Raw genomic sequence first — 66,706 nt, 5'->3', positions numbered from 1 at the left:
CAATAACCATGCCTTATTAAAGTAATAAGTAAAGTAATAGCTGTTGGAGCAGCATACATATTGTGACACCTCTTCATAGACTCAAAGAATTGTAGAGTTGGAAGGGACCCCAGGGGTCATTTTGTCATAATACGCAGCACTGGGGAAGAACATGTTGGTGCCACACCTTGTACTACTCCAGAGCATTGACATATCCTCAATGGCACAACTTTAAACGAGTTCTAGACCTAGTTCTGAAGTGAAATGGTAGAGTAACATAATGGAACATGAGCTGCAGTGAACAGGTTATCCCACCCCCAGGCTGATAAAAGTTGCTAAATGTCCCCTCCCCTCTTATTTTGTTCCAGTAGGGGTTCCTGCCATGTTGGAAGGTAAAGGTGGCACAATAATAATAATAATAATAATAATAATAATAATAATAATAATTTATTATTTGTACCCCGCCCATCTGGCTGGGTTTCCCCAGCCACTCTGGGCAGCTTCTTTCACTACTAAGTTAAAAAGCAGTATGTAAGGTTCTAAACGGCTTCTAATCTGGGAGGCACTTGTTCTAGCAGAAAATGAACTTTTGGCCCTGGGAAGGACACTTGGCAGGCCTAAAGCAATATTTGTGTTGCAGCTCCCAGCATAAAATGAGCAGACATCTTAGAAGCTTCTGCCATTACGCTAAAAATCCCCTTCTCACACAATGCAGACAATGATTGCATTTGGAAAAAAGTCCATGGAAACTGGATGCGACCCACGAGTTCGTTGAATCTCTTCCAGATTCTCTTCCTGATCTGTGATCAGGTGCCTGGAGAGACTATCTACAGAAAACAAAAACATTCTGCCTGCAAAAAAGGGTGAAGATAAGAATACATTGACATTTTAGGATATAATCACAGCTTGCCATCTCAGTGGAAATATGGGCTGCTGATAATTATGGGCTGCCTTTGTCATTTGGACACTGCTTTTGTTCTTTACAAGGAAACAGGATTGCTGTTACCTTTTGGTCCACAACCATTTCTTTAACCAGTTTTAAAACATCTTTGAAGACATAACATGAGAGCACTAGTCTAATGTGAGATGTCTGAATGTTATAATTACATTCACAACCACCCAAATCCTTTTGCTGACTTATTTAGGGAGCAAGGAGTTATCTTCCAATTCAGATAACTGCTTTTTTAAGTTTAGCTTTTCATTGTACCCATATGCTGGCAATGAATAAAATGCAAAATTTAGAAATAAAATTGTGTAGGAAACATCTACACAATTGTTTTCTGATAGGCTTGCTGGATCCACCTCCTGCACACACAAAAGTTCCAGGTGTAAGAGGATTCTTCTGCGCATGCACGTGCATGATCAAAGTTGTATGAGTCATAGAATCATAGAATCCTAGAGTTGGAAGAGACCACAAGGGCCATCGAGTCCAACCCCCTGCCAAGCAGGAAACACCATCAGAGCACTCCTGACATATGGTTGTCAAGCCTCTGCTTAAAGACCTCCAAAGAAGGAGACTCCACCACACTCCTTGGCAGCAAATTCCACTGTCGAACAGCTCTTATTGTCAGGAAGTTCTTCCTAATGTTTAGGTGGAATCTTCTTTCTTGTAGTTTGGATCCATTGCTCCGTGTCCGCTTCTCTGGAGCAGCAGAAAGCAACCTTTCTCCCTCCTCTATGTGACATCCTTTTATATATTTGAACGTGGCTATCATATCACCCCTTAACCTCCTCTTCTCCAGGCTAAACATGCCCAGCTCCCTTAGCCGTTCCTCATAAGGCATCGTTTCCAGGCCTTTGACCATTTTGGTTGCCCTCCTCTGGACACGTTCCAGTTTGTCAGTGTCCTTCTTGAACTGTGGTGCCCAGAACTGGACACAGTACTCCAGGTGAGGTCTGACCAGAGCAGAATACAGTGGCACTATTACTTCCCTCAAAGGGACATGAGAATATTATCCCTTATTTTGCAACAGATACTCAAGAGACAGAAAACAACTGTAAGCCAAATATTTATCATCTCCCTTCCCACCCCTACTTCTTTGTTCCTCTTAATAGCTAATTGTGGCCCCTTGTTGTTTGGTGCTCTGACCACTTATCATTGTGTTAGTATGGACAGGGTTTGAAGTATTTGGTTGAGCTCTCCAGTATTAGTACCAGAATCTGCTAACTATTGTTATGCTCAGTTTAGAAAGGGAAAAGCATTCTCTTGATAGCTAACAGGTTGTATGTACACTCCTATCAATGTTAAATAACTGACATTTTTACTGCACTGGCGGCTCTGCAGAAGCGTCAAAACATATCGGTGTTAAACCAGGCAACTTCTCTGGGATGCTGATTCTCTGAACAAGACCAAGCTCATTAATATGCTTTTGTGCTATTTACATTAATTTTTGCATATATCCTATTTGTCTAGGTCAGGCCTAGCCAGTGTAGTGCCCTCGGTGTTGTTGCACTACAGTCTCATTGTGCCACATCTACTGTATGGTACTTTTCAACTTGTTTTGCAGGTGCAAACAAATGTTCTGTAAAGTGAATTATGCAATACTCAAATTAGTAGTTAACTCATTTCAGTTGTCCATTTGCTTTTATCCCGTCCTATGAATGTGGGATCAGGCTGAGCACCTCCCATGATTTTCCATATGACACACATTGCAAATATTGAGCAATATGCAGCATTCACTACAATTCTACACCAATGTTGTTGTATTTTGAACAGAAAAGCTTTACATAAAAAAATTTAAACACTACAGAGCATACAAAACAGTGACTCCCAACAACTCAAACAACTTTGGAACTCCCTCTCTAGAGAAGCTAGACTGGCTTCCACCAGCAGGTGAAGACTTTTTTGTTCCAACAGACTTCCAGGAACTAACTTTTTTAAATGAAAGGGCTGGGGCCATATAGATTTTATTTTAATTCTTTGTATAGTTTTAATAGATTTTGTTCACGTATATAGTTTTACTTCTATCAGTGTTTAATTGTTTTTAATGGTGGCTTTTTCTCTTTTTTTGTCGTTCTCATTTTTATAGTAAGCTGCCTTCAGTCCCATCAGTGAAAAATGTGGGTAGAAATAAATGTATGATAATCATCATCATCATCATCATCTCAAGAGATGCCCATGCCAAGAGTGCTTCTAGTTCTACTCGGGACGTTGTGGTCTCCATGGGAACCTTGTTCTGAGCCCAACACATACAGTGGTACCTCAGTTTAAGAACAGTCCAGTTTAAGAACAATTTGGTTTATAAACTCTGTAAAACCGGAAATAGTGTCTTGGTTTGAGATCTTTACCTCAGTCTAAGAACGGAATCAGAACGGTGAAAGGGCACCGGCGGCGGTAGGCCTCATTAGAGAAAGTGCGCCCTGGTTTAAGAACGGTTTTGGTATAAGAACGGACTTCCGGAACGGATTAAGTTCGTAAACCGAGGTACCACTGTATTAACAAACACACACCAGAGCTATTTTTCTGCACAGAGCTTCTGGTGGCTGCTAGCAGGAATTGTGTCTAGTTGAGTTCTGCATGGTAGTGAAAAATCAGTAAATTTCGAAAGACAAGTAGCTCCTCAGAAAGTGAATGAACAGTTGCTCACTTTGTTGCCTTTGCTACATTAATTTGCTGATAAAAAGCTATTCATGTTTAGTCTGGCTTTGATGTGGCTTTTAGAAAGCAGTGTCTAAACTGGCAGTATCCAGATCAACCACTTGTTGCAAGTAACCAGATGGCGGTTTTATTCTGTACACTATCAAGGGCACTGACAAGAATCTTGGATTAGTGAAGGCAGTGATCTGTGCGTTGGATCCTTGTACATCCTTGGCTGCTTAAATTAAATTTAAAGCCTTAATTTAGTCTTGCTATTTCTATTTCTCTTTATGCTCCAATGCAGGAAGAAGGGCCATTGGTAGAGCATCTGCCTTGCAAGCAGAAGATCCCAAGTATAAGCTCCAGAGAGGACTGGGAATGTTCCCTGCCTGAAAAGCTGCTCTTATCATTGTAAACAGCACCCGATTCCTACAAGATGTCACCTCCATGCATAAAATTACCATGTTCTGACAGGATGACTGTTTTATAGCAGTGGACCTCCCATCTCTCAATCAGACGGTTGTTTCCAACTTTCTGTACTCAACAATATTTCACAGATGAGAAAAGGGACACTTGTGTATTTGTACAAAAGGAGAACGTGGTCCACCTCTGCTATTATGCAGGAAAAACAGGAAAAGTGTGATTTTGCTATTATTGGACATAGTAATATTTCATTACACAGTCCAAGATGAACCTCGCCACCCACAGCTTCTGGAATCGCTGAGCATCACTTGATATATTTGTAGCAATGTGCCCCCTTAAACAAACCAATGGTTTAGTAGATAAATGAGGAGAGGGCCATAGCTCAGAAGGTCTTGGGTTCAATCCCCAGAGAGGCTCCCTGCCTGGAAGCTTGGAGAGCCATTGCTACCAGTCCGTGTAGACAATACTGAGCTACATGGAGCAATGGGCTTGACTCGGTAGAATAATAATAATAATAATAATAATAATAATAATTTATTATACCCCACCCATCTGGCTGGGTTTCCCCAGCCACTCTGGGTGGGTTCCAGCAAAATATTAAAATACAATAATTCATCTAATATTAAAAGTTTCCCTCAACAGGGCTGCCTTCAGATGTCTTCTAAAAGTCATGGGAGGGCGGGTGGTACAAGACAGCTCCCTGTCTACGTTCCAGCAGGGCCGGCCCTAGACATTTTGGTGCCCCAGACAAACCACAAAATTGCGCCCATTCCCCCAGTCAGGGAAGAGGGGCTGAGGAAAGATCTACAGGGATGGGGGGGGGGGGGAGATCTACATCTGTGATGATCGATTGGGCAAGAGATGTAGGATATAATACAATGTTTGAGGATTGGGAAAGATTGTGGAAGAAAGGGGTCAAGTTCACCGCATTTACTGCGTTAAAGGAAAATATAATGAAAATGATGTACAGGTGGTATTTGACTCCTGTAAAATTAGCAAAGGTATATCATAACTGTGATAATCTATGTTGGAAATGTAAAGAAAAGGAAGGAACATTTTATCATATGTGGTGGACCTGCCCCAAGGTGAAAGACTTCTGGGAAAATATATATAACGGATTGAAAAAAATGTTGAAACATACATTTATAAACAAACCAGAGGCTTTACTTCTTAGAATAACAGGTTTGGAATTACCCAAGAGAGATGTTAAATTGTTTTAATATGCCACAACTGCTGCGCGTATTTTATTAGCTAAAAAGTGGAAAACCCAAGAATTACCAACGATAGAAGAATGGCAGATGAAGATGATGGATTTTTCGGAGCTAGCCGACCTAACCAGAAGAGTCCGCGACCAGAAGGAGGAGGAGTATCAGGAAGATTGGATCAAATTTAATGATTACTTAGTTAAATATGTTACGTTAAATTAACTGAAAACAGCTTGCAGATACTTAATTGGCTTAGGATTTTATTTAAGTTAAGTGATGAATTAATATGTTTAATTTCATAATGTGAAGATCTAAGGATGTTAATGTTTAAGTTAATTTTTTTTAAGAACTGCGAATTGGAAAACCGTTAAAAGGACATGCAATGAAATTCAGCCAAGGGGAAGCGAGGAAGTCACTTAACAATGTTAATAAGTGTAATTTATAATAAGGCTATGATTTATGTTTGTTTTATGTGTTTGTTTGTTTATAATGTTGTGAAAGCTAATAATTTTTTTTTGAGAATAACGATCTCCTCCTCCCCTTGCCTCACGACTGGGCCGGCCCTGCTGTTCTGGGACTCGGATCAGGGGCCAGAGGCAACTTTGCCCCTCAGTTCGAATCCCGCCCTCCGCCTGCCAGCGTGGCTCCGCCCACACAGGCTGCCAGGCCCCGCCCCTCCCTCCCTCCCGTCCGGCGAGGTCAACGGCTCGCCCGAGCTGCCACGTTTCCTTGCTGACGTCAACCCGGCCGGCCTCGCCCGCCAGCCAATCCGCTACCAGAACATCGGAGTTGAGTCAACCGGGAAGCCGCGGGGGAGACAGGCGACCCGGACCGCGCACGCGCCAGCTGCGCCGAGGGCGCCGCCGGGAAACTGAGTTCTCTCCCTCCTCACGCCTCCGCGGCGGGCCGAGGGCCTCCTTCTCCCGCGGAGACTCCATTTCCCGGCGTGCCCCGAGAAGGCCTCCCCCGCTCGGGCGCCGCAATGTAAGCCCGGCCCCTCCTCTCGGGTGCCTCTCTGTTTCCTGGTTCGCGGGGCCGGCAGCCATTTTGGGATCTGGGTGCCGGAGCGGACGCTGCCTGCCGCCTGTGAGGGGAGGAGTGGAGCCCGGCCAAGAAGGGAGACGCCGCGTCCGTTTGCCGGTGCTGCCCTCCGCTCGCCCCTCCGCTGCTCGGTCGGATAAAGGGAACCTGACCGCCGGGAGGAGCCGCCGCCGCCGCCGCCACCGGTGGGTCTGACCGCCGCCTGCTCCGCGGAGCGAGCTCGTTCTTCACAGGCCGCGGGGCCCCGCTGACATGTCAAGCATGAATCCCGAATAGTGAGTAGCGCCGCGCCAGGGGAGGGTCGCTCTGCGCCTGCGTGTGGGCCGAAGGGGGGGGCTATGAGGGGGGGAGGGGGAAACCCTAATTCGGGGTTGGGGGCGACGCGGAAGTCGAAGGGAGTAGGTGCGGGGGGGCAAATATCTCTGGGGTGAAGGGGCTGGACGCGGGGTGGGGGGCGGTGAGTTGCTCCCACTGGCCTCCCAGCCGCAGAAAGCAGGGGGCTGAAGGGCCTGCGAAAAAGTGGTATTAATGGAATATTGAGGCGGGGGGGGGGTCCTGTGGAGACGAACTGGTGGAATTGAATGTGCCTGAGGGTTTTTCTCCCAAGTCCTGTTGTGGGGCCGGGAGGGGGACGGTTTGGGCGGATTTGGCCGGCGAGGATCTATAAAGGGGCCCCAGTATTAGGGGAATGGATGTCACAGCTTCCTGATGACATTCTCGGTAACAGTTTCTGCTGTGGAGAGATATATAGCGTGATGTGAGTTGTGCACCTCTACTACTATAGTATGCAACTATGCATACTACTTACTTAGCGTCTGGGCTCCGCTATTTAACGTTTGAGTTGCATTCAGCATAGGTGCGCAGAACACAAAGGCACAAGAACAGATTCTGGCAAAACAATCTCTTTTAAAAAGTGTTTGTGAGATATGGTTTTGCCCGATTCCGTTCTTGTGCCTTTGTGTTCTGCACACCTATGTTGTATGCAACTCAAACTTTAAATTGTGGAGCCCAGATGCTAAGTAGTAGTATGCATACTTGCTGGCAAACCTTATAGTAGAGGTGCACAACTTAAATCACACTGTGTAAAATGCTTTCACTAACACACTAGAGCTGTGTTAGTATTTTAATCTCTGAAAGTCAGTGGGGGCTGTTTTAAAAAAAAATCCACTTTTTCTCCAGTGAGCACAGGACAGTATATGTGGCTCGCCTCTTTTTAATCCTCACAACATTCCTTTGATATAGGATAGGTAACTAGCCCAAAGTTACCCAGGATAGAATCATAGAATTGTAGATTTAGAAGGGACCATGAGGATCATTTAGTCCAGCCCTCTGCAATGCAGGAAAATTTTGCCCAGCGTGGGACTCGAACCCACAACCCTGAGATTAAGAGTCTTATGCCGTACCAACTGATCTACATCGCTTGCATGAGTTGTGACTGAATGGTCTCCCAGGTTTAAGTCCTGTGCTCTGACCCCTGCTTTGTGCCCTCAGCTGTAACTTTTAATTGTAATCTCTCTCTTCACCTCCTCTTTTTTTTCTGTAACCCATAAGTGTATTTATTCCTCTCCCACCCCGTGGCTACAGGCCTCCCTGAACTTCTCTCTCTCAACATTTCTTCTGTTCTCTTTATACACTCTTTCCCTCTTTGCAGGTGCAGTCTCTATCTTCACTTAGGTATCTCAGCGACACCCTTCACCGTTTGCCTTACAAGCCTCTACAACTGCATCTTTGTTGCTATGCCTGTCAACTCTCCCATATTTGTCTTTTCCACCTACCAGTTTCTCTTCCCAGCCTCCCCGTCCCAATTTTCATTGTTTGCTTCTCTCCCCCTGAAGGCCTGCTGTCTTGTCCAAACTCCTTTTTCTTAGTTTAGTAGCATCAGTATCTTAATGAAGGGATCTGAGATTCAGGTGAACATGCAGCTTAGTTGGCCAGCTGCAGAAGACTGGAAAAACTGGTATCAGTGTCACTATGTGCTTCAGAATATAGGAGGGACAGTACAGAAGTAGTGGTGCAGACTATCTCCTGTCCTCGCTCGCAGTTATGATGGACTTGGATTGTTCTTACACAAATGTGAAGATAGACCACAAATTCTGAGCACCTCAGGTTCCCGTATTGGTGTTTTTAGGTGGTTTACTGCCTTGCAATATTTTATTTGAAAGTGTGGTCAATATTTAAAAAAAAAATAAATTTAGCAGGGATGGGGAACGCAAGGGCTGCATTCTTTTCTGTGCAACTTTATGGAGCTTGTCAGTGGTGAGCAGGTACAGAGGCAAAAGTGGGTGGAGCAATGAATGTAAGTTTTACCTTTGTACAGTACTTTAGAACTCATACACGTCCTTCTGTCACCCATCCAGACAAGCAAGAGGCACTTCCATAGTTAAGAACACATTCCAGCAGAGCACAGATACTAGAGGGTGTGACTGGGGAGAATCTCAAGGGTCAGATAGAGGGGGGCTGGATCAGATTCTCTACTCCTGCCATATAGGAGCACAGTCAACCCAGAGGCCTTGTGGTTTCAGCCCTGCTTTAACAGAGAAGTCAGTATTATTTCCATAGTGCAGGAAGTGGAATGAAGCTGGGAGTAGCCATCTAGTGGATTTAACAATTGAGGCAAGAAATTGTTGGCTGAAAATTGCACTCTTAGCAGTTGACTCTGTTTACACTACTGAAACACTTTCGGGCTTCAGCTGTCTTCAAAATGTATTAGAAACTTAACAAACGTGAAGGTGAATGAAAGGGAAATGAAGGAAGCCTGTAATGTTGTCCCATGGGAGTTTGGGTTACAAACAGCAGTGGTCACAGATGGGGAGTGAGAAGATTTTATGACACGTCATGAAAAGTTAATGATATTTTCTCCTCTACACTGAGAAGCAATTGCGCACATAGCAGGCCTACTTTACTTACGCCCTTAAGGCTGCCATACAAGCTTATTTTCTAATGAACCCTGCTGTTTTGTATTAAAATGTAGTAAAGCTTAGTTGAGTTCCCTAAATTTAAGCTGTAAGGAATAAAGTGAAGTCTTGTCTCATTCTGGCAGTTCATCTAACACACTTTTCAACCAATTGCTGTTGACTGCTTGACATAGATGTCTACCCTTCACTTAGCTGCTGGTCATGTGCTCACCACATGATGCTTACAAAATGCTTTGTGGGCTTAACGTTAATTTTGCAATGTTGCTGCATCACAGTGATAGCTTCTAAGAAAAGAAGTTATTTAGCTGTTTAAAATGGTTGTTTAACTGTTGAACTTCTTTGACCCCTGCACTTTTTAAAGTTCTTCCTCTCTTGAGAACTGTGTAGGCTGCTATCAGGAGATCATGTTCTGCTTCTGGCAACAGCAGTGACACTGTAGGGCAATAAATCTAAATTTATTATGACCCTCAAAACTTTGTATGGGGACACTAGGCAGGGGTGATGTTGGGGACTGACCCTGGGTCTTTTGTGCTGGACCATGGTTCATCTCACCTCCCCCAGTCCAAAAAAATAAAAATAAGCCTGCCTATAGGAGGGCTGGGTGAACTGCAAAGCACAGTGCTTTGAGACCCCACCACCCTCTGTTTTCATTTGCTTCCCAATTCTAGTATAGATAGTGGTTGTTGAATATTGTGTGTCGATGGTATTGACTGGTGATAGGGGACTTGTGAATATATGCAATAGCTGAATGGCATGTGGAAGGAGAAGTGTTTGTGAAAGAGAGCATGAGTGTTATGTTAGATATTGGACAAGATTTCTTCAAGTTTTTAATAGGTGCATATAGAATGTAGGTGGGGTGTAGGACCCAATCCATTTATTAAGTTCTTCTCAAAGTAGACCCACTGAAATTAATCAACCTAAGTTAGCCATGTTACTTAACTTCACTAGGTCTACTCTGAACAGGATTAGCAATGGCTATAACCCACTATACCAATGAAATTCTTTTGGAAACCCATAGCAAGAGGCAAAAAAGTTTCCCCTATGAAATTCAGCCAAAATTTTGCACCCATGCATGTAAATTAGCATAAGCACATTTTCTGCAAATTTATTTCATGAGCCTGTGCTGTGAGTCATTTTAGTACCTAGCAGTGCCCCAGCTCTAGGAAGTTTGTATTTGTTTCTAATACTGTATTCTGCAACAGAAACATTAAAGAAATGGTCAGGTGTTGTATCCATGTTTCATCCTAATACCCCCTTTTGAAAAAACAACAACACAGCTGTAACTTGTTTTGATATGCTGTGGATATTTAAATTGCAGTAACAAGTTTCTTGATGTTTCAGATTGGAATACTGAGTGATATCTTTTTGTGTCTTTGAAGTGAGCTCATAGGTAGCAGATAATTTGACATAAATCTGTCTTGTCTGGTAAATAATTTCAAGAGGTGAATCTGTTGACTGTGGAGCTGTGATTATTTTAAAGAGTGCCAACGTGAAGTTTTCTAGGAGTCTGCTGAATTATCGGGAGGGTGGATGGGATTAGGAAATATAGTCAGATCATTGTGGGGATGCGGAGACAGCTGATTATTAAAAAACAGCAAGTTACCAAAGACAAAATCCTCCCACAGCTGAGAGAAAGTTAAGTAGGTACTACTTAATTTTGGACAGATTGTGTCCCAGCCATCAAGAGACTCAGGTTGTGTTTTCCCATGTTAATTTGATTTGCAATAGGATGTTAGAGTTTACTAGTACTACCAACTTTAGAAACCCATTTGATCTGCATGAATGGTGAAGAAAAAGCTAAGATACACATCTTTTTAGCATTGTATGGCTAAAGTACTGCACAGAAATGCTGCCAGTCTAAACTTGGGTTCCAACAATCTAATTTGTTGTTGCATCCCGCACTTGATTATGGCTGGATTTAGTTTCTCCTCTTGTGTTCCGCTGAAATTAGTAAGAAAAGAGCATGTGACTGGGAGATGGGGGACAGAGAGAGCTCAGAGCGTGGGTCAGCAGGGTTGAGGGAAGGTATGATGTGAGGGTTAGGCTATGACATCTGAGGCAGTGTTCAAAGCTAGGTACCACATGGCACCTGGAACCTGGGTTGTGGGGCTCCAAAACACATTGTCTAGTCCCATTTGTGCCATGGTGCCCCACAGATCTCCTGGCTTGCACAGCACCAAAAGAATCACATCTTTGGGTGCTGCATGAGCCAGGTGATTCCCCACAGCCAGTCCAGCTCATCAGGCTTCAGCAGCTCCACTGATAATAAGGCTGCCATTCTCTGCTGCTTCCCCTGTCGCCGAAACATCCACCGGTGCCAAGCCGCTTCCTCTTCCTTTTTTTACCCACTCAGCAGAGGCCACCTGGGCTCAGTTTTGTTGGAGCCGAGGCAGTGACTCTTGAGACCAGGCAGCAGAAGGCTGGTGGCAGGGAACAGTGGCAAAGGCAACAGCAGGGTGCCGACGGCCACGGCAAGTGGCACAATCAGTGGCATACAGACTCCTACCCCATGCCGCTGTGGATTCTGCCGAGAAGCTGTTTGCGGCGGCTGCCTGGAGCCCTACTGGCACTGCAGTTGTAGAGCTGCTTGTTCTGCTGCTGCAACTTCTTAAGCAGCTCCCACAGCTTCCAGACTTCAGTGTCAGGTGTGTTATGGCTCCAAACAACCCCATGACCCTCTTGCTCCACAAGGCGACAGCAGCAGGAGAGCTCCTATTCTCCCTCCAGCGTTTGAAATTAGCCGGGTGCCAGTCGCATTTTGTATCAGGTAGCCAGCCTTTTGCGACAGGATGGAAATGTTCAGGAGCCACCCTTGGCACCTAGCATCTCCACCTGCCTGTTTGCAGTCAGCTGGCCTGCCAGCCACAGTGGTAGCAAATGACTCACGCCTTATTTGCCCAGTAGCACAGCAGCCAAAAAACACCTCTCTTTTTGTTCTATGCTGATGGTGAAGCAGGTGTTTGACAGGGTAGAGTGGTAGCAAAATACGTGTCTTTTGGTGCCACACTACCCTGCACCTCCCCTGATTTGCCTAGCACCTTTTTTTTCTGTGAGGCTGCCCCACTACCAGCATTAAAAAAAAAAAAAAATGTTGCTTAGACATTTTGTTTTGGCACCCGCAACCTAGGTCCCAGAAGCCACATGACTCCTAGCAATCCTATCCCAGTTTCTATCACTGTCTCCCTCCCTCTGTCAGGTGGAGCTTTCCTAATTTCTTCCCCTTCCCCAACACTGCAGAGGATGGCTTTCTCCCAGCCCCCTCTGCATGACCAGGCAGGGAAGCGAAGCCTCCCCTCTCTCAGCTACTGTTCCCTCCGCAAAGCTTCCCCCCACCCTCCCTTTTCTGTCAAAGCTGAGGCAGTCTATCTACAGATCTGGATTTGACCCTGAAACAGTCTTGGTCATCTTGGTTATTGATAACCTTTGGAGAGAGGGGCAGGGAGATTTTTGACTTGGATGGCTTTTGATCTCTTAGCAGTGTTTGACCATGTTAACAGCATTCCTGCTCCTACCTGCAGGATTGTAACCAGAGGGTAGTGCTGGGGAACTGCTGCTTGACCTTGTGGTACTTGTGGTGTGTTGCTCTGTGGGGGTATATTCTGTCCACCATGTTGTTTCATACTTCTGTGAAGCTGCTGGCTAACTGTCATCCCAAAATTTGGAGTGATACTCTCTTCTCTCTCCATTCTACGTGCATGGGAGAGGCTGTGCTGGACCAGTGTGGGGATGAATGATGGGCTAGATGGGGGCCAATAAACTGAGGCTGAATGCTGATGATCTGGAGGTGTTGTAGATTGGTGGTCCTCATCTCCAGAAATTGGGGAGACAACTTGTTCTGGTTAGGGTTGTGCTCCCTTTGAGGTATTTAGCTTGGGCTTCTTCCTTAATTCCAGACTTTCCCTGGAGGCCCAGGTGGCCGAACTCCCTGCTCAGCAAGGCAGCAAGCTGAGACTGCATGTGCTACCAGGGCCAATTCAAGGTGCTGATACTGGTGTAAAGCCCCAAATGGTGTGGGGCCCAAGAATGTAAAGGGCTGCCTCCCCCAATACCTACCAATGCTTTTTTAATTTTTGAGGTGTGATTTTTAGGTGCTTTCAGTTGTTTTTGGATTTTTTAATCTTCATCTCCTTAAGCTCCCATGTGAGGAAGGGCAATATGGAAATAAAATGGATGATTCTGATGACAAGAGTTCATTTCAGTTTCTGGTGTGTCTAAAATAGGAGATCAGCAGTGAATAATTATTTGCTGCAAATGTTTGTTTTAATCCAGTATTTCCAAAAAGGGCTGCATCTTGTGTATGGATTAGTGAAGAATGTTGTTACTATAGTCCATATAGATTTAATGGCAGGGATTTAGTGAACTACTTTAGGCCCATCCAAGGACTTGTGCAGGTCAGTGGCTCTTTTTGCCTTTGTGAAGAATGCAGTCTGGTGTGCCAGATCCTTATGGAAGTATCCTTGGTTTTCAGAACTAGTTTGCACAATAGTAGGAGAGGCTAATGTGCAAGTGAAGCAACCCCGTGTAATGCCATTGGACATGTAAAACTAGTTGCACAGTTCTTTTGCTCCCAGCCCTTGAAATCAGTAAGAAGTGAGTGATTAATATGAATAAAATAATGGCTGTGAACTAACAGTACAGTGGCACCTCAAAAGTCGAACGGAATCCATTCCGGAATTCCTTTCAACTTCCAAAACGTTCGGAAACCAAGGCGCGGCTTCCAGTTGGCTGCAGGAAGCTCCTGCAACCAATCAGAAGCCGCATCAGACATTTGGGTTCTAAAGAACGTTCACAAACCGGAACACTCACTTCGACTTGCAAGGCGTTTGGGATCCAAGGTACGACTGTACAGTGGTACCTCGCAAGACGAATGCCTCGCAAGACAAAAAACTCGCTAGATGAAAGGGTTTTTTGTTTTTTGAGCTGCTTCGCAAGACGATTTTCCCTATGGGCTTGCTTCGCAAGACGGAAACGTCTTGCAAGTTTGTTTCCTTTTTCTTAACACCGTTAATACAGTTGCGACTTGACTTCGAGGAGCAACTCATAGAATGCGGTGTGGTAGCCTTTTTTGAGGCTTTTAAAGACTTTGGTGATTTTTGAAGCTTTTCCAAAACTTTCCCGACACCGTGCTTCGCAAGACGAAAAAAATCGCAAGACGACAAAACTCGCAGAACGAATTAATTTCGTCTTGCGAGGCACCACTGTACTTAGCATGTTTTAATAATAGCACGTTTTAGCACATTAAAATCAAATGTTCTCTGGTATTGCTGATTTCCCAGTTCAGATATTCTGAAGAATGGACTGTATTTTATGTATTTGTAGTGGCCTAGGGACCTTTCATTCTGAAAGTGGATGCAACAAAACAATAGAGGAAGAGGAGAAACATGCAGATGAACATGGGAAGCCTAGGAAATAAATTGATCAAACTTCCTGTTTTGGTTACACTCTAGGATGACGTCTGTCATGAGAGAGACAGGGTAATGTGTCCTTCTTAATTCTCCTCAACCCCTCAGCTGCTTTCCATACCATCGGCCATGGTATACTTCTGGAGCAGCTGTCTGAGTTAGGAGTGGGTGGCGTCGCTTTGCAGTGATTCCGCTCCTACTTGGGTGGCCATTTTCAGAGGATGATGCTTAGGGTTAGGGTTAGGGTTCGGTCCTGTGAAGTCTTTATTGTGGGGGAGGGTTGTCCAGAGTTTTGGAGTACATTGTCAGCAATATGCTGATGACACACAGCTCTTTTGCATCTGTAGGTGTGGCAATGGATGTTCTGGACCCATGTCTCTCATCCAGTAATAGACTGGGTGAGAGCCAATAAACTGAAATTCAATCCATAAAAGACTGAAGCAGTGTTAGTGGGTGGTTCCCTAGACCAGATGGATGGGCGGTTGTCTGGCCTTGATGGGGTTAGACTTCGTCTGAAGGAGTGGGTACGCAAATTGGGGGTACAGTGGTACCTCGGGTTAAGAACTTAATTCGTTCTGGAGGTCCGTTCTTAACCTGAAACTGTTCTTAACCTGAAGTACCAGTTTAGCTAATGGGGCTCCTGCTGCCACCGCGCCGCCAGAACTTGATTTCTGTTCTCATCCTGAAGCAAAGTTCTTAACCGAAGGTACTATTTCTGGGTTAGCGGAGTCTGTAACCTGAAGCGTTTGTAACCCGAGGTACCACTGTACTTGGATCCATTGTTGTCGCTTGAGGCTCAGGTGGCCTCAGTGAAGTGAAGTGACTTATATCGGCTTTGGCTGGTGGCCCAGCTGTGCCCCTATCTAGACAGGGATAACTTAACTTCTTTTGTCTGTGCTCTGGTAACCTCTTGGTCAGATTACTGCAGTGTGTTAAACATGGGGCTGCCTCTGAAGACGGTTTGGAAACTTCAGCTGGTGTAGAATTCAGTGGCCAGGTTGCTCACGGGGCAAAGCAGTTTGGGCATATAATGCCAATCCTGGCCTGACTGCAAATTAGTTTCCGGGCCCAACTCAAAGTTCTGGTTTTGATCCATAAAGCCTTAAGGGACTCAGAACTCCAATACCTCAAGTACCGCCTCTTCCCATATGAACTGACCTGGACTCTGTGATCATTATCTGAGAGGTGTGGAGGGTGGTAACATGAGAGCGGGCCTTTTCTGTGGTGGCTCTCCATTTAAGGAATGCTCTCCCCAGACAGGCTCACCTGGCACCTTTGTTACATATCTTAGGTGCCAGACAAAAACATTCCTCTTCTCACAAGCCTTTGGCTAATTAAACAATCTATGGCCTTTTAAACTGTTGGTGGGGTATTTTGTTTGTTATTATGTTTGTGTTTTTATATTGTAAACTGCCCTGTGATCCTTGAATGAAGGGTGCGGTAGGTAGGTATTCTCAGAAATAAGAGTCACTGTTTCATTGGCACTTGCACCCAGGAAAGTTTGCATAGGACTGCATCATTAAGCTTTGTTTCTAAATCTTGTTATTTAGATCTCTTCCAGCAGTTGCATACCGATATGTAGTTGCATACCGATATGTAGACTTCCGGGGGCGGCGCGAACGGCAATGGCGGTCCTCTTCTGAACGGGAGAGGAGGCTCCACAGACAACGGGTCGTCCGCTACGGCGAAGCGGAGACCCACTTCGGAAAACCACAGACAGCAAGAGCCTGTGGTCTTGAGGCTCGGTGGGCGCCTTAAGCGACCCTCCAAACGCTAAAGGAACCCCGTAAGGGGCTCCGGAGCGTGGAGGGGGGTTGCGGCGCTGAGAGCTGTTTCACAGTCTGCGGAGCGAAGCCGCGCTGCTGCTGCCGGTGAGCGCTGATCCCTTTTCCTGTCAAAATTCGGATTCGGACGAAAAGCAACTTATTCGTGAGTAAAGACTGAATCACTTGAAATTAGAGACTTTAAATGAAAAATCTCAATTTGCTTGAACTTGGTTGAAAGCGGAGAGACGTGGAAACAGGAAGTCCGTCTTCCGCTGCCATTGAACTTGAAAAAAGCAACTAGTTGGAGGAGTGGAGGCTGAAAGAAAGAGATTTTAAACTTTACAGATCTAAGCATCCACTGAACTTGCAATCTAAAGTAAAGACTCTAAGTTAAAGATTTGGAATTATTACTTGCACTTGACTTTCCTCCTTTTATCGGATTACAATTAAAAGGTGAAACCCAGGGTCCGGAGCTGCCTGAGCATTGAGAGATTGAGCTGTCAGTACTGCAGATTTGGATATTGTATATTGGAACTTGCAACAATCTGAGGGTATTGAGACCTTTTAAATTTGAAACATTCTTTTTGGAGACAAATAAGCACTGTCTGTAACAAAGTGACTATTTATCAACTCTGCTAAACATTTGTATCTGAAGGTTCTTGGATACTAAATTAGACTCTGAAAGACATTTTAAGCTCCCTCTAGAGGATTGGATTAAAACAGTGACTTTACATTTACATTTACTTTCGATTCCCTTGTTGTTTGCTTGCTCTGGGCCTTTCTATTCCCATGGGAATAACTCAGTGTGACCTTGACTGATAGATAACGTTGGAATGAGTGGCACAAGAAAAAGAGGGAGAGTTAGACAAACAACTTTAACAACTCTAACCTCAGCCTCGCAGACACGCAGATCATCTGTACCTACTTTGCCCTCAGAAGTAGAAGTTGAAGAAGTTGCCTTGTCACAGGCAAAAGAGGGAGAGGGTGAAGCAGAGCAGTTACAATTGGAAGATATGGCCTCAGGAGCATCTGTTTCTGTTCTAGACAAAATCTTTGAAAAATTGGAAGCTTTGGACAAGAAAGTAGATGTGCAATCAGCAAAGATTGACAAAAATACAGAATGTCTAAATAAATTAACTATACAAGTGGTACAGAATACACAAGCAATTGGACAGTTAACGGAGGCCTCAGCAGAAAATCGGAAATTGGCTGAGGATACCAGACAAAAATTGGAAAATTCAGAGCAAGAGGTAAGACCACTCACCAAACAAGTTGGGGAACATCAGATTTATCTTTCTATGATAGAACTGCAAAATCGTGAGAATAATTTGAGGATTAGATCACTACAAGAGGCAGAAGAAGGAAATCTAACTGAGTTTTTGACCAAAGAATTCTCCAAGTTCTGGAATTTGGAAGAAAAGGACTTTAAAATTGTGTCAGCTTTCAGACTTGGAAGATTCACAAAGAAGGAGAGGCCCAGAGACTGTTTGATAACATTGAGATCAAAGGAGGAAAGGGACAAGATTTTGGGCCTACACTACGGAAAGTCACTGGAGGTTTTGGATAGAAGAATTGAAATTTACAAAGATATTCCAAGACAACTGTTGGATCTTAGAGCCGCCTACTCTGAACTTGCTAAACTACTAAGGAGCAACGCAATTCCATTCAGGTGGGAATTTCCCCAAGGAATATCTTTTACCTTTAGAGGGAGAAAGGTCAAAATTAGAACATTGGAAGAGAGAGACAAATTTTTGGCTACACACGGAGAGGACCTTCAAAAAGGAATTGAATTACCTTCTGGGCCTGGGGCAACGCCAGCATCAACACCAGCACCTGGGGAACCTGAAGATCCAGAGAAGATACCACCCCTGGAGAAATAACCAGATCAATTCAGGATGTCTCTGCAATTGCTGAGTTGGAATATTAATGGTTGTAACATTCCGGAAAAAAGGAAGAAAATATTTCACATACTAAAAAAAGAACAATTGGACATTATCTGTCTACAAGAAACACATGTGACGAGGCTCCACAGAAAAGTGTTAATAAATAAAAGATTGGGCCAGGAATTTGTATCGTCGGATAAAGTCAAGAAGAGAGGCGTGGTGATATATGCAAAAGAGAGCCTGTCACCCAAATTCTTATTTAAAGATGAACATGGAAGAATTTTGGCTATTGAGATACAATATCAAGGAGAGAAACTGTTGATATTAGGAATCTATGCACCTAATGAAGGGAAATCGGAATTTTACAAGAAGCTGCAGGAGACAATGCTGGATTATCTGGACTACAACAAATCATAATGATGGGAGATATGAATGGGGTCGTATCAACTAACATGGACAAGTCACAAAGTCAAAATGTTACAAAAGACGGCAGACTACCTAAAACCTTTTTTGAAATGATAGACAATATGGATTTGATTGATGTTTGGAGGACAAAGAACCCACTAGGAAGAGAGGGAACATTCTTTTCTGAAGCCCAACTGACCTGGACAAGAATCGACCAAATATGGATTTCTAGAGGCCTGGCACCTAAGGTCAGAAAAGTGGAAATCTGCCCAAAGACCTGTTCCGACCATAATGCAGTAAAGATGGATATGACATTACTACCAACTGGATCCTTTAGATGGAAGATGAATGACAATTTGTTCAGAGATCAGGAAATTACTAAGAAGGCCCAAAAAGTTTTGAAGGATTATTTTGAGATAAATATGAATACTACGGTGGAAAAAAGAATCGTCTGGGACGCAAGCAAAGCTGTAATGAGGGGATTCTTGATACAACAGAATGCAGTAAAGAAAAGAACACAAAATGAGAAAAAAGATAAGATCTTGGATAAAATAAAAGAATTAGAGAAGAAATTAAGAGTGAATCCGAAGTCACAGCCAACTCTGAGAGAAATTAAACTTTATCAAACACAATATTCTAAACTGATAAATCAGGAAATCGAATGGAAGGTTAAATTAATGAAACAAAAAACGTTTGAGTCGGCGAATAAATGTGGAAAACTGCTAGCTTGGCAGTTGAAGAGAAGACAAAGATTAAATACGGTTACAAACTTAGAGGTTGATGGAAAAAACATTCAGAATCCAGTGGACATTAGAAAGTGTTTCCAGAGATACTTCAAAAAACTATACACCCAAGGGCCGCAAGACGAAGTTGAGATTAAACAATTTTTGGCAAGAAATGGACTATCTAAATTGTCACAAGAAAATAGGACAATCCTGAATTCTAAAATAACACGACAGGAGATTGAACAAGCCATTCAGAACATGCAACTCGGCAAATCTCCAGGGCCAGATGGGCTGACTTCCAAGTACTATAAGACATTAAAAGACTATTTGATACAACCTTTGATGGAGGTCAGCAATGAAATTATGGAGGGGAAGAGGGCACCGGAGTCGTGGAAGGAAGCGTTTATCACATTAATACCAAAGTCGGAAGCTGAAAAGACACAACTTAAGAACTACCGTCCCATCTCCCTTCTAAATGTGGATTACAAAATATTTGCAGACATTTTGGCAAGTAGATTTAAAAAAGTTTTAAATGAAGTAATTCATAAGGACCAGGCCGGCTTTCTCCCAGGTAGACATCTGTTTGCTAATACAAGGAACATTATTGACATTTTGGAACTTTTGCAAACAGATATAAATACAAAAGCAGTTTTAATTTTTATAGATGCGGAGAAGGCCTTTGACAATATCTCCTGGAAATTTATGATGGGAAATTTAAAAGAGATGGGAGTGGGATGGGGTTTTGAGAATGGGATTGAGGCGATATATTCAGAACAGAAAGCTAAATTGATAGTTAATAATGTGGTTACAGAAGAGTTCAAAATTGAAAAAGGGACACGACAAGGTTGCCCTATCTCCCCTTTGTTATTCATTTCGGTTCTGGAAGTGCTATTGAACATGATTAGAGGGGATCGGTTGGTGGAAGGAATTCAGGTCGGACAGAAACAATACAAATTAAAAGCTTTTGCAGATGACCTGGTTTTGACCCTGCAGAAGCCAGAGCCTAGTACGAAAAGAGTATTACAACTGATTAATGACTTTGGTCGGGTGGCTGGATTTAAATTAAATAAACAGAAAACTAAGGTCTTGGGAAAAAATTTGACTGATACAGAGTCAGAACGGTTTCAGAATGAGACGGAACTTAATGTGGTTAAAAAAGTAAAATACCTAGGGGTAAACATAACAGCAAAAAATCTAAGTCTATTTAAGGACAACTATGAAAAATGCTGGACAGAAATTAAGAGAGACTTAGATAGTTGGTCAAAATTGAAACTTTCTTTGTTAGGCCGAATTGCTGCTATCAAGATGAATGTATTGCCAAGGATGTTGTTTTTATTTCAAACACTTCAGGTTTTGGACAAAAAGGAGTGCTTTCAGAAGTGGCAGAGAGATATTTCTAAGTTTGTCTGGCAGGGCAAAAAGCCCAGAATTAAGTTTAAGATACTAACTGACGCAAAACAAAGAGGGGGCTTTGCCCTGCCAGACCTAAAGTTGTATTATGAAGCCGCAGCGTTCTGCTGGCTAAAAGACTGGCTACTTCTTGAAGACACTGATGTGTTAGATCTGGAAGGGTTTAACAATGCTTTTGGATGGCATGCATATTTATGGTATGACAAGGTTAAAGCAAATAAGGCCTTTAAGAACCATATTGTCAGAAAATCACTGTTTAATGTCTGGACAAAATATAAAGACTTGCTGGAAAATAAAACACCAAGGTGGCTTTCACCTTTGGAAGCTAAGGCCCGAAAAAGACCCAATATGGAGGCTAAATGGCCAAAATATTGGGAAATACTAGAAAAGGATGGAGATAATTGGAAATTGCAGAGTTTGGAGAAAATGAAAGACAAAGTGCGAGACTGGTTACATTATGCTCAGATTAAAGAAGTTTTTAAAAATGATAAGAAACTAGGGTTCCAGGTGGAGAAATCGAAACTAGAAACAGAATTGTTAGAACCAAAGATTAAGGTACTTTCAAGGATGTATAACTTGCTGTTAAAATGGAATACACAAGATGAAACGGTTAAATCGGCTATGATAAGGTGGGCACAGGACATTGGGTATAATATCATGTTTGAGGACTGGGAAAGGTTGTGGAGTAATGGATTGAAATTTACTGCATGTAACGCTTTGAAAGAAAATGTAATGAAAATGATTTATAGATGGTATATGACCCCAGTCAAACTTGCAAAAATTTACCACCTGTCTGATAATAAGTGTTGGAAATGTAAAGAGTGTGAGGGAACGTTCTTCCACCTCTGGTGGACTTGCCCTAAAGTGAAGGCGTTCTGGGAAATGATTTATAATGAATTGAAAAAGGTATTTAAATATACCTTCACTAAGAAACCAGAGGCTTTCCTTTTGGGTATTGTCGGCCAAGGGGTGGTAAAGAAGGACCAGACATTTTTTATGTATGCAACAACAGCAGCAAGGATACTTCTCGCAAAACACTGGAAAACTCAAGATCTACCCACACTGGAAGAATGGCAGATGCAACTGATAGACTACATGGAACTGGCTGAAATGACCGGCAGAATTCGTGACCTGGGAGAAGAGAGGATTGAGGAGGACTGGAAGAAATTTAAGAATTATTTACAAAAACATTGTAATTTGAGTGAATGCTAAATAAGATGCTAGACCAAAATAACTGAGCACCACTAAATTTAGAGGTTTTTAAGAAAATAAGTAAGATTGTGAAAATTTAACTCCTTTTGAGAACTATAAGATTATGAAACATAGAAGGGATATAAGAATGTAAATAAGATGATAAATTGCTGACAAAATGTTATAACGATGAAAGTGGGAGCGGGAGATGTGAGGAAGTCCAAAGAAAATGTGAAACTATGTTAAGACAAATGTTATATTGTTTATTATGTTTATTTCTATTGTAAAACCCAATAAATTGTTTTTTAAAAAAAAAGATATGTAGGCTGCTCATGTCTGAAAGTTCATCAGCCTACCTCTGGGTTTTTAATATCAAATACCATGTGGAATGGCACTTGAGATAATCGGATCCTTCCCACTGCCGAAAACTTATCTGCAATGTCAAATCTGCTTTTAATATTCAGAAAACTATACCAGAAAACAGAAACCCTGCGTTCATTGGAGAAAAAGTGGGATATAAATGTAATAATAAGATTGTTCTTTTTAAGATGAAAATGCTTTTGAACGAGTGATTCAATATTACTGTCAGGACAGAGACTTCGTTGAACAATAACAGTGCTTTTACTGTGATGGTTAATCAGTGTTAACTTGCTTGATACTGTTAAAGTGAGAGGTCCTCATTCCAATGTCAAATCTGGAAAATGCATTTGAATTTTTGCAGCTACTCTAGGGCACTTAAAAATAGAATAGGTGCTTCTGATGAGCTTCCCTTATGTCTCCTATACTCTTAACTGGACCTAATCACAGCTGCCATAGTAGTTAATGCAGTACAGACAGTCACATTATTTTGGTTAGGTAAAGCTAACAACATGGAGTGCTAAACAAGAAATCTGTTCTAAGGAAGTCTTGGCACTGTAGTGAGTGTTATTCTCTGAACAGTCTTAACAGGCTCAAGCTTTTAAGACAAACATTTCCTGAAAGTGTATCATGTTAGCAGTTGCTAATACTGAGATAGGTCAGCGGCAACTCAGTGTATTCATAATTGCTTGTAATCTATATATTTAAATAAATATGACATACTGGACTTAAGTGGTTTGTGCATTATCTATTCCTTCTAAACGTGACATGGAACAAACATGGGGCACACATACTAGTTGAACCCTTTAGCTTTCATTATTCTACCTCTTCTTACTCTTGAATTTTAATCCCAAACTAATTGGAAGTCAATCTTATTTGAGTTTTACTTTGTCCAAGTAATGAGTTTAGGATTGTGGTGTTGCATATACAAAGCCTTTCTATAATTACTGTTCATTATTTACTTTCAGCTACTCTAGGGGATTTATGATCACCTGAAAGTAGTATTGCTCTTGATGCATACTGGGTTCTTTGTAATGCAACCTATGGCAGGTAGTAAAGCCTAGGTGTTCAAAAGGCTTTTCACAGCAATCTTAATAAAAATGGGATTTCCAGTGTTTTAAAGAGGGTTATAAGTTATGTGGCATTGGGACTGTTCTTCAGGTTTGTGAGAGTTCTCTCCTATCTACACAAACTCCGTGGTCTTCACATGATCCCTCTTCTATTGAAAACATATTCCATGCTGTGATTAGTTGTTAGCCTAGTGTTTTTTAAGTAACTGTATTGAGAAGTCTCCTGAGAGTAGCAATGTTTTCTTTTCTGGCTTCCACAAAACTCTGGAAGGGCAAGATAGGAAAAGAATCAACCATGCTATCACAAATGTCTTAAGCATCCTATTATTCATAGCTACTGAACAGGAGTTTGAACCATCTCTACAATGGTGCATACCTCTTCTTAAGGGCTAGAAAGTGTCTCTGAAGCCTTTATATATTTGTCACACTTGAGTATTGTTTATCCTACTGGGTCCTCTAGACCAGGCTTCCTCAACCTCAGCCCTCCTGATGTTTTTCGCCTACAACTCCCATGATCCCTAGCTAGCAGGACAAGTGGTCAGGGATGATGGGAATTGTAGTCTCAAAACATCTGGAGGGCTGAGGTTGAGGAAGCCTGCTCTAGACAGTTTGCAACATGGTAAACCTTTTTTTAAGGTGAATGTTACCAAGAAGACAATTTAAAACCCCAACAACACATATAGTATGAAAAAGCAGCTAAAATATTAGCAACAGCACGCAGCCTGTGGGGGTAGCTTTAGTACAGTATCCAAAAATGAAGCTAAAAGGCTTTGACGAATAGTACGTTATTTACCTGGCATTTAAAAGACAATAGGTGCTAATTGAGCCTCTCTGGGGACAGCCCCATGTGTAATGCATTGCAGTGGTCACCCTGGGAGGGTACCAGAGTATAGATGGCTGTAGCTTATGAAAGGTGTTCCAAGATACCAGAGCCTCAATAAACAGCTAGGAGCACCCCCAACAGTGCTTCTCTCTTGTCTGTTTATTGACCCTCATCCAGTCCATTAGCAAGCTAGGTTCCTGGTTCAGAATGCCCACTGCTTCACCCGGATTGGATGAAAAGATGTGAAGCTAGTTGTAATCTATATACTGTTGACACTTAGCCCAGGTGCCCTAACCTGTAGTTTCATTTAGACGTTAAATAAGACTCCAATTCACTGGATGATGTCCAAAGACAAGATAGAGCCCTGTGGAACACGATGACACTCGTGCCAGTGTGTGGAACAATAGTCACCTAACATCACCTTGTGGAACCAGCTGACCAGGTTCTACAACCAGCAGTTCCCATCTGGACAGCCTTGTAGTTTTTTGAAGAAACTTAAGGATCTTTAACCTTTTTCAGGACCTTCACAAAAGTGTAGCTCCAGGTAACCATGGAATTTACAGTGGTGTCTCGCAAGACGAAATTAATCCGTTCCGTGAGTCTCTTCGTCTTGCGGTTTTTTCGTCTTGCGAAGCACAGCTATTAGCGGCTTAGCGGCTATTAGCGGCTATTAACGGCTTAGCGGCTTTAAGAAAAAGGAAACAAACTCGCAAGAACTCGCAAGACGTTTCGTCTTGCGAAGCAAGCCCATAGGGAAATTCGTCTTGCGGAACGACTCAAAAAACAGAAAACTCTTTCGTCTAGCGAGTTTTTCGTCTTGCGAGGCATTCGTCTTGCGGGGCACCACTGTAGTTTTAAATTTGTACTTTAGGTACAAGCATTACTTATACAGTGGTACTTCGGGCTGAGTACTTAATTCATTCCAGAGGCCCGTTCTTAACCTGAAACTGTTCTTAACATGAAGCACCACTTTAGCTAATGGGGCCTCCCACGCTGCCGCTGCACGATTTCTGTTCTCATCCTGAAGCGAAGTTCTTAACGTGAAGCACTATTTCTGGGTTAGCGGAGTGTGTAACCTGAAGCGTATGTAACCCGAGGTACCACTGTATAGGTCTCTCATAAACACACACACACGGGTGTGAAATTTCCCTAGTTTGTGATAGAAATAGAACAAAGTGTATTATGAACCAACAGTTTCAATTGCTGTGTGCCATACTATAGTAGATTTAATTATGGTTTTCTCTTTTCAGTGACTATTTATTCAAGCTGCTTCTGATTGGAGACTCTGGTGTTGGAAAATCTTGCCTTCTGCTTAGGTTTGCAGTAAGTTGTCATGCATCTTCAACTTTTTGTTAACGATTAACCTTAAAAACTGATTGTAATGCAAAAATGAATGTGTTCCAGGTTTCCTGTTTTTTCTTTCCTACTGGCTAATCATAATCAAAAGAAAATACCAATTTACAGTCACATGAAAAGGAGTTCTCCTTGTATGGGTGCAGTTACCCTTCAAATTCAAATGGGTTCTTCTAGCAGGCAGAACTGAAGTTTAGTTTTTTAGTTGCATATTCACCTGAAAACTCGCATATTGTTGAATTCTCCTTGCTGTGCAATTATGCCGAGCTCATTTGCATGATTGGTTCAGATGCCAGCTGATGAGTGAAAAAAAGTCTTGCTTGATAAGCTTCCTTCCTTTGGTAGCTTGAATGGAGAGCTATCAAAACATAGGCTCTTTGAACATGCTGCTATATGATCTTTGCAATTACCACATGATAACTGTAGGCCATATTGAGAACTAATCCTATGATTTGTAATATTTGTAGAATACGAAACACAAGCAGGTTCAACTCTTAGCTTAATGTTATGCACAATTAAATTGAAAGTAAATTGTGTGGAGTTCAATAGGACAGTTGCATGGAGTTCCAAGTATACTTGGAATAAGTATGCTAAGGTTTGCAGCTGTGAGTTGTGCCTAATTTTGCATAAGACAATGAAGTTCTACATTTAGTTTATAACTCAGGGAGGAACATTGTGGTGGTTGTCTTTCTTCTTTCCTTCACTAAATCTAATAATAATATAATAATTTATTATTTATACCCCGCCCATCTGGCTGGGTTTCCCCAGCCACTCTGGGCGGCTTCCAACAAAACACTAAAATACAATAACTTATCTAAGACTTGGCAGCAGGGGAGAATCGGTAGGCCAGAATCTTGAGCATGCCTGATGCTTTTCACTTTGAAAAGCAGGCTCCATGCTACATCACAAACTGCTTTGAAAGTCCCTTATTGCTTATCTTAAGAGTCAACAACTCTTAATTCACAAGTTAATGAAGACTTTATTGGTATCATCATGATCCAAAAACATTAAAGGTAAAGGGACCCCTGACCGTTAAGTCCAGTCGTGGACGACTCGGGTTGCGGCGCTCATCTTGCTTTACTGGCCAAGTGAGCCGGCGTACATCTTTCAGGTCATGGGGCCAGCATGATTAAGCTGCTTCTGGCGAAACCAGAGCAGCACATGGAAACACTGTTTCCCTTCCTGCCGTAGCAGTACCTATTTATCTACTTGCACTTTGACGTTCTTTCAAACTGCTAGGTAGGCAGGAGCTGGGACCAAGCAATGGGAGCTCACCCCGTCGCAGGGATTCAAACCGCCAACCTTCTGATTGGCAAGTCCTAGGCTCTGTGGTTTGGACCACAGCGCTGCCTGCGTCCAAAATCATAGTCGAACACAAAAGCTGTTTGGGTACAATAGACTCCACAGTGTTAGCCCAGTGAGGAATTTACGTTATTGGGAAGCCCTAGAGGCAAAACCAGAAAATATGTGTGAGCAAAATACTGGACTTACAACCCAGAAGAAGAACAAAACAGAAACAAATAATGTCTAGAGGATATATTTGCTTCATAGTAATATAATGAAAAGGGTGTCCAATGTATCTCAATAATCCCAACAGTTTAATAGTTTTTTTCTTAAAACAACAATATCAGAAAAAGTAAATAAATAGTAAGTAAGTAAGTAAATATTTGCACAATAAGAGATAAAACCAACCTGGAGCAGAAAGAACCTCTTTGGGTAAAACCACTCCTAGGGCCCAGCGAACTCATGCAGTGCATTATAATGGTTTTTTGTGTAATTGGGAATTCCCAGGAAAAATAACATCTTACAAAGGCTGAGCCCAAACTTTTCATGTAGAGCAAATAGCTCTATATAGCATGTGAGTAAATTATAACTGAATAATAAACTGATTAATATAAACTGCGGACAGTATTTAACTAAATAATTATGTGAGCTTGCACAACAGGACTTCTCCCTCTCTTCCCCCTGCATGTGCCCTATGCCATCCCTTAATTTGCAGAGGTATGATGAAAACCCCAGAACAGATGGGAGGAAGGAGTTTCCTTATACAATTCGACTTGTGCAATAACTTAGTTGAATCCCACCCAATATTTTGGGGTTGGTAATGGGGAGTGCATGGTTCAATGGAAAACCACACGCCATATTGATAATTCATGCTTTTCTGTTTGAGCATGCCTTTTCTCGCTCCTTTTCTGTCCCTGACAGAATTACTTGAATCAGCCCTTACTGTGACACCAGTTAGATAGTGGTTTAAGGTTTCCTCACCCATTGCATTATTGAAATATATATTGCAATAGTAGTGACTGTGGCCAAACTTTGACTGCAAGTCGTGTCTGCAGTGAGCCATGACACCTTACCTTTGCTGGTGCATATAGTTGCATCACTGTTTACGCAAGGTGAGAGTACAGGCTGGTATAATGGCTTCAGCTCCACCCTTTCCAGAACCTTGACTTGTCTTGATTCTGGTTTGGCCTTTGTAGGACACAGTGCTGCTGATTTGTAAATGGTGATATTCTTTTCTCTTCTCTTCTCCCATTTAGGATGATACGTACACAGAAAGCTACATCAGCACAATTGGCGTGGACTTTAAAATCAGAACTATAGAGTTAGATGGGAAAACAATCAAACTTCAGATAGTAAGTATCCCCCGTTCTGCTTGGTGAGTCTAATCTAGTTCATGGAAGGAATTCAACATTGTGCCAGTATGATTGTCCCTTCAGTGCAATCTCTCCTATGTGCTGTTCTTGGGGGGGGGGGGGGTGAAGAGAAGGGGTCAGCCCTGTACCACTATTAGGATTTATTGTGCAACTGCTTAGTTGAATCCAGCCCCATTTGTTAATTTCTGTAGTGCTATGAAATGGTTAAATATTAGAAGTAGGAGCTGAATGAATGGTCCAAGTGCTTTACTGCTGCTAATCAGATAATTTGGGGAATTGTGATTTTTTACCCATGTTTAATTAAACATTTTTTACCCATGTTTAATTAAAATGCACTCTGGTGATTTCAAGTCAAGCGTTGTTGTTATTATTATTATTGCAACGCTTGGCCTTACAATTCGTTCCCATTGATATGGTTCCTGGTCCAGTTTTAAAACTGGAAACTTGTTTGGTTTCTGACTTAAGTTCCTGCTGCTATGTTCTGACTCCCTGAAGCAAAATAACCTGCTTTTGTCTGTGCTGGGGAGGAGTAGGAAACCTTGTGCAGAAGCCAACAATGAACTCTTATAGGCTCTTTTCCAGGGAAGACTTTTCATTTCAATCAACTTGACTGCTGTTTGTATTCTCTGCTAAGCAAGGCGATATTTCTAAATTAAACAATTGGCAAACTACAAGTCTGGGAAATCTGGTGTATCTTAATGTGCTAAATGCAAAGAGACTTCTGCAATGATGCAGTTAACAAGCTCCATTAACCCTGAACACAGTGAAAACCAAGTGCAATTGTGACACTTTGGGATATACTAGGGAGCAGCAAACTAAGGAAAACACAGTAAGATTCAGAGCAGGGGTGGGGAACCTGGACCCTCCAGATATTGCCGGACCCCTGGACCTGCGGCCATGCTGGCTAAGGCTGATGGCAGTTGGAGTTAATTTGGAAGGACACAGGTTCCTTACTCTTCTTGGAGAGCTTACCGTATTTTTCGCCCTATAGGACGCACTTTTCCCCCTCCAAAAATGGAGGGGAAATGTGTGTGCGTCCTATGGAGCGAATGCAGGCTTTCGCTGAAGCCTGGAGAGCGAGAGGGGTCGGTGCGCACCGACGCCTCCGCTCTCCAGGCTTCAGGAAGCTCTGCACAACCCTCGGGAGACCGGCGCGACTTCGCGTCGATCTCCCGAGGGCTGTGCAGAGCTGCCTGCATTCCGAAGCCTGGGGCGCACTGAAGAGTGCGCCCAGGCTTCGCCCAGCTCTCCGCAAGCCTGGGGAGACCGGCGCGACTTCCCTCCGGGCTCCCTAGGCTTGCGGATAGCAGGCTGTTCTCGGGGCTGGGGTTGGGGGAAGCTCGGGCTTCCCCCGCGCCAGCCCCGCGCCTGGGGGGGAAATAATTTTTTTTCTTTATTCCCCCCCCCCCCCCAAAAAAAACTAGGTGCGTCCTATGGGGCGAAAAATACGATATATCCTTGGGCAATATCAGAGATGACTTAATAGGGCAGAATAATTTGGTAGTGAGATTGCACGTGGTTATGGCTGTGTTGTTTGCATAAGGTTCTACTCTACTTCTTTACGGAAGCTAATTTTCATATGTTATCTAATGCATTTCCCTGCTATAGCCCATTAAGAGCCTGTTCATGTTAAGCCAGTGGTTATCGATCAGTGGTTTGTATTGCTTGCAAATTTGTATTTCTTGTGGTATGCCACCCCTTTTTTCAGCTACGCTTGCTAATTGGGGTAGGGGAAATGCCTGTGTTGGACACCTCAGGTGCACAGTGCACTAAACTCAAGGTTCTGCAATCCTCTTATGTAGAATCAAAGTCTGTCAAAATATTTGATACAGTGAGATGAGATTCTATATCTGAAATGGTTAAGGGTTAAGGCTGGGGTTAGCTGTGAAAGGCTGTGCAGAAACAGTAATAGGACTGTAGTGTTCCCAGGTGGATTTGGTTTAAATCAAATCGATTTAAATCACTAGTCAGTAAGAATAGATTTAAATCACTTTTTTTACAGAAAGACTCATTCTTGCTAGTATAATCTTAATATTTACAACCAGATGAAGGTTTCATTTTTGGAATAATAAATTTTCAGAGTAGTTTTTATAGTTATATAAAAAATTACTGATTTGGTTATACTATTAGAAATACATAGACAGATAATTATGAAATTATTGTGAGGTTTAATAAGTTAACTGTTTATATTTGGACAACTTTTCTGCTGTATTTTATTGGAAGGAGACAAATCATCATTTCCTTAATAACAACTTAAATAATTTCTTTAACTAAAACAATAACATTATAGCATATGTTTCCATGTTTGTTAACTGATGTGGTTAAACATTAAAAAAAAAAACAAAATAACTTAACTGAGTTTTAGCACACATGAAAAACTTAAAACGTCTGTATTTCCACCACCAACCATCCCTTTAGATTTGCTTCTACATTCAGGTGCCTATTCTGTACAGTTAAGTGTTAGTGCATTTGCTGGAACCCAATGGGATTGGAAAGAGGTTGCCAGCCCTGAAGTGCCTTCAACACTTGCCTCAAGTCTGAGTTGCACAGACATGCAACTGACTTGCATAATTATTACACAAAGATCCCAAGACTTGCGGAGTATCCTGCTCACAAGGTTGCACTTTTATTTTTACTGCTTCACGCTTAGCTACTTGTACACATCTATTCCACTCCAAACAATCTATTTCTTGAACCTCTTGGGACTTAGCATTTAAGAGGGAAGGGGTCGATTCTGTGTGTATAAATTTGCAAAGGAACAATGGGATTAAGGTTTTCCCCTCAACTCTGTATATTTATTTTATAACATTTTTCCTGTGAAGAAAAGGCATGTTATCTCTGCAGATACAAATTCACACTTTTGAAAACGGCAAAAACAGGCATCTGTGATAATACCTTCTCCTTAGAAAAACTGCTCCAAATAATCTTACAGAAACCTCTGATGGATTAATGGCATTCATTTGCCAAAAAAATTAAACATTGCATATAAAGCCTCATGCTACATAATTGAAAACAAATCTTTATTTCCTGATGAATAGCCTTTGGACTATAATGTAACTTAAATAGAAAATTATCTTTAGAAAGATTTTTCCTTCAAAAGCATTTTATTTTTATAAATCCAATTTAAATTTTAAAATCTGATTTATTTATTTTATTAAAAAACTTTGATTTTTATCCACCCTGAGTGTCCCTAAGATAGTATATAAATAGCCGAAAAGGTATATGCAAGCAGGTTTAAGAAGAAATTTAGGTTGCTTATAGAAGCTGTAAATCTCCTGAACACTTGGAATGGTAAAGTTGGAAGGGACTCTGAGGGTCATCTATCCCAACCCTTCAATGCAGGAATCTCAAGCATCCATGATAGATGGCCATCTAATTTCTGCTTTAAAATCTCCAATGAAAAACGTCCACCACCTTCCGAGGGAGTCGGTTTCACTGTTGAGCGGCTCTTACTGTCAGAAATTTCTTCCTGGTGTTTCATTGAAATCTCCTTTCTTGTAACTTGAATCCATTTGTATGGGAAGCAGAAACCTATTTGATAATGTGTGATCAACATTTGACACTAATTCCACATATGACACAGGCTGGAGTGTTTTAGTGGCACTTCAGTCATAGGACTGGCTATGGCATAAGCAGACCTGCATTGCTCCACAGCTGGGCAGAGCAGCAACAAACCACGGTCTACATATGTACTGAAATGCATGGTAGTGGTGCAGTCTTGTCTTGTTCTTTGTATTCATGGTCTGTCCATAGCTGACGTAGAATTTAAAAGGACTTTCTCAAGTTAGATTCTGCATGACGTTTGGCGACACTGAGAATGGAACTTTCAAATTCTGAGAACCTTTGGCTATAAATGGGGAAGGGGCAGTGTTAGAAAAGCTATTCACCACACGGAGCCTGGAACCTGGGTTTCAGTCACAAAAATAAAATGGCTAGTCACTATCCCCCCCCCCTTCCAAAAAACCATGGTAGCACTTTCTATTTGTTTTTTTTGAAACGCATGATCTAATACACAATTCACATCAGAGGGAGGGAGTTGCAAATACACATGCACACTCTCACACACGGAAAGAAAAGAGGTGTGAACAACTGCTAAGCTGAGCTCTTCAGGTTTAATGTGTTGGATTGGGCTGGAATCACGAGAAAATGACTGTATCTGGTAGAGAAACACACGCAGCCCCAACCCAGAAGTGGCCCCACCCCACGGCTGCAACTTCATGCAACCTATTTCGGCCATGGGCCTGTCCACTATCCCTCAGACCTTGTGGGGGGCCAGACTATATTTTTTTGGGGGGGGGAATAATAATAATAATGAACACATTCCTATGCCCCACAAATAACCCAGAGATGCATTTTAAATAAAAGCACACATTCTGGTCATGTAAAAACACGCTGATTCCTGGACTGTCCGTGGGCCGGATTGAGAAGGTGATTGGGCAACATCCAGCCCCCAGGCCTTAGTTTGCCTACCCATGATCTAAACCAACATACAAGGCACTTTTCCCTCTCTGTGCTGCCTGGGGAACTCTCTCCTTCAGTGGGCTCACTTTTCCTCCCCTGTCCCTCTGTTCTCTCAGCATAGTATTCAAATGAATCTGGGAAACTGTTCTTAATTTTACTTTGGAGTCTGCGCCCTCAGCTGGAGAAAATCAGTGGCTTACTCAAGAGTCGGGTGAGCAGAGCTTGGGGCTGCGGAGGGGAGAGCTTCCCACCCATGAAGAGAGCGGAGGGAAAGGGAGGAATGGAAAATAGGAGAAGGCAGTGGCGGCAAGAACGCTCCTGCTGCCTTGTGGGGCGAGGGGGTGGCAGGGTTGGGTTGAGCCAGGGGCTCCATGGAGGGCAGAACAAGCAGCAGCTCCCCATTCACAGCGGGGGGGGGGGGGCTCCAGGTGGCAGTCACAAACGGCTCTTCAGCAGCAACCTCAGGGCAGTTTTTGTCTTTGCCGCGTCTCCCACCACAGCTAGGGTGCAAAATATGGCGCCCGGCCATCCACACGCCTTTGCAAAGGCCCAGCTGCCAGTCGTGAAATGTGACTGGCGCCTGGCTAATTTTGAACACTGACTAGGTGCCGTTCCAGTAATTTGAGGGGTGGAAATACGAATTGGGGAGGTGAGGAGGAGAGAGCTTACCTTTCTGGTGGTAGCATTTTTCCTTTAAACTGTGAAAGTAGGCAGCAGCAAAGGCCATGTCACTGACTGTCTCCTGGGGTCTGTCACTTTTGCCCAGCAGCGTAGCATGGGTTGTCAGCACCCGGGGCAAGGCAAGTAATTTGCGCCCCCTAACCTGCCGCCGCTGCCAGCTTCTTCTTGCTGCTGCCTGGTCTGGTCTGGTGTGGTTCTCTCCCGCGCTCAGCGCTGCGCTGGGCGGCCGCTGCACTGTCCCTCCCCCAGATAGTCCCTCGCTCTCTCTCCGCACCGCACGCCTGGCACCCACCCCCTCCACAGTGGGCGGCGACCCAGCGGCTCGGATCGGATTCGCACAGCCAGCACTGCAGTGAGAGAGAGTGAGTGAGCCAGGTAGGGGCAGAGAGCTGCGAGTGCGAGCGCGCCCCCCCAGATGTTGCGCCCGGTGCGGCCGGCTCCCCCTGCACCCCCCACGCTACGCCACTGCTTTTGCCTCGTATCCTTTTGGGGGAGATGGCAGGCAGCAGGACTTCTCCTGCTTTTTAAGGTCTTAAATAATAAACGTGCAACTTCTGCAAAGATAAGCCTGGCTCATGTGACCCTCCAAATTTGCAATCTGTGCTTGATGCATTGAATGTGGGAAATCGGAGTTCTATAGAACCCTTCAAAAGCAAAGGCTCCCATGAGATTTCACATTTCAGTCGTCCTTTGTGCTCCATGGCACAGCAGTGACCATCTAAAAGCCTTTGCAGCTCTCCAAAAACTGAGGACCTTAAATATGTAAAAAGCTTCTGAATTGTAATTCACTGAAGTTAGTAGTACAACGGCTGCCAGACCAGGGAAATTACCATGTTGCTGCTCCACATCACTGTGCTGTTTATTTCTGAGCTTCTTGGCTGCTAATTGAAGACGCATGATGGCAGGGCTGCTGCTAACCCTCACCGTTGAGGGTTTGATCCTTCACTCTTTAAAGCCAGGTGCTATTTAGAGAGGGGCATGCTGGGGTGGGGAAATGTACTGAGGGTCCTTGAATAGTCACGTTTTACAGTTGACACACCTTGCCTTAACGTATGGCAGTATCTTTCCATTTCACTTCAGTAGTGTAAAGGTGTCGTCTTTTTTGTGGCAGGTACTTCAGAGCAGTCCATAAAAGATCACTGAAAGAATTTACAGAACTCCTTTTAACTTTCCCTATTTCCCCTTTTCTCTATTGGAATAGAGTGAGCTGCTTCTCTGAACAGATGCCATCTTCTAAGTTCTCTTTTGCTTTTTTGTAGTGGGATACGGCAGGCCAAGAGAGATTTCGAACTATCACTTCTAGTTACTACAGAGGAGCTCATGGCATCATAGTTGTGTATGATGTTACAGATCAGGTAAGCACTTGGCCTTTGTTTTGCCTTTGAGGAAATAGTGTCTAAAAGCTTGTTTATGGTTTTCTGAGCAAACTATGGGGAAATGTAAACTTTGTACATAGGTGTCAAAAGCTTGTCTGCAGAGAGGAGGCTCGTATAAAGTGGTAGTTCTACCCTCTGAGCCTCCTGCTCCACTTTTCCTGGCAGTCTTTCAATTATTCCTTCCTAGGTGACCAGAAAGGTGTCTGTTTTAGAGTTTACACACACCAAATTGCTTTAAATGCAGCTTATTTACATTGCTATTGTGGATCTCTGAAGGAAAGATCTTGCGCTTGACAAGGTCCTTTTCCTTGGCTGCAGCCACAGGAAGAAGTGATGGAGCTAAGAAGAGTGTGTCTTAAGTACCTTAGTCAAAAAATATGTCCAGTTTAAAAAAAAAATTTGCTGGGGTGAGCTTTAAGCGAGCTTATAGCAACTTTTCAAGTTCTCTCGTACACTTGTACAAGATAAAGGCAATATTTAACATATACCTCCTTATGTTCCAGGAGTCTTTCAATAATGTAAAACAGTGGCTTCAAGAAATAGATCGTTATGCCAGTGAAAATGTTAACAAGTTGTTGGTAGGGAACAAGTGTGATCTGACCACAAAGAAAGTAGTAGACTATACAACAGCAAAGGTACGTCAACTGATTTTACATTTTTTAAAAAAATAATTGCAACTGTTCTGACTTTGGATATGGGCTAAGGTGGTGTAGGGCTGGGCAATATCTGGTTTTCAACATTGTGCTATATCACCAGCTAAATGTCATGATATAACAATACATATGACAATGTATGAAATAAGAATGAAGGAGGGGAAGGTGGGGAGGGGAAAGCCGTTGATTCCTGGATGTGAACTTCACACCAGTTTTGGACAAGGCATTGCCTAGCCCTAGCCAAGAACATTGTTCTCCTGCAGCACTGCATTTTCTTTGGGGGGAGGAAATTTTTTGCACTTTTTAAAACTCCCCAGGAATGTACCAAAAACATAACCATGAACAAGTGAAAGGAGAACTTCACACCCCAGGGATACCCTTGTTTTTAAAGCGTTCAGTCTCTACTTTAAATTTTTTAGAAGTGCTATTCACTAAATTAAAAAGACAATGTTGCCCTTTAGTTAGAGCAACAGTTGTGTAATGATTGGCAGTTGCTCCATGTGTGAGTTTGTGTGTGTAAAAAAAAATGCCCAGTTGTTTAGTCACTCATTGAATGGGGGGGGGGGGGGAATCAATCATTGCCCGCCCAGGTGAAAACTCAACCATTTCTTGGCTGGGGGGTGGGGGTGAAATTTAAGGCACTTAAGGGCCTGGAGTCAAGCTATTTCCAAGTTGGCCAGTTTCAACCAGAAATAGCAGTGGAAAACATTTTAAAGAAGTCCACTGGGGCTACTAGGATATAAGTTGTAAGCTGGGAAATTGGGGCCGGGGGAGAGAATCTTTTCCAAGCCTGACTCCTCCTAAACCTCGTTTTGCCTAGAAGCAGGTTTGCAGTTGCAACTAAAGAATAGGAGATCAACAAGTGGTGGGGAGAGGGGGAGGGAATTATCTTTTTTAAAAAACAGAGGGAGAAAGTTTCTTGCAGAAGAATCGCAACATAGAGGCTTTGGCAAGCACAGTCCCACCTCCCTCTGCAAGGTCTCATGAACCAGATCCACGGTCATGATTTCCTCCACTGTTCCTGAGGACAATTTTGGTTTCTGCATCCCTCCTCTCCAGTTCCCTCTAGGAACAATTTCCATTGCAAGAGATCCATTGCCTGACAGAGCAATGATAAGGACAGCCTCCAAAGAGAGCAGAATACAATTGGCTGTGCTTAATTCCACTCCTTTTTCCTTCTTCCCTGGACAACAGGGTGCAGAGCTGCTTTAGAGCTGGCTAGCAGCCCTTTACATGGCAGTAAAATGCTTTAAAAAGGTAAAGGGACCCCTGACCATTAGGTCCAGTTGTGACTGACTCTGGGGTTGCGGCGCTCATCTTGCTTTATTGGCCGAGGGAGCCGGCGTACAGCTTCCGGGTCATGTGGCCAGCAGGACTAAGCCGCTTGTGGCGAACCAGAGCAGCGCACGGAAACGGTGTTTACCTTCCCGCCGGAGCGGGACCTATTTACTCTGCAGTAAAGGACTACATTGCCAGCTGATAGCGCACTCCTTGCAAGCACGGAGGCATTTAGCAGCAAGGAGTTCAGCAACTGCTTCCACCCCTCGTGAGCAGAGTATTGCATGGCCAAAAAATTATCAAACCTTTATCACGATCTGGACATTAAGCTGGTTTTCAGCAATGTATCAATAAATCACACAGTCCTAGTACCAATGATTCAAGATATGTAAAATGTACCTAGTAAAAGGATGGTGTTGACTTCGGTAGTAAGGCATTAATATACATCTGACTTGCTCGTGTACAGTGGCAAAATGCAGAGCTACTTTATTTTTCTCCAAGTTTTGGACAGCATAAATAACACTGATATGCTTTACCTACAGGAATTTGCAGATTCCCTTGGGATTCCTTTTTTGGAAACCAGTGCAAAGAATGCAACAAATGTAGAACAGTCTTTCATGACCATGGCTGCTGAGATCAAAAAACGGATGGGCCCTGGAGCTACAGCAGGTGGTGCAGAGAAGTCCAATGTTAAAATTCAGAGCACTCCCGTCAAGCAGTCCAGTGGAGGTTGCTGCTAAAACTCTCCTCCCCATTTGCAATGAATCTGAAACCTGAACCCAACTGAAAAAAATGCCTGAATTGTACTGTATGTAGCTGCACTACAACAGATTCTTATCGTCTCCACAAAGGTCAGAGATTGTAAATGGTCAATACTGACTTTTTTATTCCCCCGATTCAATAAAGCTAACTTCATTTTCAGAAATATGTTAAACCTTTTGTGTGCTGGTTTATAAATGCGTGTAATCCTTGTTGCTTTTTCTTATACCAGATCGTTTCCTGTGGTTGGCTAAACTTGGAATATATTATTTTGTTCTGATCATATTGGCATGTTTAGATGTCAGGTTTAGTCTTCTGAAGATGAAGTATAGCCTTTTTTGTATCCAACAGCACAACTGTGTCTTGTCACTTTTCCATGCATAAAGTTCAGTAAGACAAATGTTCTATGTAAGATCTGATTTGCTAGTTCCTTGTAGAGTTGTAAACGGAGAGATTACAATCTGTCTTTGATCCAAAGAACTGCACTAATTGGTTCTGTGCGCCCAAGGCAGCTTTGGATTCTACTTGTACCTCTCCCAGACAAACCTTTTTTTCTTTTTTTTTTAACTGAGGCATGTTTCATTGGGGGTGGGGGGGTGGCTGCCCCTGAAAGTAAAGTCGCAGATTTCCATTGGCAATGCCTTAGACCTTGGGCAATCCTAAAGTAGCTCTTTGGATCCAAGATGCTGATTTTTCTTAATACTCTGCATATAATTTGTGGCTGCAGAACATTGTAATTTGTTGCACAATATGTAACAAACTGAAGAAATGTTTAATAAATATTGTACTTATTGGAAGTAATATCAAACTGTATGGTGATTAAGTATTGTCTTAATTCTTATGGCAAAGCGGAAAGGCTTGCATTGTGCCCCAAATGTACCTTTTTATGTGCAGTAATGGCACTTTAGAACCTTTTCCTGGACCATACCTTCCCAGCCGAACAAATAACTAGCAAGTATGGCTTAAATGACTAAAAGTTGCCATGGTGTTTCTGGCGTGTATGCTATACTTGGAACACAAAATCTTCTAACATTGTTTATAGAATCATAATCACTCTAAATGTACCATATTCTCCCCCTCCCTGCTCCTAAGTGTCTGGATCTTTCTAAATGATTTCATTTAGAAATACCTTGTGTCTCTTGCTCTGTCATAGAAGAGGAAAGCAGTATTTTCCTAATATATGAATGACTTCAAACTAACAAGGTGATGTTAAAATCTGATGTTATGTCTTTTCTAAATAATGTTACTTCCATTCTCTCACAATCAAATACTGTTGACTTTAATAAAACTTAGTGCAATTTATTGGTTGGCTTGGTTATGCACAAGGAAGCTGGAGTGGTGGGAACTGGTTATCAAGCAAATAACCAGATGACTAATGTAACTTTGTGCAGCAAGAAGACTCTAAAATGTAAGTCTGAGCAAAAACTCAAAACTTGATTTATTGCTACAGCGACCACGTCTTGTACAGAGAAACTAATCCATTAGTGCCTGTTATCTGGGTTTTAAAGTTACCAACTTGATTAAATAATCTCTCTTTTAAAAGAGATTAAAACTGCCATTAAGGCTTTTTTGCAAGAAAACAACCAGATGTGACTGCAAAATATGCCAGTTAGATATGTTGAGAGGCAAGTGTATTAGCAAATCACTAAAATGATTACTCATCCCAATATTGGGATAAACGTGATTTGCATCCACAACTGGAATACATAGTACCTTAAGTCTTCATACTGTTGTCAGAAGATTGAAATTACTGAAACTTTGAATATGCTCTTGAACTTCACAATAAAGTGTACTTCATAATGAGATGTGCTTAGTGGATCAATTCCTAACATGCTTTGAGGGTAATAGTGTACTGTTTTGATCAAAATGGTTCTTACGTAGAAGATATCCAGCTAGAATACTTTGTGTTCATGGAATTTTGGTTATTCTGAAGCTACTTCTGAAAGTTTATAAAGTGAATTCATTGAGCACAATCATTTAAATTCATTTCTGAAGTGCAGAAAACATCTAGGATGCAAATAGGTTCTGGGATAAAAGTGTACGAAATCTATATACCCATTGTACTCAAATAACCTCTGGTTAACAAACTTGTAATCTGATTGCCTACTTGATTCATCCTCGTGTACAGAGTTAATTCAAGTTCTAGCAGGTTTAACACCGAGAACCAGGCTATTGAAGTTGAGACCCTGGCAAAGGGGAGAGCAGATCTTGCTGATGAACACATTTTGACAACTGGGTGCTTAGCCAGTTTCACATGGTTAATGTAGGCACCATACTTTATTAGTATAACAGAGGACCCTTTTGTGCCTATTTGCTGAAGTTAAGCATGCGGTTAATCTTGGCAAGTTCTAACCATTATCCTGAAAACACAAAGAGCTGTGTAAATTACCGTATTTTTCGTCCTATAGGGCGCACCGGCCCATAGGACGCACCTCGTTTTTTGGGGGGGAAAATGAATAAAAAAATTTATTCCCCGCCGCCACGGCTGCCGCCCCAAGCCTTGTGCACACCTGCCCGAAGCACGGGGCACCCTCCGGAGGGCTCTGCGTGCTTCGGGCTGCAGGCTGCCGCCCCAAGCCTCGCACGCTCGACGGGACCTCCTGCCGGGCGCGCAAGGCTTGCAGACACTCACCTGAAGCACGGGGAGCCCTCCGGAGGGCTCCCCGTGCTTTGGGCGACAGGCTGCCGCCCCAAGCCTCGCGCGCTCGGCGGGACCTCCTGCCGGGCGCGCAAGGCTTGCGGACTCTCGCCGGGGCTGCAGGCTGCTGCCCGCAAGCCTTGTGAGCCTGCGGGTACTCCCACCAGGCTTGCAAGGCTTGCGGATAGCTTCCTGAAGCCTGGAGAGCGAGAGGGGTCGGTGCGCACCGATGCCTCTCGCTCTCCAGGCTTCAGCGAAAGCCTGCATTCGCCCCATAGGACGCACACACATTTCCCCTTCATTTTTGGAGGGGAAAAAGTGCGTCCTATGGGGCGAAAAATACGGTACATCCTGTTAGTTGTAGGGCAGGTCCTCCTTAGTATTTGAGTAGTGAAGAGTCTGCTGAATCAAACCAATGGCCCATCTACTGCAGCCTCCTGTTCTCATAGTGGCCAACCAAGCCTGTGGAAACCCTGTAAGCAGGAAGTGAGTGCCACACTTGAGATGGCCTCCTCTGACAGTGGGGGTAGAACAGTCACTGTGAGAAGAGGAAAAGGCTAATCTAATCTTTAAAAGCCATCCAAGCTGTTGGCCATCACTGTCTCCTCTGATGCACGTTCCATCGCCTCACTGCTCTCCGTGAAGCAGTAATTTATCCGCATTACTAGGATGAAGGCAAAACAGCACTGTGGTTTGGGCACTCAAACATGTGACAAAATACCAAGAGTTAACTTGCACTATGAAACTCCCATGTGTCAGTATTTTTCTCAGAAGCAGCGGAAATGTAACGAGATGATAGGTTCTCATTTCCGTTACTTGTTTATATTTTAAGTTCTTGCCCCCAGCAGGAACTTGGAAGTTTCAAAAAGTGCTATGACTACAGCTTCAGGGAGTTCAAATCCACAGGACAGTTTGGGTTGCAAGACATAGAACTGAGTAACTGGGATGTCTTGTTATTCCTGAAGCATGTTCATAAAGCAACAATAGCAGGTTAGCTTGAGTGTACATACCCACATGTCACTGCTGTTTCCTGTTTTGCCTCCCAGTTGAAGAACGGCAATAACAAAATGATCTCCCATTTACAAATTATACTGCTGAAATGAAAAAAGCTGGTGGGGGGAGAAGGTAAGCAGGAATGGGTTTTTGTATGGAAGGACTGGTACTGAGACAGTATGCCACCCTTGCTTCTTTGTAAGCAAATCTCTTTTGCACTGGGCTCTAGTCAAGTTGAGCTCACAACAGCCACAGTTCAACATACTGGGATCATTCAGTTTAAAGGTTCCAATTGCTAAATGTGGGTGCCTTCTATCATGTCACCTTCAGAACAGTGGTATCAGACAACTAAAACTACCTGTCTTGCTGAAGAGCATTACAGCAGGAGTTGAATGGGAAGCCTGTAAAAAGCACATTATTTTAAAGCTGCAATGATGCAGCTAGGATCTAGGTTAGAAAATAGGCAAAGATTAAACTACTCGCAACAGTTATCACCGTAGTGGGAACTGAAGTGGCGTAGTTGAAAACAGCAGGAAAAGGTTCAATTCATACAGCCAATTTAGGGCCTTGGTCTCATCTTGTGTTCATTTTATTCCCCATGATTGAGGAGAGAAGCAAATATGAGGAAAGGCACAGTTGCTGCATTTAAGATGCAAACTGGTTTACTCAACCCAATGTTTTCCTGCAAACCAGAAATAAACTGGTTTGGAATCTTATTTTTTGGCACATGTGTTGAGCAAACTAGTTACTGAAAAAGAGGTCGTTTAATTTTGCATGGATAGCTTATGCAGTGAGTCTTGCTACTGTGGGGGGGGGGGGGAATATGCAGCCTTGCTTTAGCCAAATGTGCATGAGCAGCCAGTTACCCAATTTTGGGGGATGTATTTTAAATATTCAAAATTCTTATTTTGATGTTTGGTAGTAAGGATTCTTAAACTCAACTTCAGTAGCAAAACTGTTTACCTCATCGAATAAGATCATACACAGTACTAAACTATGGGAACAAGTCTTGGATCTGGGCACGCATCTACTGGCACAGCTACTGTTTTAAACTGCAATTAGTTTCCAGACTGAGACAAACCAGGTTTAGTTTTAACAAGGCAACTTCAAAGCATAATCCAGAGTTTGGCAAAACTGTGCTTCCCTGCTTAGACTTAACTATACTGTAGCTGAAAATGGAAGCAAATACAAGGAGGCAGCGTAGGCCTGCAGTCTCATTCCTCTTACGAAATGAGGCCATTAGCAAACCACATAGCAATTCTTCAAAAGAGCTATAAGGATAAGTTCTCTGTACTCCAAAGAAAATCAGCAGCTCTTAAACAGCAGTTTGCTAGAGAACCTCTACCAATGATTAACCAAAGAACAAACCAGCCATGGCACTATTCCTTTAAAAAGCATCAGGTGAAATTATCCATGTCTTCTTAGAGATCACTGTGTGACAGGGAGATGGCAGGTGTACTGAAATCACACATTGCCAGTGCTTTCTTTGATATATATGGTGATAAAATTCTTTTATTTGAAATGTAGTCTTCCATAGAAATTACATGTAAACAAACGAACCATATTTCGAAGGAAAACCCAAGTACGTTAAAGGACCAGGCACTGGAGACTTCTAATTGTTCACTTGAACAACGATAACATAAAAAAGGGCATCCAACTTTAGAGGCGGTTCATCATTAAGTCAATGACCACACCAACATCTGTGGGCGCTGTATCCAGCATACTCCCAATGGGCGCCAGAGATGGAGCCAGTTGCTGTAACACCTGAACTTGGAAACAAATCTTGGTGACGCTGCAAGAGGTCACATATAGCTTCCAGGCTTCAAGCACACTGTCGAGAGCACTTTAATATTTCCTCGAACTCCTTACTGAAGCAGCTCTTTCATTCAGGGAAAGAAGGCCTGTGAAATTCCACACAGACGCATTATCTGAAATAAAGTAATCCGCAAGTTAACAAATGCATCCTGTCTTTTTTCCATTGTGGACTTCAAATGAAATACACTTAGGATGAGCAGACCTGCTTCACTTCAGCAAGGTTGCTACGTCAAATGCCTTTAGACTACACACTGAAAATTGTCCAGGGTACCAAGCATTCATTTGCTCTATGGGATTTAAATAACTTTAAATAATTTGGGGGGGGGGGGTTAGTATGCTTTTATTTGCAACCAAAAGTTCCTCAGGACATAAAGTGGCTGGAGAAACCCAGAGCGGCTGGGAAACTCGGGCAGATGGGTGGGGAATAAATGATGATGATGATAATGCCTCAGTTACATTGCAAAGTAGCCCTCTTAAGTTACATGGCTCCCGTTGCTCGGTCCCTGCTCCTGCCAACCTAGCAGTTGGAAAGCACATCAAAGTGCAAGTAGATAAATAGGTACCACTCCGGCAGCAAGGTAAACGGCGTTTCCGTGCGCTGCTCTGCCAGAAGCAGCTTCGTCATGCTGGCCACATGACCCGGAAGTTGTACGCCGGCTCCCTCGGCCAATAAAGCGAGATGAGCGCCGCAACCCCAGAGTTGTCCACTACTGGACTTAATGGTCAGGGGTCCCTTTACCTTACAGGTACAGATAAACTTCAACCTAAGCTCTACATTTCTAGAAGGCCACTGTTAATACTGCCACTTTCAACCCGTCATAAATCTTTTTAAAAGCCAATGGCCAGGAAGGTGCTATTCAGACAATGCAGGCTTGATTTCCCAATTGTTTTCTGCATTTTACTATTAGTGACTATGATTGCTATGATAGTTTAAATTAAACCACTGGCTGAAAGCAAGGAGCAACAAAACTAGAAAGTGTGTGCTCTCGTTTGAAGAATGGGATCCTTATACCCTTTAGCACAGAGGCAGCTGAACTCCTTAACAGTGCTGTTCTGTATCATGTCTGATCAAAATAAAAAAAATCCTTCCAGTAGCACCTTTAAGACCAACTAAGTTCAAAGTAAGTTCAGCTAAATTCAGTGGGGCTTACTCTGTGGAAACTGGGTACAGGATTGCAGCCTTAATGATTCACCTAAAGATGGCAGGTTAAAAAAGAACAAAGGCTCCTGAACTTTTAATTGTTGTGTTGGAGAGGTAGTTTCAAGAGATGCGGATTGTCATGCAAATTCACTCTTCTTGGCAGCCATTAACAGTGCAGGAGCCCTGTCCCTTATTTAACGAAGCCACTCTATCCACAAAGAGCAGGGACAAAAAGAGGAATAAAAGGGCCAATGGAGGTCCCTTCAGGTGCAAAGTGCTAGACCTTGGATCCAAATTTCCCATTAGGAGCAGAGGAAACTGCTTTGCACAGAATCAGATCATTGGCTCACCCAGCCCAGTTGAGACCAGCCGGCAGGAAGGAGTCTTTCCCAGTCGTAAGAAGCGAAGGACAACCTGCAGGGGTGTGACAGAGGGGGCAGGGAGGGGGCCTGGTTCGGGGGGGGGGGAGACTTTTGCCTACAGTGGCAAAATATCCCGGGCTGCCCCTTTCCACCTTAATTCATTATAACCTTGAGGATTTTCTTAAAGCGTTTATACCCTTATATCCACCCCAGGAAAACTGGGTGCATCTGCCGAAGTTGCTGGAATTTCTAGTGGTTTACGAAAAGCTGAAGATGAGCGTCAATTCATAAGAGGGTGCAAGTTTACTATTTAAGGAACTTCAAACGCCCTTGGAGCCAGGCAAGCTTGGTGTGCCAGCACACAAGAACACATTCATTAAGGTCCACCCTCACATCTTCTCTTCCCTTACCCACCTTGACGACTCTGCCTGGGCAGCCGTTTGCTGAGCATCACAATTCTTTATCAAGCCATCGCCAAGGGTGTCCATAGCTGCTAGGAGAGTCTCATACAAGCGTTCAGCATGGCTTTCAAGCCTGTCAGATTGTTTGGCGATCAAGCTGAGAGTGTTCTGTAAAACTAGAAGCAAGGGTTAATACAAATTTAAGATCTGGATTCTGTGATGTTTCTCCTTGACAATTTTGGGTAACTAACACTGTTAGAAATGACCACAAGAAAAGGCATTAAGCGTTCTGCTTCGCTTGCAATAAATAACTAGAGGATAAGAGAAAGAAGAGTAGATTATGGTGCATGCTAGGAATAGAGAAATGGTGCTGTACAAGTTATAGCAGCTTTCTCAAGCGGATGAAACTAACAAGAAGGATTCACCAAAAAGCACTACCCCAAAGCTCCGTTTTCTATTAGCAAACACACATGTGCTCAGGTCACAGCTCATGCACAGTGCTTTCTAGTTTTTCTGCCTTTATATAGTAAAAAGAAGGTAACATGGGGCATATTTCAGCAAAAATAAAGCATTCTGAAATCCTACAGCTTTCTATGAGAACATGAAATATGTGCTTAAGTTTGCTCTGTTTAAACAGGTGAGACTTGAAAACTGTATTTGCCAAGTATGTTGAAAACCATGAGAGCTAGAAAGTTGAAAACCCAGTGGGAGAAGGTGGAGGAGTTTCAGAAAAATATTACAAGGTCTGATCTGGTGGCCTGCAGTCCCCCTGTCCTCCCCTACACCATAGTCTGGTTCTGTTTCCCCCTTATAGTTGTCTCTCCCCTCACCTGGTGAATCTGATACCATGCATTTGAGAAGCCTATCGCCATCTTGCAAGACATTTTCAGTCAGTGTCTGGTGGTCAGCTAAATCCTTTTTGAACTCCTGCATAGAAATGTGATTGATGTCATGAGCAACAGTATTCAAAGCCAAAGCATTAAAAATCAATTAATGAGTAAAGAAAAATTAGGGACGCAGGTGGTGCTGTGGTGTAAACCACTGAGCCTTGGGCTTGCCAATCAGAAGGTCGGCGGTTTGAATCCCCCTGATGGGGTGAGCTCCCGTTGCTCAGTCCCTGCTCCTGCCAACCTAGCAGTTCGAAAGCACATCAAAGTGCAAGTAGATAAATAGGTACCGCTCCTGCGGGAAGGTAAATGGGATCAGGGGTCCTTTAAATTTATCTTTCTAAAGAAAAATTACTCATTATCCACAAGTGGGCACATAGGTTCTGCAAAATGTATTTAAAAGTTATAGGTTAGATCCAACGGTGTGAGAACACAGCCTGTGTACCCCATTTTTCTTTCCCTCCTCTGCCTGCAGCTGCTGTACTTAACAAAAATTAAAAAACCCTATCTACGGAGGCAATGGGGCACCCCGAAACAGCAGAGGCTGTGGTGTACAGTTCTGCAGTGCAAAATAGGAGGGGAAGTCAGCTAAAATTGAGAGGAAGGGTCGTCTGCCAGCAGAAGCTCCCATTGCTGAAAGATCCCGCTGCCAGAGTCCAGGCAATTTCCCCCTTTGTACTGCAGCCCTGTGCAATGCAGCCTCAACTGTTCAGGAGGGCCCTCTGAATCTCTGGACAGGGTTACGGCTGTCAGGGGTGGGAAGCAAGGAGGGCGCAGGAATATCAGTTGTGTGAGCTGCTCTGATGAAACAGGGATCACAATGCTCTCAGCCAGGGGTAGGCAACCTAAGGCCCGGGGGCCGGATGCGGCCCAATTGCCTTCTCAATCCGGCCCATGGACGGTCCAGGAATCAGTGTGTTTTTACATGAGTAGAATGTGTCCTTTTATTTAAAATGCATCTCTGGGTGATTTGTGGGGCATAAGAATTCATTTTCCAAAAATAAAGTCCGGCCCACCCCATGGTCTGAGGGATGATGGACAGGCCCACGGCTGAAAAAGGTTGCTCTTAGCCTATCTGCCCTCCGGTTACTACCAACTGTACACCAAGAACAGCAGAACTCTCCTAGGAGGGTGAGCACATGGCAAGAATATACATTTTCCCAATACTGTATTCCACTGATTTAAACATTTGAGGGGGCGGGGGGACAAGGGAGACTGGTGTTTCATGATGTGGACTAAGAGCTTTCTACAACAGGCATTCTTCCAAACTGATAGGCCACAGTGGGGCTGCAGCCTTTTCTTATTTCTCACAGGGGTCTGCTTAAGGGATTATTTGATTTGAATTGGGCCTCTTTTCAGCAGTCAGTTGCTCCTACATAATGAAGCCCAGTGACCTCAGAGCTACTCAAATCCACAGTTAAGGAGGAAAAAGGGGGGGAAGGAATTACCAGGTAGCTTTGTAATGCTGCCTTGACACTTCCAACATCTGGCTTGGGAGGAATCCAGTTGTTTGTAACTTCTGCTACTTTGTGCAGCCAACAAATGAGCTCTTCTAGTTGACAGCAAAATATCTACTTGGATGAATCAGAACAAAGGCACCCATTATATGCATAAGACATAGTAAAATTCAATTTTATAGGCTTAACTGTAAAACTATTTGGGGGGGGGGTTCAATTCCCAGGTTAGACGCAGTAGTGGGGTGGGAGAGCTGAAAACTAGACGAATCCAAAAAGCCTGGCACACAAATTTTCACAACCCTTGAGGGACTACGGTGGCTCATTTACCAGAAGTAATATATTCAGTGTTAATTCTGGAAGTGTATTCTCGATTCTGACCTAACTTAGCCTCCTAGAGCAAAATATACACCAGTATGATACCCGCCTCAAATATCATAGAACCATAGAATTGTAGTGCTGGAAGGGACACTTCCAGAATTAACATTAAATACAATACTGGTGGCTGCTGCTTCACAAATGGTACAGAGACAGGCACGGTGCAGGAGCAGAAAATGCCTGTTTTCGGGTCCCTGCCCTATGACATTAGGTAGGTTGTGCTACACATAAACTTGCCCCAGATGACCTACTGCAATGCGCTCTGCGTGGGGCTACCTTTGAAGGTGACCCAGAAACTACAACTAATCCGGACTGTGGCAGCTAGACTGGTGACTGGGAGTGGCCACCGAGACCACATAACACCAGTCCTGAAATACCTACATTGGCTCCCAGTACGTTTCCAAACAGAATTCAAAGTGTTGGTGCTGACCTTTAAAGCCCTAAACAGCCTCAGTCCAGTATACCTGAAGGAGCGTCTCCACCCCCAGCATTCAGCCCGGACACTGAGATCCAGCACTGAGGGCCTTCTGGCAGTTCCCTCATTGCGAGAAGCCAAGTCACAGGGAACCAGGCAGAGGGCCTTCTCGGTAGTGGCACCCGCCCTGTGGAACGCCCTCCCACCAGATGACAAAGAGAAAAACAACTACCAGACTTTTAGAAGACATCTGAAGGCAGCCCTGTTAAGGGAAGCTTTTAATGTTTGACTTACTATTGTATTTTAATATTTTGTTGGAAGCCGCCCAGTGTGGCTGGGGAAACCCAGCCAGATGAGCAGGGTATAAATAATAAATTATTATTATTATATAAGTGATCATACAGGTCTACACAGGGACAAGCAGCCAGGCCTTCAGGTCTTTCAGCTCTTCAAAAGTCGCACACTCCCTTTGGCCACTTTCAAATCTAAGTATCATATGACACAATTGGCATTTTGCTGTTCAGGTTTGGATTTATTTTATTTACCCTCATATGCAGTGCAAGGGAGTCTCTGCATCGGGTTGTCTCTTGCTCGACATGATGACCTCCGCTCTCGAGGAATCTTGTTTTGAGCAAGTCAATGCTACTAGCAGCCTCTCCTGGAAACCCCTCCTGGTCCTGGCAGCTTTGGTTGCTCAGAAGGTCTTCTTCAATATGTTCATGGAAGCTACACGTATGACAAGAATCACCATCTGTTTCCCACTGACTCTTGCTGGCTCCACCATCTCCCTGAGCCTCCAGTGGAAGCTGCTCTCCATTCACATCGGCATATGCAAAATGTTCAGGGTTCCTTATGATCAGTGAAAGCTCAGTCAGCTGCTGAGCCAACGTCTCTAACTCCTTGAGCCTGGGTGGTAAGGAGAGATACTCTTCATCACTGGAACTCCCGTTTTGTAAAGGCAGCACCCTTGTGGAGCGTATGAAGTTGCTACTGACAGCATCTCTCTTTGTAAGGCAGCCATATCCCCTTGTGTCCCAGCGTCTTTCATCCAAGTTGCATGAATCAAATGGAACCGGTCGTGGGTACATAGGAGACAAGCCATGTGCCATCTCTCCAGAGATGCGAGTTCTCCCAGGAGAGGGAACACCATCAGAAAAGGAGACTTTCCCAACAGGTGAGAGTCTGTAGTGAGAAACTGGAAGGGGGCATTCTGACTTTTCCAATAAAGGGGTTGGAAAGCTCTCTGAGTGTGGGATCTCTGCAGCCAGGGGTTCCTGGCCCTGCAGGTTCATGGACTTCAAGGTACTCTCGGGAGAAATGGAAAGGCTGTTGAGGTCAACCCCAGAATCGTGGACAGAAGACTCTCTGGGGTTCTTTGCAAGCTTGTGTTTCGGCCTCAAAGGATAGGTGTAATCAAGCAAGTCCTCATATTCTTTATTAGGGTCCCAATGGGGCGACTGGCGGTCTGGCGATGGGGGCAGACAATCGGGTATGGCACACGCCCAGTAGTCCGCCTGGAAGGAGGACATCGTTCTCATGTGACCCACTGTGGGGGAGCTATCCAAAGCTATGTGCCCATGTGCACCCAGCGTGTGGTTTCCTGAAGGGTCAGGGAGACTAGGCAGCTGCCAGGGAGCAGATGTTTCAGGGGACAACGAAAGAGCCCCGGCCCCCCAAAAGCTCTTTGATCTCGCCACCCCCTGCTGATCAAAACCGGAGTCTTCTGAAGGCTGTAAGGCGAAACTAGTCCGAGGGAACGCAGGTGTCACAGCATCAAAACGATGGTTTATTTTACCTGGCAGGTGTTTGGGAGTGGATGCATAAGGCGCAACTGTCACCTGGCTCCTCCCATTGGCATCAAGGCTGTGGAGGGGTTTGGTGGTAGGGCTGTAAAATGTTGAGTCCATAGCTTTGGTTGTGATTTCCAGCAACCCCTGAAGCGGCTCTGCAGAATCCGAGTCTTCTGCTGAAGTCACCTGTGCAAGTCATTTTTTAAAAAGAGGTCAGGCAAGAAAGGCAGGAATTTTTTTTATTTACAAAGAAAGAATATTCCAATATATGTGGGGGTTTAATTAGCAAACAGGCTGCTGACAATTGTTTCTTTCTTTCTTTTCTTTTAAGCTCAATGGCTTTCCCCCCAGAAATAAGTGAACCTGGATTAATTTGAAGGCTGGAGGAATGAAAACCAGCATTCTGATGCAAATGCCATTAGGGGTCAGCAAACTTTTTCAGCAGGGGACCGGTCCACTGTCCTTCAGACCTTGTGGGGGGCCGGACTATATTTTTTTTGGGGGGGAATGAATGAATTCCTATGCCCCACAAATAACCCAGAGAGTCATTTTAAATAAAAGGACACATTCTACTCATGTAGAAACACGCTGATTCCCAGACTGTCCGCGGGCCAGATTTAGAAGTCGACTGGGCCGGATCCAGCCCCCGGGCCTTAGTTTGCCTACCCATGACACAGAATCATAGAACTGCAGACTTGGAAGGGTCATCACAAGGATGACACTAATTACTTATGTATTTGGGAATCTCTCTTTTTTTTAAAATAATATTTATTACTTTTCCAACAATTTAAACACTATAAAAAAATAATACAATACAATACAAAAACACTACATAACACTAACACATTAAACTAACAAAACAAAACAAAAACAGTTTAAAACACATCAAACAATTTCAATATCTTATCTTTCATTCACTTATTTCCACAACCTCCTCACACCTCCCTTTTTGTATTCCACTTCTGTTAATTGTTTCAGCAATTCCTTTCCATCTTCCTCTGTTTTCTATCCTATAATTATCTTAACACTTTCTAACCTTATTTTTTCCTTTAATACTCTATTAGTCTATTTATACTTAATTCCTTATAACATTTCTACTAAAGCCATATAACTACATTCCAACGTTTTTCTAACGTTCATTAATTTTACAGTATTTCTGTAAATAGTCTTTAAACTTTTTCCAGTCTTCTTCCACCGACTCTTCTCCCTGGTCTCGGATTCTGCCAGTCATTTCCGCCAATTCCATATAGTCCATCAACTTCATCTGCCATTCTTCCCGGGTGGGTAAATCTTGTGTCTTCCAATACTTCGCGATGAGTATTCTTGCTGCTGTTGTTGCATACATAAAAAAAGTTCTATCCTTCTTTGGCACCAATTGGCCGACCATGCCCAGGAGAAAGGCCTCTGGTTTCTTCAGGAAGGTGTATTTGAATATCTTTTTCATTTCGTTATAAATCGTCTCCCAAAAGGTCTTAATCCTTGGGCATGTCCACCAAAGGTGAAAGAATGTACCTTCAGTCTCATTACATGTATTTGGGAATCTCAAAACACACACCCAAATAGAAAGACCCGGACCAATTACATTCAAGCAAATTCACTCACTCCCATGGACTATTTATGCTCCTGTTGCTCAGGCAGCGTTCACCCGTATTTAAGCCAACAAACTAGATCTATCGTGTGCACCATTTGGATAGGTTTTCAGAAAAGTCCACAATGCTGCCCAACCCTGAAGAATACATTCAGGGAAGCGGGTCTATCATTCTCCCTCCCCACCCTCACTTGCAATATTGCCATAGTAGCTATAATGGTATGGGGTTGCTCATGCGTAAGTTGCCGCCTCTCCTGGCTATGTTGCCTTGTTAAACCTTTCTGTCTGGACAGCCCTTCAATTCGTGGCTGCCTCAGTCGCTAGCAGAATCCGTCAGTGGGCGTTTCTCAAACCTTTTCCAACATAAAAGTTGTTTGACACCCAGTCTCCTCCTACCCTCTCTGCGCGGAAGTCTTCTGCGCAGGGAGGGCGTGGGTAGCGGAGGACCCGTGCTCTCCCCGCTGGTGTCCAGTGAAGAGTCCTGGAGCCCTCTCTCCGATTCCCCCATCTGCCCCCCTTTATCCCTGGTGTTGCGCTTATTTGCTTCCCCATCTGCTGAGCTGCCTCTCTCCCTGCTGGGCCCTTCTCCAGCATCATTAGAGAGCCTCCCCTCCACCTCTAGCTCCGATGTCAGTTCCCTGACAGTAGCAAATACCATAAATCTGAAACTCTAAAATACGCGAATTCACAGCACAACCCTATGTGCATTTTCTCAAAAGCAAGCCCCACTGTGTTCAATGAAGCTTACTCCCAATTAAGTGTGCCTAACACTGGGTAGCAATCTGTTACCCTTCTCACTGATCATCCCTCCCCACTTGCATTCTGACCCAGCCTGACCAACGTTCAATCAAAACAATTTTAAAGGAAGAGGCAGAAGCGTGACTAAATCAGAACGGCCGTCAAAGGCTGCAAGGTATTTGCTCTGGTTTCTAATTCAGATAACTCCTAAAGTTTCTTCCAAACTGCTTATCCACCATGTCACATGTGCCAATGGAAAGAGATGTATAAAAGGAAATAAAAAATGTTTTCTGCACTATGATCATTCACTCTTCAACTGTGAGAATCCAGACTCCTTAGCATTTTTCTTGGAAGCATTGTGCAAGTATGAATCCCTAAATATGCTCACCTGTTGTTGTTCTTCTGGAAACAAACCACCTCTGCTAAAACTGGGAGCTACTTCACTACCAAAAGTGGTCCCACTGATGAGCGGCCGTCTCTCCACATACTTTACTTTTGCTTTCATCTTGCAAAATTTGTTAGAAGCTGTTGAAGACATCTTATCACATTTTTCAGTTCTCCAGAAAATGCCAGGAAATGTATGGCCAGCTTTCTCTATGGCCTTGAACTCTCCAGCCCCTGTTTCCTTGGGCAAAGGCTCTTCTTCTTCCACAGCTGAAGGCTGGCAAACCTTGCTAACTAGTTCAGAGTGGTCCATCTCGAGTTCTCGGTAGTTCCACCTCCCATAGCATTTGGCCTTTGCACTCAACGATGCCTCAAAAGGAGATTTTTCTACCTCCAAGGCCATCTATAAAGCAGGTTTCTTTTCCTTCAGTGCCTCAAATGTGAGTCTTTTAACCTGAAATAAACAAGAGATGCAACTGAATTATTTAAGAACTCCCATCTAACACAAAGGCTGCAAGCCTATGCATGCTAATTTGCAAGTAAGCTCCAATTAGCCGTCCAAGAAAGTATCCCTAGGATTGTTCTGGATATCTACAATCTCATGCATATTCATTTGTAAGCTGGTCATACTGTTTTCAATGGGACCTACTCCCAGGAAGCAAGTAAAAATGATATTTAAAAAAACAAACACAAGAATAAGAGGAAACATGACAGCCATCTTCAAATAAACAAAGGGCTGTCAAGAGGAAGATGGAGCAAGCTTGTTTTCTCTTGCTCCAGATTCTAGGACCCAAACCAATGGCTTCAAGTTACAAAGAAGGAGATTCCGACTAAATATCAGGAAGAACTTTCTGACAGTAAAACTTGTTCAACAGTAGAGCAGTCTCTCTCAGAAGGTGGTGGACTCTCCTTCCTAGGAAGATTTTAAGCAGAGGTTGGATAAACAGCTGTCATGGATGCTTTAGCTGAGATTCCTGCATTGCAGAAGTGTTACACACACACATTTTCTGGAAGTGAATCATGACCACCTATTTGACAGTTAAGGAGCTTTTAATAAAGAGCTATGGTCCATGGGTAAAATATTTGATTTCTTAGGTTACGCTTCAAAAATGATACAATATGCATCCTATTTGTTATTGTGGACTTCCTACTGGATTCAGGAGCTAACAAATTATCACAGAGCAGGCACTGGTGCAGATCACCAGGACCACCCAAGGAACCCAGTGACAATATCGTTTTCCCACTTAATGCCCCCAACTACCTGAGCTTTTGGGTGGCCCAAGCATAATTCTTTTCAGCCGCATTTGTCATCCCTCCTGTATACAGTTGGGATTCAGCCTTCTTAAGCTGCAGAAGTCAGAACTTTGGGGCCTCATTGGGTTATTTTATTTGGTCCCCCTTTAAAAACAAGTGCCTCTGGACACTAGTACTACAACTTCCATCATCCCTGCTGCCCAGGACTGGGGGGTTTCTAAGTCCAAAACACCCAGGGAGCACCACATAGGCCCACCTTACAGTAGGGGCAGCCAGAATAGAAGCAATATCTCCTGGAACAGGGAGCAGCTGAAAAGCAACAAGTGAGGGTTCTCACATTTTGTTGGTGATGCTGTGAGCACAACCATGGATAAAGGTGATGCCAGAACTGGTCCTATGTTTTATTTTTACTTAATTACTTATTTATTTCTAAAAACTTTATACCACCTGTGGCGATCACACAGGGTCCCTGGACGTTTAACTGTCTACTGATCCCTCTGCCACCACTGTGCTCGCTTCCCCATTGCCACCAACCTGTTACTCTCGGGTAAAACACGGAGCCCAGACGGTTGTTAACAGTGAACCAAATAAACAAGTTTATTTTATAAACATTAACAAGTTTATGGTTTCTCAGAAAATATTCCTGTCAGTATCTTAACTTTAGTTTCTTTACTGACCTATACCTCCAACTCTAACTTGATTGGAAGCTGCCCAGAGTGGCTGGGGAAACTCAGCCAGATGGGCGGGGTATAAATAAATTATTATTATTATTATTATTATTACTCCCTAAAACCTCTGTGCTTAAACTTTATACAGTCAACTCCGCCCCTTGGGTTCCCATTGGTTAGTCATTTTACAATTACTTAACCCTTTCCTTATGAATGTCATACACCTAGGAGGGCAAACGTCACACCACCCTTCATCCGAAGATCACAGGGTGGCTCACAACATAAAAATACAAAATGAAAGCACAAAAATGCATAACAACCATTCTGCAAACATGCCCCTGGGCAGGGTCCAACAGCAATCTCTCAAAAAAAATTATGCCTACACAATTCCAGCCTGCCTTGTTCACAGAGGAAGCCTTCATGAGGTCACCTGGCCTGAAGAGCTCCCTCCCACTTCCTCCTAGCAGTAATCTGGAAAATCCTTCGCAAAATCTCATCTTTTCCCTCCCCATTGCCAATGTCCATTGTATTCTCCCAAGACAGGAAAGCTGCCCCCCCCCCAACACACACACTTTCTTCCAGGCAACAGCTTCCAAAAGCAGAAACACCCACCCACAAAGAAGGAAGGAAGGACCTGGAGCTGGAGATGCAATGGGAGAGGAAACAAAAAATGTCACAACAAAAATCGCAGCTCCGGCCCCCGGCCCCCCCCCCTTCCCAACACACAAACACACTTTATGGTTCAAACTTCGTATTCAAAGTATTCATTCACCTGTGCAGGTCTAACATTAGCACTGTGAATATGACAGACCCCATGCAAGTGAAACTTTCATTTCCAGGCTGTATTTCTAACTACAACTGCTTCATTTTAAACATGCACACACTACTATCCCGCAGCTGTCAACCTGGGACTGCAAATTCTGTTTCAATGGAGAAGAAAGCTCCAGGATGTTTCAGCAACACAGCCCAGTCATCTCGAGACGTTCCCATGTGGCTGTGGATCCCCTGCAGCGCCAAGATGAACACTGTACACCCCAAAACCACATCCTTGTGTTGTGTAGGTAAGCCTATCCACAAATGTTTAAGTTGCATGTGCTTTATTTCTTTTTAGATACTGCTGATTTTAGTCATCTTTTTAGTAATTTGTTTTTAGCTGTTTTTTATTAACCACTTTTAAGGGTTTTTTTATGTTGCTGTAAACTGTACACAGGTTGTTGTTTTTACAATGAAGAGGTATATAAAGGTCATTAAATAAATAAAATTCACATTAGACATTTCCCCTCTCAAATGGAACAGTTGAGTATCCTCTGCAGTAATGCTTACTGTTTTTATTTTTTATTTTTTCTAAAAAAGCTACTAGTCACCGTAATGCAGGCATGGCCAAATTTGGCCCTCCATATGTTTTGGGACTACAACTCCCATCAACCCTAGCTAACAGGACCAGGGGTAAGGGATGATGGGAATTGTAGTCCCAAAACAGCTGGAGGGCCAAGTTGGGCCCTGCCTGCGGGTGTTACAGTGCCAAGCAACAAAGCTTACCCCCCATCCTAGTAACCTGGTAATCCCAGTAATCTAGCAGCACTCAAGGGCAGCCCCACTTCTTGTGGGTCTTGCTGCAGACCCAGGGTCCAAATTTAGCCCTCAGCACAACCCGATACAAAAGCACCTCCCGACACAAGATCCCTGTTGCACACCTCAAGGGGAGGACACAGGCAAGGCCTCTGAACCCCCGTTCCCCAACATGAGCAACAACCAACGCTCTGCCTGGATGCTCCCATTGTCCTTCCGTTGGGTTTTGCACTGTGGGAGGGGCGTGAAAAAGCCCTCCTTCCCAGCACTCTCTCGCCCTGACCTGGCCACTGTGATCCACGCAACGGTCACCTCCAGACTGGATTATTGTAACTCGCTCTACGTGGGGCTGCCCTTGAGACTGACCCAGAAACTCCAGCGGGTGCAGAATGCCGCGGCGAGACTCCTTACGGGGTCCTCGCTGCGAGATCACATTCATCCGGTGCTATACCAGCTGCACTGGCTCCCGGTGGAGTACAGGATCAGGTTTAAGGTGCTGGTTTTAACCTTTAAAGCCCTATACGGCCTAGGACCCTCGTACCTACGGGACCGCCTCTCCTGGTATGCCCCACAGAGAAACTTACGGTCTTCAAATAAAAACATCTTGAAGGTCCCAGGCCACAGAGAAGTTAGGCTGGCCTCAACTACAGCCAGGGCTTTTTCGGTTGTGGCTCCGATCTGGTGGAACACTCTGTCACAAGAGACCAGGGCCCTGCGGGACTTGACATCTTTCCGCAGGGCCTGCAAGACAGAGCTGTTCCACCAGGCCTTTGGCCAGGGCACAGCCTGACTCCCTCCTTTGGCAATCTTCACAGAACTTTAGCCTAATGGTTGCCATCAATTTGAGTTGAATTAATTTTAATGAAATGATTTTAGAATGTTGTATTATTTTATTGTTGTTAGCCGCCCTGAGTCCGGCTTCGGCTGGGGAGGGCGGGATATAAATAAAATTTATTATTATTATTATTATTATTATTATTATTAGCACTTCAGAGGGCAGAACCAACATTGCAAGCCCTTCAGACCTTGCTTAAATAGGGCTTCTGTTAACCGATTCAAATTTGTGTTGGAAATGTAAGGAAAAAGAAGGGACTTTTTATCATATGTGGTGGGATTGTAGTAAAATTTTAAAAATTTGGGAAATGATATATAATGAGTTGAAGAAAATGTTCCAATTGACATTTGTTAAAAACCTGAAGCATTTCTTTTAGGGATTGAAGGAAAAGACCTGCTAAGGAAACTGAAAAATATCTTTATGTACGCGACAACGGCGGCAAGAGTCTTAATAGCACAAGGATGGAAAAATGAAGAAATCCCAACCAAAGAACTGTGGCAAGAGAAACTATTGGACTAGGCAGAATTGGCAAAACTGACACATAAATTACATGAGAAGGATAACTGTGACTTTAAAGATGAATGGGAACCTTTTACAAAGTACCTAAAGAAACAGCAAAATGAACTGGACTCCTTGGCAGGTTTTGAATAAACATACACAAGCTTTTTATTGATAACATTTAGATAGATAAATTAAGGATCTGTACAATTTTATAACATGCAGAGAATAGCAAGTGCTGAAAAACCAGAGAGAGCAGCTGAGGGAAGTCGGGGGGGGGGGTTCTGTTTGTGTTGTTCTTTTTTTTCTTTCTTATGGGGAGGGGGGAAATTGAAGATGATGTATTTTTTGAAAAACTGTTAAACTGAAATTCCTAATAAAAAATATTTAAAATTTTAAAAAATAGGGCTTCTGTTCACAACCGACCAGGAGCTTTGCAAGAAGTGAATCCAGCCTTTTTTCCTAGCCCCCTCCATCCAAGTCTGTTGGCGAGAACACTGAGTCAGGTGAAAGAAAGGCCTGCTGGGAAATTCGCTGCATGCTTCAGGTCATGCCACCATGAATAACAAAAAGGCCTGCTTCAACTTCGGTCCAACAGCTAAAGGCATGGGCAGAGTTTGCATCCTCAGGCAGGAGAAGCCTTGATACGTCAAGCAGCATGCTTCATTTAGCACTGTCCTCATATTTAAGCTGTGTGTGGTGCTGTGGGTTAAACCAGAGCCTAGGTAGGACTTGCCGATCAGAAGGTTAGCGGTTCGAATCCCCGCGACGGGGTGAGCTCCCGTTGCTCACTCCCTGCTCCTGCCAACCTAGCAGTTTGAAAGCACATCAAAGTGCAAGTAGATAGATAGGTACTGCTCCGGCGGGAAGGTAAATGGCGTTTCCGTGCGCTGCTTTGGTTCGCCAGAAGCGGCTTAGTCATGCTGGCCACATGACCCGGGAAGCTGTACGCCGGCTCCCTTGGCCAATAAAGCGAGATGAGTGGCGCAACCCCAGAGTTGGTCACAACTGAACCTAATGGTCAGGGGTCCCTTTGCCTTTTTTATCTTCATCTTGGCTTTCAAAAGGAATTGGTTTCCTGTAATCCAAAGAGGAGCGGCTCTCCAGATTCTGCTGGACTACAACTCCCATCATCCCTGACCAACAGCTATGCTGGCCGAGGCTGATGGGACCTGGAGTCCAACAACATATGCAGGGCCACAGGTTCCCCATGCCTGCTGCGTCTGAGATGTAGCTGGTGCAATGCCTAACACGTGTTAATGTCATTTGGATTGCAGATGCAAAAAGAAATAAATTGAAAGAAGAAAACATCTGGTGGCACACTGCCCCATAACTCAAGCTTCTGCTGCCTTACGTAATGTAGGTATGATTGCTGAGTTAAATTCTGTTGGATCTTTCAATACATGTAAGCAACATGAGCAATCTGACCAAGTCTTGAATGCAAGAACCACATACATAATACAGTTTGCTGGTGCAGGCTACTGTTGTATTTTTATTCTTCAGCGTCTCAACCCTTGTGTTGTAACAGATGCACGCGCATGATCAAAATCCATGTCAAGAAACACTAGACAGTAAATAAACTAAGATCACTGGGAGCAGACAGTATTATACAAAACTTCAGATAGTCCAGACTGGGGAGACAATTTTTGCTCTTCCCAATGCTCTGGGAGCGGGAATAAATATTTATAGACTGTGAAGGTCAGGTAGGCTAATGTTCCCTTGCCACAGTGTGCTGGCATGTAATGAACTATCAGAGCACCATATCAGGATTGGGAGCATTGGTTTTGCTGCCTTGACGTAGGAACCCATTCTGCTTCCAGCAAAGAGTGAGGCCAGCTAGAGAGCTTCATTTGCCCTTAGTGACATCATCACAAACAGCCAAATGTAAAGAGTTGCATGATGCCGTATCATTATCACTGTGATGCCTAATCACATATTATAAATGGCCCTGTTAACATCAACAAGATGGTTATTTGGCTAGATCCGAGTATCAGCAACAGGCAGCAGCTGTTTAAAGAAGAAAAATGGTACCACGCTGCTACTCTGTGACTTTTCAGTTCATCCTAATTAGAGTACCATGCTACTTTGTCGGCAAACTAAGGCCCATGGACCGGATCCAGCCCAATTGCCCTCTGGATCCGGCCCATGAACAGTTCTGCAATCGCCGCTTGGGTCAGCCTGATCACCATTTTTTCCCAATCTTTTTCGGGCGCCATTTTTTGGCAATTTCTCCTCCCTCCCTCTTCCTGGCTTCTCCCTGCCCTGCAGAGGAAGGGAGCTGGGCTTTGATAGGAAGCCTCGCCGCCTGCCCACGGACCTCTCCCCATGGCCGCACTGTGGGCTGGAGCTTGGCGCACCTGCTGGCCTCGCGCCTGGGAAAGTTGGCCTGAAAAGGAGAGGTGCCGCCAGCGCCCAATTGCAGGCAGAGCGACAAAGGAGGTAGGCAGGGGAGGGGCTGGGGGGGAGAGAGAAGCCCCCTCCGCCATGTGCGCTCTCGTGCGCGCAGTGTGGCCCGCCACTAGGTCTGGGGAACGGTGAACCAGCCCCCTCCAAAAAAAGTTTGCTGACCCCTGTACTAACAAGAGGCATTGTTTAAAATGAAAAAAGTTACCTGTGTCACATAAGAAATAACTTCAGAGTTATTCCTGAACATCTAGAAGAGGGGAAACCCTTTATGTTACCTCTACTTGAAGCAGATAAATCTTGGCCTCATTCAACCAATGCTGGATTTTTGAATTGGAAGAATTCAAAAAAAATTGGAAGAACTGCAAAAAAAATGGCAGAGATTGTGAGAAAGGACAAACGCAGCCTTCCATTCCATGAGGCCTCTTTCATATGCCATTTTTGAGATGCCATCATTAGGTCCGCCTCCAGCCTTGTCCACTGACTGCCTAATTCTGTGCTGGCCACAGCACTGCATCTCTCTGGTCTGCTGCTCCACAAGAGAAAAGGTGCCCTCAAGGTTTCCAATATGTAGCAGGTTCTTCATGGGAGCAAATGAAGCTTTCAGAAAAGAGAGTGAGAGCGCTTTACCAGGGGTGCTATATATGAAGCAGTTTGTTGTTATCACGAAGCAATGGGAAAGCACTGCAGAGCATGAAAGAGGCAAATTAAATGCTTCATCAATTTTACAGGGCATGCATAACAAGCACACTGTTTGGTCCCAAGAGAAAGAAAAAACCACCAGAGAGACTAGTAAGCTGCCGCTCCCTTAAGGGCAGGTCAACTCAACATGCAAACAAAAGAAAGATGAAGTAACTGAGAGGATCCATCACAAAACTTTCATGAGAGTCAGCCCAAGCCGTACGGATCAAGGGCCTAATTCTAATAACACAGCAAAATAATACATGAACAGGTTTACACTATAAACCATTGCTCTGGTCTGTGAGGGGCTTTTGGCCACCCACCTCTATCGTGCCTCTTGTTACAGGTACCATGAGATGGCTCGCAAGCCGCTCAAATTCAGGTGCACCCAGAACAGCAGCATCTTGCCTGTCTCCGGGGCACGGATTTTAGCAAAGCTACTCTTTTCTATTCATCCCCTTGTGTTCAACACAGCTGCACTGGAGCACAAGAGCTGGGTTTTAGTTAAGCATTTCACGTCATACACAGCAGCCTTGCTAGATCAGACAGAAAGGCTCACTGAGCCCAACCAGGTACACCCAAAAAGCCCCTAAGCAGAATGTGAAAGCAACCATCATCTCCCGTCCTTGCAGCCTCTGAACCTGGAAGCTGCATATAGGCACCACAAGTAGCAGCCATTGAGCCTTCCACTCCGCAAATTTCTCAAATCCCCATTTAAAGCTACCCAGGATCACATCTTGTGCCAGCAAATCCCTCAAATAACTGTCCCAAACCTTCTGCAAATCGTATCACTGCACGACCCAGAGTTCCAATTTTTTGTCACTTGTCTGTTATGGCAGAGGTGAAACTAGGCTTTATTTCACCCGGGTCAAGAACCCAGTTTGACACTGTGCCCACACACATTTGCGTACACGTACACACACACGCTGAAAGCCTCAATGGCACCCAGGGGGATCTTAGCCATAGAGGCTAGTGGCGCGGGGCACCAGGGCGCCAGGTTCCAGAGGGCGCCAGGGAAAAGGCAGAGGCTGGACGCGGGGCCACCCGGCATCAGCTCGCCGCCCTCACCCGCCTCCGCCATGCCACGCCGAAGCAGTGCCGCGCCCAGAACCTCCGTCTGCCATGGCCACCACGGCACAAAGCGTCCAGCTGAGCCGGGAGGCGCCGCATCCAGCCTCCGCCTCTTCCCCGCCGGAGGAGCCACCCTCCAGCCACTGCCCGCCTCCTCCAGCCCCACCGTCCTCGCTAAAAAACTCTGGGAAACGGGAGGAGGCGCCACCGGAGGGAGCTTTGCACCACGGCACCGGATATGCTTAAGATGGCCCTGATGGCACCCCTCTGGAGGTTTCACCCAGGGCAAAAACCCCAACTAGCCCCCCATAGCTACCGCTCTGGTTATGGCAAAGGTCTTTGGCATTTCCTTCTACTACTTTTTGTCCTTCAAGAGTCTTCTTAGGATTTATTATTATTATTTAGCTCCTTGTTATAAGACCAGTTCAACTGGGTACGCTCACTCCTATCTTTGAGGCTAGCAACAGGGAGACATACAGCAGAAGAGGAACAAGCAAAAACTATGTGGATTCGGGGTTTTAGGGTTCCCAACGCCACAGGTAAGCAAACCCATGAAAATTAAGGACAGTCTGTCAACAACACAGCTCTCTGAGTATCCAGAGCTGCAAGCGCCCACACACACACACATACTTGAAGGAGGCAACAAGAAGCAGGTCATGTTTCCCCTGCCAACGGTTTGTGCTTGCCTGCCTTACACTTTGCACACAATGGCTGGGTTCCAATTGCTCTTATGGGCATGCACTTAACACACTGCCTAGTCGAAATTTAGGACTACTCTTAATAAATGCCAGTTAATTCTCCTGGACTTCAGAGGCTTTGATCCCCTATTTTGTGTTTCCAAAGGGCTGCTTATTTCAGCAGTCAAAAGTACAGAATTTAACCACCAAGCACTAAAATCGGGACCCAAACTTTACAATTCTAACAGACACTGCTGTCAGTAAGTTTTGCCCTTAACTTTAAGTGGGGAAAGTGTTGAATAGTAACAGGAAAGCCTATAACTGTCCTGGCATTATTGGGGAAAAATTGTTAGCACATGGATGGCTGCCATAACTCTGTGTGGGTAGAGATGGAGACAGCTAGTTTTTATAACACAATGCCAGCCCTGCCTTTTGTTAATACCCACCGACTGCCAGACTTTTAAATACTAACAACCAAGTCCCCAGACAATAACAGTATTTTGCAATGTTCTCTGAAGTCTCTGGAGAGCTTTGATTGCTATTAAAAAGATCCTGCCTTGGCCAAGAAATTAAATCTCCTCTACACAGATGGTGAACTATGTGGTTTTCAACCCACCAGAAAACACTAGTTTCGGTTTGTTTCTTACAAAAACCTAAACGAATGAAAGAATCACCCAAGAGAGCCGATACACTACCATTCACACAGATGCAACTATTGTGGCTTATCAATCGCAAATTTAGAAGGATGCAAAGCAGGAGAAAATAAAGATTTAAAAAGAACCATGGCATTTAATAAAATCCCGCAGAGGGCTTTTGTAAAAAAAGGGGGAAAAAACAAGTTAGAGGCGTTATCAAGAATGCTTTTGTGGGAGAGGGGTTATTGGTGTGTTTCTGTTTTATAGTATATATTTGCAATTTTTCTGTTGTGAACCTCCCTAGGATCTACGGTGAAGAGCGGTACAGGATTTTAATTAATTAATAACAAATAACTTACTCAAGGGCAGGCCTTCTGAAAGGGGGGGCAGCCTTGTTTGTTATCAGAACTGTAGAGCTGGAAGAGACCCCAGAGGGCCAATCTAGTCGAACCCTCTGCAATGCAAGAACCTCAACAGGATCATAGAAGGGCAGAGTTGGAAGGGACCCCCCCGGGGGGGTCATTGAGCCCAACGCCTTCCAATGCAAGAATCTCAGCCCTCTGCTCAAAAACCTCTTTTGCGTTTCCGTCTTGCAAACCGCCCTGCGCCATAGAAATGAGAAGGTCAGCGCCGGACCGGCTTTCTCTCCGGACAACCGGAGCAAGGAAGGCCAGCCCGGCGGAGCCTCGGCCCCAAGCAACGCCGGGGCCGCCCTCGGCCTCCCGCCCCGGCGGCCCCCGAAAACAGCGGCGGCGGCGTCTCCGCGGAGCTTCCGCGCGCAGCCTCCTCCGAGGCGCAGGCGGAGGAGCGAGCGGGAGAGCGGCGCGCCCTTACCCCAAGAGGGTCCCCGCCGAGCTCCGGGCGCCGCCCTGCGCCCTCCGGCCCTCGTCCGGCCACGACGCGGGAGCCCGCGCGCCCCGCCGGGGCCGCCTCTGGAAATGGAGGCGCTTGGAAGCAGCAGGGGCGCAAAGCGCAGCCCGTGGCCGCCTTGGAGAGGCGCGGAGGAGGCGGCTGCTGCGCGCGCGCGCCCGGAACGCGCTTCTTCTCCGCCCTTTCCTGCGGGCGTCCAGGCCTGGCGCGCCTCCGGGGGGGGGGGTTGCGCGCCCGAGTGACGAGAGGAGGCGGGCGCGCGCGGGGGGGGGGCGCGGTCTTGTCGCTTTGGTGAGGGAGACGGAGACAAAGGGAGGCCTGGAAATGGAAACGGGGGGGGAGCTTGCCCGCTTTGGCCAGGGGCGCATTGCGCGCCAAAAGTGGGCGGAGAAGCTGTCCAAAAATTCCCCCAAATTTTTTTGAATTGGTTTTCATAATATTATAAACAAACACATAAGACAAAATAACATAAATCATAGCCTTATTGAAAATTACACTTATTAACATTGTTAAGTGACTTCCTCGCTTCCCCTTGGTTGAATTTCATTGCATTGTAGGAGGTGAGGACAGGTGACCCCACCTAGGCCCGAAGTCACCCCCGCAACCAGGCCTCAAAACTGTCCAAAATTCCTTTTGTCTTCTAAAAATCCAAAACAGCTTTTCTCTGCTCTTCTCTGCTTTTCTCACAAGATGCTGTGGCAAGGGCAAACCGTTACTTTTTATCAGTACAAGAAGGCTGCAAAAAGCTAATGAATAGACTGTTCAAAGCAGGCCTGAGAACTGACTTTTATCTCATTCTAGTTGCAACATCTTTGGACATGCTGAACCGCTTTCATTCCCCTTTTCCTGGGAAGGGCGCCAAGAGTCCACAATAGTCCCAAGACAGCTTTCTGTTCATGCTCAGAGGAACTCATGGGGCAGGACTCCTGGAAAAGCAGGAGAAAGGGGAGGGAACTGGAAGGGGTATATATGCTCTGTGCACATGACTGTGAGCCCGTGCATGCTTTTTGTGACTTATCACACTTGCTCCTGGATGGTAGAAATAAAAGTCTTTTCTCCGAACTATTCCTTGACTGTCTGTTGACTCCCACTTCCCTTTCCCGGGCGCAATATTTTTCCCACCTGCGGGCAAAGCCTCATAAGGCTACATTTCTTGGTGCGTTGGCTGGGAAAAGCAGCATTCCCCGAGGATAAGGGACATGGGTCCAAGGCGTCCCTGCGGTGAACAGCTCGGATCGGTGTCCGCGGTTCCAGTGCACATCCTGGCAAATTCGTGGGAGGAATTGCCACCCGTTCCTGAGTGGAGACACTGCAAGGACCGGAGAAAAAGCAACGGCTGAAAGAAGGTACCTCGAGGAAAAAAGTAAGGCTCCACAGGAATAGGTGGGAGCAAAGAGAGTTTGATCAGCTCCACCAGTAGGGCAGAAAAAGTTCCACTGGTTTTGGTTTTGCCCAGAAGGAAGCAGGTGCTGTTGGGCCCCGGTCGAAGTCGAAGCGCTGCCGGTTGGTTGTGGTTTTGGTAAAAAAAAAAAGGGGGATTGGGGGAGGTGCATGGGCTTTTCTGAATGTGCGTGTGGGGACACTCCAGTGAATGTTTTGAGTGTGTGAGACGTTGGAAGCAACGTGTGGTCTGTGACTGAGTGAGAGAAATGACATTAGGAGGGCGGAGTGTCCCAGTATCCCAGTATCCAAGTGTTCCAGGGTCATGTCCTTTTAACGGTTTTCCAAATCACAGTTCTTATAAAATTTAACTTAAACATTAACATCCTTAGATCTTCACCGGCCCAAGACTTTTGGGCACCTGAGGCGGGCCCCAGAATAAGACACCCTCCGCTCACGAGAGGGGGGGCGCCTCTCCTTCCTTGGAGGTTTTTCAGTTGAGATTCCAGCGTTGCAGAGAATGGACTAGATCCCTCTGAATCCCTTCCAACTCTGCAATTCTGTGATACAGTGTTGTTGTTGTTTAGTCATGTCCGACTCTTCGTGACCCCATGGACCAGAGCACGCCAGGCACTCCTGTCCTCCACTGCCTCCCGCAGTTTGGTCAAACTCATGCTGGTAGCTTCGAGAACACTGTCCAACCATCTCGTCCTCTGTCGTCCCCTTCTCCTTGTGCCCTCCATCTTTCCCAACATCAGGGTCTTTTCCAGGGAGTCTTCTCTTCTCATGAGGTGGCCAAAGTCTTGGAGCCTCAGCTTCAGGATCTGTCCTTCCAGTGAGCACTCAGGGCTGATTTCCTTAAGAATGGAGAGGTTTGATCTTCTTGCAGTCCATGGGACTCTCAAGAGTCTCCTCCAGCACCAGAATTCAAAAGCATCCATTCTTCGGCGATCAGCCTTCTTTATGGTCCAGCTCTCACTTCCATACATCACTACTGGGAAAACCATAGCTTTTACTATACAGACCTTTGTTGGCAAGGTGATACAGTACAACTCCCATAATCTCTTTCTACTGGCCATGCTGGGTAGGAATGATGGGAGTTGTAGTCCAACAACAGCTAGGAACCCAAGGTTTAGAGACTCTGAGCTTTTACAAACTAAAGAAGGGGGGGGGGGAGTAGAAAAATGCTTTCACTTTTCATTACCTCGGGTTAAGTATTTAATTCGTTCCAGAGGTCCACTCTTAACCTGAAACTGTTCTTAACCTGAAGCACCACTTTAGCTAATGGGGCCTTCTGCTGCCCCTGCGCCGCTGGAGCACGATTTCTATTCTCATCCCGAAGCAAAGTTCTTAACCCGAGGTACTATTTCTGGGTTAGCAGAGTCTGTAACCTGAAGCGTATGTAGCCTGAAGCATATGTAACCCGAGGTACCACTGCACGGGTGTTACAGCAAAATATATCCTCTTAGGACAGGGGTCAGCAAACTTTTTCGGCAGGGGGCTGGTCCACTGTCCCGCAGACCTTGTGGGGGAGCCGGGCTGTATTTTGAAGGGGGGGGAATGAACGAATTCCTAATGCCCCACAAATAACCCAGAAATGCATTCCCCCCCAAAAAAAAATTTTTTTTAATGGTTTTCACAATATTATAAACAAAAAAACAAACACACAAGACAAACAAACATAAATCATAGCCTTATTGAAAATTACCATTATTAACTTTGTTAAGTGACTTCCTCACTTCTCCTTAGTTGAATTTCATTGCATGTCCTTTTAACGGTTTTCCAAATCCC

General features: G+C 44.3%; 2 protein-coding genes across 5 annotated transcripts; one reads left to right on the top strand and one right to left on the bottom strand.

The window, feature by feature from the left end:
* Window positions 1–6,180: 6,180 nt before the first annotated feature.
* Window positions 6,181–39,193, top strand: RAB1A (RAB1A, member RAS oncogene family). The gene is made up of 6 exons (XM_080999389.1): window positions 6,181–6,500; window positions 25,423–25,495; window positions 28,066–28,161; window positions 34,584–34,679; window positions 35,204–35,335; window positions 37,174–39,193. The coding sequence occupies exons 1-6, from the start codon at window positions 6,478–6,480 to the stop codon at window positions 37,369–37,371; spliced, it is 618 nt and encodes a 205-aa protein (XP_080855515.1). The 5' UTR covers window positions 6,181–6,477; the 3' UTR covers window positions 37,372–39,193.
* A 3,309-nt stretch (window positions 39,194–42,502) lies between these two features.
* On the bottom strand, window positions 42,503–63,658 carry CEP68 (centrosomal protein 68). Of its 4 annotated transcripts, none has more exons than XM_080999088.1 (7): window positions 63,500–63,658; window positions 52,379–52,828; window positions 48,420–49,850; window positions 47,076–47,198; window positions 45,571–45,667; window positions 44,754–44,916; window positions 42,503–42,949 (listed from the first exon to the last, which is right to left on the bottom strand). In XM_080999088.1, exons 2-7 carry the CDS (start codon window positions 52,775–52,777, stop codon window positions 42,946–42,948), a joined length of 2,217 nt encoding a protein of 738 aa, XP_080855214.1. In that variant the 5' UTR covers window positions 52,778–52,828; window positions 63,500–63,658; the 3' UTR covers window positions 42,503–42,945. The 4 variants fall into 4 exon arrangements, with proteins under 4 accessions (XP_080855214.1, XP_080855215.1, XP_080855216.1 ...); XM_080999089.1 differs by lacking the exon at window positions 63,500–63,658 and adding an exon at window positions 63,025–63,171; XM_080999090.1 differs by lacking the exon at window positions 63,500–63,658 and adding an exon at window positions 59,810–59,936.
* Between the last annotated feature and the right edge of the window lie 3,048 nt (window positions 63,659–66,706).

Source organism: Podarcis pityusensis (genome assembly GCF_964106645.2).
Source record: "Podarcis pityusensis genome assembly, chromosome: 3".
NCBI classification, from domain to species: Eukaryota; Metazoa; Chordata; class Lepidosauria; order Squamata; family Lacertidae; genus Podarcis; species Podarcis pityusensis.
This window is presented reverse-complemented; position numbering and strand designations above follow the sequence as displayed.

Excerpts from the sequence above, each read along its gene's own strand:
- CEP68 (XM_080999088.1), bottom strand. The coding sequence starts at position 52,777 with ATGGCCTTGGAGGTAGAAAAATCTCCTTTTGAGGCATCGTTGAGTGCA. Across the intron at positions 47,199-48,419 it reads CCCTTGCACTGCATATGAGG|ATATTTTGCTGTCAACTAGA; the intron begins GTAAATAAAATA and ends TCATCCAAGTAG. Across the intron at positions 44,917-45,570 it reads CATGGTATCAGATTCACCAG|TTTTACAGAACACTCTCAGC; the intron begins GTGAGGGGAGAG and ends CCTTGCTTCTAG.
- RAB1A (XM_080999389.1), top strand. The coding sequence starts at position 6,478 with ATGTCAAGCATGAATCCCGAATA. Across the intron at positions 6,501-25,422 it reads TCAAGCATGAATCCCGAATA|TGACTATTTATTCAAGCTGC; the intron begins GTGAGTAGCGCC and ends TTCTCTTTTCAG. Across the intron at positions 28,162-34,583 it reads AAACAATCAAACTTCAGATA|TGGGATACGGCAGGCCAAGA; the intron begins GTAAGTATCCCC and ends GCTTTTTTGTAG.